The sequence below is a fragment of the Henckelia pumila genome, unplaced genomic scaffold (assembly GCF_033568475.1).
Source record: "Henckelia pumila isolate YLH828 unplaced genomic scaffold, ASM3356847v2 CTG_298:::fragment_3, whole genome shotgun sequence".
NCBI classification, from domain to species: Eukaryota; Viridiplantae; Streptophyta; class Magnoliopsida; order Lamiales; family Gesneriaceae; genus Henckelia; species Henckelia pumila.
In genome coordinates, this window is record NW_027331797.1 from 537,423 (window position 1) to 609,062 (window position 71,640).

Sequence of the window (71,640 nt, forward strand, 5' to 3'; positions counted from 1 at the left end):
TAAATTTTACCTTCAATCTCGAAGCGAGATTATTGGACACCACACAGATTTCTCTGCGCTTCTTGTATCTCCCAGGAAATGATGAACTCCTTCTATCAGGTCCACGAATAGAGGTTTAATCCCTCTGATAGATTGCACTAGAAAATCTATCAGAAGTTTTCTGCGAAGAGAATAAACGAATTTGATTCGCTATTCCAGACTGCAATTCAAAATCACAGACCGAAATTTCTCTGACAGATAGAGGGAGGGGGCGGCCGAATTTCTAGAGAGAGAAGGCTAGGGTTTCGATTTTTCTGTCTCTCAAATTATGACCTGTTGTATGTAATTTCTGTACTGTAATAACTTATTTATAATGCAGGCCACTAACACCTTAGGGCCCATTAGTCATAAGTTGAGGCCCGACAAGCAAAGCCCGCATGTTCAGAAATTAATATAAAATTCATCGTGACTCCGATTGATAAACCGATTTTACCAATGTGCACAGAAACCATTTCTGCACATTTTAAAGTCAAGATAAATTTTCCTGAATCCGAATTCAGTGGTTTCCAAAAATGTACATCCCTATGTCATTTTAGGAAATCCTACTCCCTTACTCTAATTTAAGAAGTCCAACTTCTTTATTCATTAAATTTAACTCTTTAAATTTAACTATCTCAACGGGGATTAAAAACTCCATTACACTGTGTGACCCTCAATGGTTCAGGGATACAGCTAGCCGTGGGCTCACAACTCCTTGTGACTCGGAACAACGATTTCCGACTTGCCCAACGAATCATGGTAAAGCGCCTAGCAACATCGCCCCATGATTCCCTAGGTATCACTGATAGTGCCTACAAGAACCAGTAGATTCTGGTTAGCGTACAGTACGGTCCCTTCATCCATATATCCCGATCGAATCAACAACCATTGGTATATCGAGAGTCGCTCAAGATTCGATAACTATACAATACATCTTGAAGATCCAATTAGTGACATCGCATGTGCTACTAAGAAACCATTTCTTAAATCACATCAAGTACTCTGGCCAGAGATTTGTCACACTAATATCTCCTCAGATCGCATAGGATATCCACACTCGCAAGTATGTGGTGAATCCTTGACAACAATGCATCGACTCCTATATGTGTTGTAACTGTACCCAATCCCGACACCTGATGACCCCCATAGAGTCGGTAAACGAGTCAAAGTACAGTACTAGCATATAGAGTCTCCATGATGTTTCAAGTAGTAAGGACTAATGGTGTACAACCAAAACCGCGGACTTTATTCACTCGATAAGTGATAACCACTTGGAAAGTCCGGATAGGGTAGTTCGATTATTCATCCTATGAATATCCATTTGCATGCTTCGAACATCTCCATGTTCCCTACCAATGAAACGTGGTACTCCGCATCGCAAATGCTAGTCTCAAACTCGAGCGATCCTTATCCTTATTGTCGGACGGATCAATCGACTAGGAACAGTTTAGAATATACAGTGACTATAAGATGTATTTCATGATAGACATCCCCATGTTCTACCACATCTTACATACACTATAGTATATTCAAGGTCTTTATCAAAACAACAATAGTATATCACAATATAACAATATGAAGAAAGATAAAGTCATTGCCATTAATAAAAGTGTAAATTGTATTAAACAAAAGATCGTTTGTACAAAGAGTCATCAAAGCCCATAGCCACAAGTTGGCTCACTGGGCACCCACTCTTTCATTTGAATCGTATTGTTACCATCAACTATAAATTTTGGTAAAACGATACGTATTCGTTCATACAATTAATATCAGAGTCAAGACCATAGTTTCGATTCACATTGATTGAAAGCACAATTGTTGATAAGGTGATTGTTTGGGTGCAATAATTGTCCTCTTGGGTTGAACAACTGAAATATGTATTTGTTTGAACTGTGATACGATCTAAAAGATTTGCGTTACACAATTACCACCAACTATAGTTTTTAGTAAAACACAAATCTCTCGATCCTACCGTTTGTAACAATATAAATATTTTACGTTTTTCAATAAATATATAACATATGTTATTGCTTTAAAGTTTTTAGCTTTAAGAAATAAAACTTAATGAATAAACATATAATATCACTAAAAAAACGTCTATCAGAAACCGACAAATATAACAAAAAAAAAAATTAAATAGGTCATATGATCACTTCCGTAGCTAATTAGATATTGAATCATAGTTACTGAAGTTTGAACTGGAACTCGTAAAAAATATAACACTTGATTTTAATAAAACTAAACATTAAAAATTTGATAACTCCGGTCACAATCAAATAAAATTGTTATTACGTGCAATGCACGTACATTTTGCTAGTATATATATATATATATATCCTAATTATATAGTTCACGTTTCTTTTTTGTTTGTCCCAAATATATAGTCATATACCATATTTAGTAATATTTTTTTAATACTCATTTACTAATATATTCCTATTAACTACACCTTTAAAATTATGCAATCATTTTTAATACATTAAATAAGAATAAAATATGAAGTTTGTATAAAAAAAATTTCTCAATGATTTTTTTTAATTTGTGTGAAAAAAAAAGTAAGACTATATAATCAGAACAGAGAGAGTATGTTATTGAGAGAGTGACTCTTCCTATCCATCCCCGACCTTGTCCCTATTGAAGTTTGTGTTTATTTCCAAAACTTTTATTATAGCTTTTCAATGCATTGACCCACCATTTTGTCCATCAAAGGCTTGATATTCACATTTCAAGAGCTCGTAATTAATAAGTTCTTAGTCACTTATTCCTTCCCCTCTGGTTCAAATGCTTTCATTTTTCGCTATAATTAATGGATGGTCAAATTATATTTTATATATGCACATAGAATAATATTTCAAACATCAATATTGAAAATATTGTTGAATATTATATATATATATATATATATATATATATATATATATATATAGTTACAAAATATATACATTCAAAAGAGTTCTGTTTTAGTAAACAACAAAGCAACCCCTCCCGAAAACAAAGGAGAAATTGATTCCGTTACAAGTTGGAAACTTGAAATTTGTGCGCATATGGGAAAAGTTTATTCGGGCAATGAAAGAGGAAGGGAATTATAATAGAAGGGAAAAAAACACACAATATATGAGGTTTTTCTAATTTTTGTATTTGTATATGTTGGAGTGTAATATCTGTCCGTGTCGCGAGAGCGATCGAACCGTGGTGTTTAGAGAGTTGTATAATTTAAAATATTTGAATTACACTGTTATCATAAATTGTAGCTTTTTGATACGAATATGTAAAACCTAAGATATTAATTTCCTAAAAAAAGATATTAATTTCCTAAATTTAAATCATTTTATTTAATTTCATCCAAGCCAAATGAAACTTTTGACTCCACGAGTAAGATTCCTTGATGTCAAAAGAGCTCAACTTTCAGTAGTATATTACAGCACACCTTCGATTCAATTTCATATAATATTGATACTTATAATTACTATTATTAATATCAGTACGTATTACGTACTAATAATCCACTATTATTATTTATTAATGTAAAAGTTATTCATATGATCGTAAACACCTACAAATTGTTGTATAATCCTTGAAAACCAATCCAAATTTTTCTATAATTTTTCAAAGGTACCTAAGCAAATATATAAAAAAATTATCAGTTTATATATAATATATATACACATTGAATTCGGGCAAAAAAACTCGCAATCAAGTTTGACAAATTAATTTATGAAAAACTTCTTGAGATTAAAGGCATAAAAAAATAAAGTCAAAAATGAATTGGATGGTTCAGATTTTATTTGAATCACTTCAAAAAACAAAATTATAACTTTATAATTATAATTTTTCCAGACTCAGGATTTTAGAATATTCTAGATCTAGATAAATTCAACTCTTATATACTTCCTCCTGTCATATATTTTCTTTTTAATCTGTCTTAAATATATGATCTAGTTTCTATATTTAATGTTATATTTCTTACTCTTTTACCAATTTAATTCTATTATATTAATATGAGAAATTTATTTTAAAAAAAATTATTTTTCCAAACACTTTCTTAATCTATGTAAAAAGTAAAAACACACACTTGTATATATCAATGCGACGGAAGGAATACTTACTTTACATAATTAATTAATTAGAGCAATGCTACATATACAATCATTTTTGTACAACAAATCTTACAACACAATATAAAAATTAAATATATCAAAATCTCACGATAAATTGAATACAAAATCTCACGATAAAATAACAAATATCACGATATAATTGTTGTAAATATCATTGCACAGTTGTACCTTTAATATTATCCAATTAATTAATAGAAATATCAGAACGTGTGGTATGGTTAACATATTGCTCATTGATTATTTTCTGCCATCTGGTCATATTTATTATGTTATAATCCAATAAAAAATAATTTGAAAATAATTTGAAATATATTTTGGATAATAGCATTAATTGCGGGCATTATTATTGTGATTACCACATAAAATATTTACATTGTAGCTCCTAGCTACTCCCTACTATTTCAATCCAAAACATTAAACACCCATATCCTTGTATATTTCAATTCTCAAGATTATATTTACATATTTTCGACCATATAAAGTGATATTTAAAAAACCATGACAGTGACAACCTATTTACATGTGAATGGATGATATATATATAATATAATTGTGTAAAAACAAATTATATAATCGACAAATTAAATGTTGAAGATTTCAAATACAAAGTCATCACTCAATACCTTTAGAATTAGTAATATTTTTCGGTTGAATAAATAGTTGATAATACTTATATATTTAAAATACTAAAAAATAAGTAATGAGTTAGCATCTAGCTATATTACGACACTTATAATAGATATGAAATAAAAACACAGAGAACAAAAATAATGTACTTTCCGAACATAAACACTGTTATATATTTTGGTGTTATGATAAATAATCGTGGAAAACGAAAATGATACTATTTTTCCCTTCATGGAAATCTTGTCATTTTCATTGATTTCAAACAATCAGCCCCACCTCCCAATTAACCCATTTTTCCCCACCATTCAACTCAACAAAACACACGGAAACTCTAGTTCGCTATCAGAATTTCAGGCCTAATCGATATATCCAAAACTTCCATGTTTTTTTTTTTAACCCATTTTCATGAAATACTTCCAATGTTTTAATGATGTTTTAAAATTTAAAGAAGTGGCAGAGACCCCCGAGAGGTCGGAAAAATCTATGCTATACCGAGAGTTTTGCTGCTCCTGAAGTTTGTGTAAAATGTTCGCACTGTAAAACAAAAAAATTACTAATGAATCTCATTTTTTTTTTATCTTGAAGTAAAATGTTTGCACAAATATCTTATATAAATAAAATTTACTTAATTCTCTCGATATAACATAGACTCACTTCGAGAAAGACATGGACGATGGACCTATCGCTGCTCTCATCTCCTAGACCTGTTTATGGACATAAAATATATAAAAATTTGTTTCCACCACTATTTTTTTTTATAAAAAAAACATAGGATCGAACTCTGTTATGCTACTATATCATTAATGACATTTCCACAACTATTCTATGTAACAATAAAATTTAGTTCCGAGTTTAGTACTTGTTACACATTTTCTGTCTGGGAGAATCCAAATTGTCTTAGCTTGCGTGAAATCTCTGCTCCAACCAGCTGTTTAGTGTTTAATTTCTTGGGTTGTTTTCCAAACCCGGCCTCTGGGAAATTATTAATTTTTTTAAAAAAAAATAAAAGAAGTTATTTAAAGAAAGTGATCAGTATATACACATACATGTGTGTGTTGAGATACATCATATATATATTGAAACTGGAAGTACATACATTTATAATTAACTTATGAGCCTAACAGCACTGTACAGGTTGAAGAGGGTTTTAACAGACAATACAGCGAAAGAAGAAGAAGGGAATTGAAATTTCTTTAGCCCTTTTAATGAAAAATGAAAGGACTGATACCTAAAATCCTAGTCAAACCACACAATTTCACAAATAAAAAAAAAAAAGCACACAACGTACATCAATAATTCCACAACAAAGATTCAAAACAGGTCGGAATACCACCATCAGCGTCAACGCCGCCGACCCACGGCGGAGGAGGGTCCAACCACTCCTCCATCGCCGTGTACACAAAGTCACCCCTCAGCCCCAGATTGTCGAAACACGACCCCAAGCTCGGCAACTCCACAATCTCGCTCAGTTCTTCCGACGTCGTCGAAAGATCAACGGCGGAAGCCAGAGATGAAAGCGAAGAAGATGACGATGAAGTAGTGCAAGAGGATGAATAAGTACTCGAAGGAGAGGTGGAGAGGACGTCGAATTTGTCCATGGCCGCCGCCTTCGCCGCCGCGGCCTGCACGTCGCGTGGGCTGAGGGACGCCGGACGCGGCAGAGCAGCCGCCAGCTCCGGGAAATTCAGAATGGCCGAGGCCCCTTTGATGCTCAACGCCGCCACGTCATGCGCACGCGCCGCCATTTCAGGGGTCGCGAAAGTACCCAACCATATTCGTGATTTCTTCCGTGGCTCCCGGATTTCGGACACCCATTTCCCCCAGTTCCGCATCCGGACTCCCCGGTAAACCGGATGCTTGCTGCTGGAACTACTATTACAGTCCCGGATTCTCTTCACTTTCTTGGCCGTCGTCTCCGGGGACTGATCCGCCTTCTTGGCGGCGGGGTTATCCGAGGAGAATGAGAACAAATTAGCGGTGTTTTGATCATCAGTAGTACACATGATTCTTGAAATCGGATCCATTTTCAAGCAATCTTGATTATTGTATGTATATACACAAATCTTTACACAACAGTTTGTGCATGAAAGCAGTAGTCACATTTCCAACAATGGAAATGTACATGGAAAGATGGAAAATATTTGAGGAGAAAGCTATAAGGGTTGTTACTTGTTAGCGAGGATTGAGAAATGTTGAGCTAATTAGAAATGCAAAAGTGTGTGCATATATATATACACACAGAGAGACAGTCTGCAGTGATATGCAAAGTCGTGATAATAATTAAATAGCAATTTGGTGAATAAATAATAAGAGAGACGTTTGTTTTTTTTGTATCATTTTCTTCATGACTACCACATCACTTAAAAACAAGAGATTATATGAGTAGACCCCATTGTTGTGGTAAATCAGGTCCCTTTCCAAAATCCAATTTAGATATATCACGCGAAATTTAGATAAGTTAGATCCTATCTATACATGCACTGACTTTACATACATTTAACGGTTGATATTTATTAATAAATATGGGATTTATTATTTTTTAGTGAACCCCGCGTGTATTGATAAATGGTCATCCTTATATCTATCATGAGGTAGTGCATGTAAAGATAGATTGAAAAGATCTCGCAACCCCCCATCATTTTATTTCAACCCTTATATATATTTATATATCAATCCCGGTAAGTTAGATCTTATTTATACATACATTGTCTTCACATACATCTAACAGTTGATATTTATTAATAAATGTGGGGTTTCTTATTTTTTAATGGACCCTGCGTGTATTATATTGATAAATGATCACCTTTAGATCTATCATGAGGTAGTTGAAATGATCCCGCAACCCCCCATCATTTTATTTCAACCCTTATATATATTTATATATCGACAATCTGTCGAACCGGTTCTTATGTAAAGTAAAAATAATATTTTTTAGGAAAAATAAGTTTTTTGGTCTATCAACTTGTTCATGTTTTGGTTTTGGTCTATTAACTTTTTTAATGTGGGTTTTGATACACTAACTTTGTATTTTCAGTGTTTTTTAGTCCAACTGCATACGTGTCAACTTTTGATTGGTCCACGAGCATGAAATGTGTCAAATCAATTAGAATCAATTTTGTTCTAATTTTAATTTGTAGGGAAGAATTTTATAAATGAATTTCCGATTATGTATTATTCAAAATTTATATTGAAATTGTGCAACTTTATATATGAATGAATTTACAATCTATATAAATTTTGTTCAGCCCAACGGTTCGAGAAATCTGAAATTAATTATAAGATTTCAAATATATATTTCAATACAAGCATAATCTCATGTAAATTGAGTTCGATACTATTATCATGTCTACATGTTTGGATTTTTTAAGATTGTATTCGTATGGAAGAATTTGAAATCTATAAATTTGAATATGTTTTCATTGTTTAGATAACTTTCACAAAAGCATATTCAAATATATATACTGTAATTATCACGGTGCATTTCAAATCCTTATAATTTATAATAATAGAGTCATTTGAAATCTATTATGATTAATTAATACAAGCAGTAGACTCCGTTTAACTTCTTAATTAACAAAGAAAATGTTGGGTTAAATGTGCACGAGTCCGAGTACTACTGAGATGGATTACTTTTTGAGAGGTTCTAATGCGTCAAGTTTTTTGTCGTTGCGATGTTTGATCCGGTTGGCTAGGGCTAGGTGGCTGTAAAATAGGGACATCATGATCTAAACGGATAATACTGTCTCTGTTGGAGATAAGACTACAGGCCGAGAAAAATGATAATACTGATCTCAAAAAAATATGAGATATCACCAACAATAAAACACGTCTCTCCCCGACTCATGAGCTTAACAACTCGAAGCGCTCGATCCTAATAGAAAATAAATTCAAAATCACTAGTTTCAAATTAGTCAATCCAAATACAACCTAAGATTAACGCAATACTAAAAATAAATTTTTATTTTTTAGATTAGAATTAGTATTTGAATAGAAAAAAATTATTTTGTTTTAGACCGGAATTAGTGTTTAAATCATGGATCGATTTGTCTGATTCAAACATAATCAACCTTTTTAATAATTAATTATTTATATATTTAAATCATGAAATTGAAATTTTGGCATTTTTTTTTTTGTTTATTTAAGACTTTGATCTTTATATTATTCAATTCCAGGAAATTCTGTATCTTTCCATTTTTTAGTGTTTTTTCATCGGTTACATTGGTGTAACGCTAAATATATTAGTGCAATATATATAGGCACCGAATATGTGTCATTTTAAAAAAAATTGAATAAAATTTTAAAACCAACAAATTAAATAGCGTATCAATACTGAAATTTAACAACATTGAAAACCCAAAATCAAATAAAAAACTAATACTACACTTTTCCGCAATAAAATTATTGGGAAAATTGCTTTTTTGGTCCTGTATGTTTGTCACTTTGCGATTTTGGTCCTTTATATTTTCAGATTGCAGTTTTAGTCCGCTATCTTTATTTTTTTGGCAATTTTAGTCCTTTTTCCGATGTGGCGCTGACGTGGCACAAATTCAATGCTGATGTGGAGCTGACGTGTACAGTGCCACGTCAGCATTTTCGAAGAAAAAGGACCGAAATTGCCAAAAATCGAAACATACAGGACTAAAACTGAAATGTGAAAACATAAAGGACCAAAATCGCAAAGTGACAAACATACAGGACTAAATTTGCAATTTTCCCAAAATTATTCAAGCAATTGTATCAACTACTTTAATATCATAAGTGGTACATATATTCCTCAACCAGTCCATAACTACTTGTTAAAATTATCTTTAGCTATCGATGCAGTCCCTCAACAGAGGTTCATTGAACCACAATCACTTGTCCTTTATTGATAAATAAATTTTTTAGAAGGAAAAAGACTTTAAATTGTATCATTAGATAGAACTGAAGTTAAGTTTATATCAGTTCTGGTAACTTTTAAACATCACTTCTGAGTTGATCAATACATTTTTTTTTAGTTAGTATTAACATGCATGGGAAACAACTGGCTATATATTTGGGTGGGATTAACAAGTCGTTAAGCTATATAATGGGCCTCATTTTACTCAAACGTCGACGCTTAATAAAGAAAAAAACAATAAATAAACAAATAAATAATTTGTCTCATAATACCAAAAATGTCATATCATTTGTTTGTTTGTTTGTGTAGGGGTTGAGAAATATGTCCCTGGGGTTACTTCAGATCTCATGAAAGAAATTTGAAGATCTCCTCGAGTTTTATTGGTAGGTTACATTAGGACTTATGTGCGGATTCATATAATATCACCGATTTCACTTGTTTATAAATTAAGAATCTTATGGAAGCAAAATAATCGTCCTTTCTATTAGAGTAATTGAAATGTTAGGCTAAAATCACAACATTATCACCAATATAATGTAAAACGACAATAGTTGGGGCTTATAAACTCTTTTATATTTATTTTTAAAATAAATAAATTTCCTCTCCTGGTGAATTTATATTGCCCTCATAATTGAATTTCTTGGTCATGAAGAGCTCTTATTACATTCATATAATAAAATATAATGGCATGAGGTAGCAAGGTAAGGGCTACAGTATAAGTTGTATTAATGATCGAGGCACAGAGAGCAAGCCAAAGAATCCAAATAATTTATTAAAATGTATTTGGAAACAAATGAATTGGGTGGGGCCTTTAATTTACGAGGTGAAAGTGTTTGATATGTGGCTTGTGGATTGTGTTAGATTGGCCCCAAGAAGAAGGCGAACCGCAGAACTGAAAGATTTCATCGAAGGGTCCGCTGATAAATCTCAACATTAATTAATTAAATATTTGGGTCCGACTAAATAATTATTTTTACATAACAACTTGTATTTATTAAGGGTGAATTGGTGTTCAGTCCCTAAATCCAAAAGCAAATTAAGAATCAGTCCCAAAAAATTTGTTTGCACTCCCTGGACCCACATTATTTTTTCCGGATAAAATTAAGTACAAAACATTGAAAATATGGTACAAATACAAGATATTTGAGCACTAATTGTTCAAGATCGAGTACAAAGAATATAATTTTGAGTATAAAGCTAAACATTTTTATTAATGTGAACTTGCAACATGTGTTTGAGTACTCAAAAATCATATATTTGTATCAGATCTAACACATTGGGTACTCAAAAATCACATATGCGTATCATATTTTCAATGTTTTGTACGATTTTCATCCAAATAAGATAAATGTGTTATTAATATCAATATTTTTTAGTACTCGAAAATTATATATTTATACTAGATCTAACACATTTGATACTCAAATATCATGTATTTGTATCATATTTTTCATGTTTTGTACCAAATTTCATCCGAAACAAAACATGTGGGCCCAGGAAGTTTAAACAAAGTTTTTTTCTGACAGGGACTGATTACCAATTTAAGTTTAGATTTGGGGACTGAATTATAAATTACCGATTTATTAAACATCGATCAATTTGTAAGTGAAATACAAATTTTATGCATGTCAATCATGTTTAAAACTCAATGGCTTTAAATTCAAATATTTATATCTATTTCTTTAGAAAATAAAGTGATATCCCCTTTTAAAAAAAAAAAGGTTTATACAGATGTTTTTTTTTAAAAAAAATTATGCATGCCTCGTTGGATGATTTGCATGTATTTAAGTTATATTCAAAATACACGCAATTTATTATATTAATGAGAAAATATTAATTTTGTATTGGCTTAAGGAAATTTATAAGAACGGATAATTTAAAACAGTTCCTACTTCACATTATTCAGGAAGTGTTTGCAATCACTAAAAAAAAATGATTGTTAGCTTTTGGCTTAAAAAAATTATTTTTGTGTGTTTCTTAAACCTAGATTATGTGTTAGCTTATGCTTAACTTAATTGAAATCCAAAAGCTAGTCATGTGATGATTATGATTCTCCAAAAGTGGTTCTAATAAGAAGGTCATTGTTAAAATCACTCTAATCACTTATTTATCAAACACTATCCAACTTTGATTTTTAGATTTTCACATTTGTTTCCAAGCACTACCAACTTTTGATTTTTCTTAACTTTTTTATAATCTATAAATTAATCACTTTTACAAAAGTACAATCTATTGCAAACACTCTCTAAATATATCACAATTATGTCAGGGTGCAATAGTTCTCTATGTTAATAGAGTGGTAATCGATATGTGCATGTATATGTTGCCTCTAAATAGTTTTAGAGTTTCAAAGATCTGAGTAACATTTCTACAATCGGTCATAACTTTTAGGGAGTGTTTGCAATAAATTGTGCTTTTGTAGAAGTGATTAATTTATAGATTATAAAAAAGTTAAAAAAAATCTAAAGTTTGTAGTGTTTGAAAACATATGTGAAAATCTAAAAATCAAAGTTGGATAATGCTTGATAAATAAGTGATTAAATTTATTTTAACAATGACCTACTTATTAGAATCACTTTTGGAGAATCATAATCACCACATGACTAGCTTTTGGATTTCAATTAAGTTAAGCATAAGCTAACACATAATTTAGGTTTAAGAAACACACAAAAATGATTTTTTTAAGCCAAAAGCTAACAATCACTTTTTTTTTTTTTTTTTTTTTGTGATTGCAAACACTCCCTTAATATAGGGATAAATGTTCAATCTTAAAAATTCATTTCCACGTTTTTTTTTCCTTACAGTAATTCTTTTGAATTTCTATTCTTCATCCCAGAAAAAAATCCACGTTAATTTGGTCCTATAAAAATCTTTTTTTTTTTATTTTGGTCAATCATTTCGTCAAATTTCAGTTTTAATTTGTTATATTCATGTGTTCTTTTTATATTCTAGTTTTTTTTATGTATTGCTTATGTCATAGTCATGTAGCTCTGATTCGCTGCTGACATGACGTCGATGTGTGCAATATCAGATCATAAAAACTCATGGTAGTCATTATAACGGATCAATTATATGGAATATATATCCTATTTGGGTTAATTATCCATTAAAAATATTATTTTTATGCTAAAATTATGTATCAATTTAATTTATTGTAATTATGAGTATGATTGATATGTCACATAGATAAAACTCCGTCAAACCGTCTCATAAGTAGAGCTGTCAAACGGGCCAACCCATGGCGGGGCGGGCCTGCCCACAAAAAACCACTTTTTGACGGGTTGATGGCGGGCCGACCTACCATCCTAGCGGGCTGAAAATCCTCAACCCAACCCAACCCAAGGTGGGTTGCGGGTTAGGCGGGCCGGCCCGCGGGTTGGCTCATGACAAATAAAAATAAATAAATAATATTATAATTAATTATAAATATCATTTCATAAATAAATATTAATAGAAACATATTAATAAAAATTTTAATTATTGATTTCATGTGTGTAAATTTTATATAAAGTAATTAATACAAAAAAAATTCACAACTTTTATTAAAAAATACATCTATCACAATAAAAATAAAAATAAATTATTAATTCTCCAGGCCCGCGGCGGGCTAACCCGCGCGGGTCACGAGCCTAAGCGGGTTGGCCCATCTAGGCCCACCTTTTGTTGAGTTGAAAAAATTTCAACCCAACCTACTTAAATTATGTGGCAGGCTGGGTCGACCTGACGGGCCTAACCCAAATTGACGACTCTATTCATAAGAGACCTAATCATATCACATTATCACTTTTTATGGAAATATGATAAAATTTCTTAAAATTGAAAAATATAGGACCGACTGAAAGTGAAATTCGACAATAAAAATTTAAAACACAAAGAGATAAATAAACATATAAAACTATATAAAAATGTAATTTTCTTTTAATCCGATACTCAACTTAATTGCAGCCTTGATTTCTTGATTAATGTCACTAATTAATCATTACAGATTAATCAATATTATTTCCCAAAATATTTATTTTAAAAATTATTTATTCTATCAGTAGCTAGCGACTCATAGCGTTGCATAAATGCTAGATGCGTCGAACCGATTGAAGAGAAATTAGAAGCTAATGTTTAAAAGGGGGGAAAAAGCTCTTAATAACACAATGCACTTGCAATTATATAATTATCTTACATATATTATATATATATATATATAGAAGCTAATGTTTAAAAGGGAAAAAAAAGCTCTTAATAACACAATGCACTTGCAATTATATAATTATCTTACATATATTATATATATATATATATTTAAAAAATAAAACACAATATAATTTTGTAATCTGCAAAGCGAATATGTAACTCAATATGTAACACGATGTGTATATATAACATTTTTTTTATTTTTAAACTTGACACTATGTGTGTGTTTACTTGGCTTGATAACAATAGGATAAGCTTATTAATCCAACTTCATCCATTGTTTACTTGTAAAAAAAAATCAAATATCTCAAAACTCAAGACCCGTCATTCAACCATAATTCATGGTATTAGACATCCTTAATTACACAAGGAATAACACATCCTAATCCATATTTTTGTAAAAAAATACATATAAATCCTAATCTACTCACCTTCAATTATTTTGTTTCCCTCCCAATTTCTTTCGGTCTCTCTCTTTTTTATTACTCAATTTATAAATTTTATTATTTTTGAAAAAATACATATTTTTATACCTAATAATTTTGATAAATGAAAATACCTCCGTGTGAATCAATAATAATTTAATTAGTAAAAAATAACTCAATCCAAATTATATGAATACAAAATCAAGCATAAGATTGTATATCATAAGTGGAGGGTAAAACTGTTTTTCATCATTCAATCAGTATTTCAACTCGAAGTAATCATGTTATTGTTTATCCATAATTATTTTAAATCCTTCAAAATCATTTTAATAATCCTAATATAATTTATTCACGTGTAATCTCATCTCATTAAGTAAACGCAACCTATATATATATTCAAATAAATAGAATAGTAGTTGAATCAAATTATGGATTAATTGGACATGACATCGGTAAATATGATTTAATTAGTTAGTTTTATTTTAGTTAAGAACCATTCATGTAATTTAAATAATATAATTTTGGAAGGAAAGAAGAATACGTTTAGATCGATGCCAACCTACTTCACATAAATTGACATTTATGTGACGAGATGTTGTGTCATATCAACAATAATAATAAAAATTTAAAAATGGTTTATATGATTATAATTCTCCCCCCCAAATAACAGAAAAATTTATATGTTGCGATAATTAAATTTAATGCTTTTATTTCAGAAAATGATATCTTTCTCGCCATGGATTATTGATTGCTTTAATAAATATTATTAATAATTAGTAAATCAAGTCGACGTCAAACCGATTGACTAAATGCCTCATTTAGTTTATTTAATTAACAATTTGTGTACCTTTTTCCCGAGCAATTAGGGTTTGTCAGTGGCGTATTATACGTATTACTCCTTTGTTGTTTAGTTGATTAATTAAGCTCTTAGACTATTCAATATTAATAATTAAACAATTTTTTTTTATTATTTTGTCTCCCCACTTGAAGTGTAACTCTACAACGTGCGTCTTAATTAGTTTGGGACCACCTTAGTTCGTATTTTTAAAACTATATATCTTAGGGGGTTTCAAAAAAAAAAAAAACTACCTTAGGGTTTTCACATTTTTGTAATTATATAAATATAATTAATGGTATTTTGGTAACCATTTTAATTTCAAAGATAATATATTCACGGGATATTTTCCATAATTAATGTATTTTAAAAGTAGCATGTTTTTTTAAACGTTTTATCTAATGTTATATGCAGTCCATTTTATAATTGAAAGTAATACACATGTTAGAGCATGACCAAAATAGTAGAATGCAAGATCTTCGCTCAAACAAGTATTTTAAAAATATTTTGATATTTTATCAATAAAAAAAATTTGATGTTGAACAGAATTTTTATAAAATATTATTTAAAATTATTTTGAAAGTACGTGTTTAAACAATATTTTTATAATACGTTTTTGTTGTTTTAAAAATACGATGTAAATCAAAACAAATTATTTTTTAAATTTAGAAACGTTTATTCTCAAATTAAATTTTCAAACATTTTATAATTTTTTTTATAAAAGTATATTTTTATAAAAATATTTTATAAGTATTTATCCAAACAAAAAATAAATAAATAATAACGACCTTTTGAAAATTCAAAAACTCATCGAATAGTACGTATATAATACAAATTTGCAATGCCGACGAATAAATGGCAAAACATATTATTAAAGCAGATTAAGAGCATGTTCCGAATTCCATTATCGGCCGGAATCACAATTCTCAGATATCGGATATATGTACGTTTTACTTTCTCTTGATTAGTGCAAAAATTATTGCTAAAAGTATATATATATATATCATTTTGTTATAGCAACTAACTAAATGAATATGATTTCGTTTTGATGTGTACTTAAATTTTTGTTTGTTTGTTTGTTTATAAATGAAAAAAAAACTTTAAGTATGTGTTTGAATAAAATTTTTGTAAAATATTTTTAAAAAATATATAGTAAAAATTATTCTCTAAGTATATAATTTTTTTACGGTGAAACTCGTAATTTTATTGATTAACTTCCTCCATTACAAGTCTAACTAACCAAAAAGAAAATTCGTCATTCATTCAAACAAAAGATTAAGGGGAAGAAAAAGCAAAATGAGCCAATTAATGTGGACGCGAGCCGTTAATGATGACCGACAACTCTACAGTATCGGAGGTGGGGTTAGGGATACGTAAGGTCGTTTATTGCGCGTTTGGTAGGCCGATAAACCAGATATCTCAGTAGTGCACGACGAACTTAATTCTTGAAATCCGAGAATGAATAAAATTACTATACGAAAGGGGTTTGCATGATGTATAAGTTGTAACAGATTCTCTTCTGACAGTGCAGACAGTCACAGCTGGTCAGGAAGATCTTGGATATATAGGTTCCTTTGCTGCAGATATTTGTGAGCGACTGAAGAGACCCGTGGTTTCTGAGTTATTGCATGTTCGTAGTTCAGCTCTAAGTATATTTTTTAAAGAACTCAACTGAGATGTGTTGTTAGATGTTTTTAGAATGAAACTATGAAAAAAAAAGATAAACAAAATTATTTTTGGATGTTAAAATATTTTTATAGAATAATTTTTCAGACTACATATTTATTTAATTTTCAAAAAACTTTTAAAATATTTTATAAAAATTTGTACAAAATTTATAAAAACATTTTTATAAATACACATGTCCAAACGCAACCAATATTTAAATAAAAAAACTAACTAAATGACTAAATTGGAATGTCAAATTATATTAGCAGTCCATGTACGTACATACCTAATAAATTTTACACGCTTTGATAAGCAAACTTAATATCAATAAATATTACATATAAAATTCAACTATTTTTATCAAACCAAATTGATTTATCTTCTCTGGCTCATTTTCACGTTCGGAATTCCAATATATAATTTACATATAATTCTAACATCCATATTTTGTTTGCGAAAATATACAAGTTAGATTTGCATGACATCAAAACCCAACAATTTGCCACCCTCCATCAATTAATTCAAAATATGTAGGCAAAAATAGCCTAACCTGCACGTCTGGATTCATTCACAAAAATGTATTTTAATAATTTATCGATCCATATAATCAGTTATATATGCCCAAAATTTAAAAAATAAGCGCCAATATAATTAACAACACATTTATTAATGATATGGCCTTGGGTTGGTAATAGTAGCATCAGTATCCAACTTTTAGCCACCTCTGATCATAAGTCACATCCTTTCTCTATTAGGGTCCAATACCTTATTCATTATTACATTCAACAAGCACCCTACACTTGTTCATGCATCTATATTACACGTTGCCCTCTGTCTTCGATTTTATCGTAGCATGTGCTGCGTGCTTATATAATCAGTTATTTTTAATTTTTTTTTAATTATTTTGATTTATAATTTTTATTATAAAATATAGTTACTGTTATAGTCATGTGATTTTCCGATATAATTTTATATGTATAACAAAACACCATTTACACCAAAATTAGTTACGTAAAGATTAGGTGCTTAATACTGTCCGAGTTTTCGCAAGATACATACGTATATACACTTGGTGGTTTGCATTTTTTTAAAAAAGGAAATATTGAGTCAAATATTACGATTAACTAATCTACGAAACATATATAATTTGAGTTAGCGCGCATTATTGTGAAAAATAAATAATCAAAAGGGCACATCAGCAAGTATGTAGCATTTAATTGAAATAAAAGCAGTATGTCTTTCAAATTTTTTTTTTAAAAAAAGCAGGTATAATAAAAATTCACAAGAGGAAATTATTAAAACAGTACATTTTAGTGGAGACTGAAATAGGAATTTAAATTAATGTTGCCATCGCGACATGCTAAATTCGTTTTCAAACGTCAAAATCGGAGGGTCCCTTTGTGTGAATGATGTTTGAAATCCGTATCATTGCAAAATCTTCCTAAATCAAGTCATTATCGCTGTTTTATCGACACTGATATTATTTTAAGAATACAAAACTCATTCTTTTTTTTTTTACACCTCATGATGCATGTTTTATATTAACCATCAAGTAAAAGGTTTTGTCTTCTCAGCTAATTTTATATACAAGTTACCAAAGGAAATCATTTTTTTTTTCTCCCTTGATCGATCAAATTAACATCTCCAGTTAATTTTCTCAATGATCGATTTAACGTATTGTTTGTGACGTCTAAAAAATTGCAAACCCTCCTTAATATTGTTTTTTGGTGCTGCATAATTAGCATCATCACCATTCTATACCAGTTGGTGGCCAAGGCCAACCCATTAATAGGTAGTGAAACAATCAATTTTTCAGACTCTTTGCATCTTGAGTTTCTTTTTTGAACAAAAACTCTTGTTGGTTCAAAGACAGCTAAAATTAATTTCAGGTTCATACAGAAAAAAAGTAGGACCACTTTGTTTTCCGCACCATGCTCTAGTATATACACACATATACATACACAGACACAGACATAACTATCATTCTCCATAGTATTAAATGAAACCCACTGATATTTTTCTGTACAATTCAACATGATATCAGGTGCATGGCATCCATGTTAGATACAACCACAGATTTAATGATTTTCTTTCCTGAACTGATCAATTATGATCAATTTATACGAAACATGAACATCACTCACTCTCTTCTACAAGTTTTTTTCCATTCAATTTTTTTTTTTTTGTATGTTATGATGCAGAAAGTTTCTTAAGCAGGGTCATGTTACAGTCCAAAAACAATGCACATTTTATCCATGGCATCGAGTAGTAAAGATCCGCGGTTAACCTTAATTTATCTTCCAACGCTTTGTTTTGTAATTGTACGTGTGTTACAGTAATGGGATATATATAGGATTTTCAAGATTCTAAAAGGCATGAATAATCAAGTATATAACAGAGTCAGAGATGTCACACGAACTCACAAGCACGTTGTTATCTCACTTGCTAGCAACCAGAGTTTGGATGATCAAGATTTCGGAATTAATGAATGTTTTTTATTATAGTAACTATATGATAAAGAATTTCGCCTAAGCATAGGTTCAAACGAATTTGAGGTACTAGTTTTCAATTGTATTGAATTTATTCAGAACATGTAATGATACAAGGTTGTAACACAAGCTATATATACTTCTTACCCTTTTCTCCTCTTGATGCTCAGTACAAAGTCGTCATCGTCATCATCACTTTCATCTATTAAACGTTTTTTCGGTTTCACTTCACCGGACTTGGGGACCTGTTGTGGCTTCTTGGAACTCTCTGGTTTACTTGACATGGGTGGTGGTGGTGGAGATTTTATTGGAGTACCTATTCGAAGTTGCTTCTGCTTCCTTCCCTTTTTCTCGAAGGCCTTCTTTGCTCGTTCGGGTGACAGCAAACCATGCTCCATCATCCTGTAAATATGAGAAAATTATCCATATATACTCTTTGGGCCAATTTGTTTAACAGATCTTTCTGAACAAGGTGAATAGTGATTAAAAAGGCAGAAGAAAATGACGTAAAGAAGTCGAAAAATTGTAGAGTAGTTTTGGGCATAAGAATAAGCAACTCGAAAACAAAAAATAGAAGTTCCCAGGAACATACAAGCCGTGGCCAGTGAAGCACAACTCTGCATCAGTAATAAATTGCATTTTTTAAACAATCCCCGACAGATTACAAACACCTATGGATGTGGCAAGTATTCTCACTGCAAATCGCGAATTTATGGAGCTAAAGTTCCAGCAAGAAGAAATCAGTTTCTTTATACCGTGAATTATCTAGTGTCAAACACATTTCTTACAAATTTTTTAGTATAGATATTATTTTATCATGTTCCTACCCTTAGATCGACAATACACACCATTAATATGAAGTATTTCCATGAAAGTGTTCATGCCAATGGCCAAAAACTTTTATGTGGCTTTGTTCTTGTTCATGTCACTATGCTGCGATAACCCAAAAGTCAACCCTATGAATCAGCATAGTACACATTGACTAATTACTTATTGTAAATGGGAATATGCACGATTTTTGTTACGCGTGCTGTGCTGTGCTGTTTTCATTTTTATACTGATTTTGGCTCCTCCATCCCCATTGAGCCAACAAGCTGGTCTGTATCCAAAACAATGCATTTTTATCCTTCGTACAAGAGAAAAGGATCTTCTTTGTCGACAGAAAAGCCACACCTTTACCTCTCGGAGACATATCAAGTACATATATATATTTAAAAAAGAAGCATGAGAAAACTCAGTAACTAGTACAATACCACAAGCATAAATTTTATAAATATGTTTGAGCAGAATTCTGCACAATGAGCTCCAATGACAATTATTTTGATTCTACACTCGCCTTATAGGTAATCATGGTTTATCAGAGTTTTATATCTAGTCTGATATGGCCATTCACACCTCCTGCTAAGTCCACATAGGATGATATTGCTTTGTTACTGCAAACAATTCATTCAACAGTTGGGCATCGAACCCTAACTTCAAGAACATAGTAATCTCCACTATCACCGTAACAACATATACATGTGATATTTCTACTCCAAAATTTTCTCAGCAGAAGAACCCAGTGCATAAATAGAAACTAACCAAAATTCGGCCATTTCACTTGAAGGTATTTGCTTCGATAGGGATTCATAGAAGATCCTCAATGGTTCTCTCTGTCAACAAGAAGCAGCAAAATGAAGGAAAATAAGGACTAGTCATTGCATAATTCGTGATACAAATGAGAATAATCACATAGCACAAAATCAAATGGCTGATAAAGAACCTCTTCAGGAACATCAAATTTCTGTCCAGGCAAGGAATAAACTTTCTTCACTCTGGTTTTGGTCACTGTCTTCGTAACAGTTTTCGATTGACGTGACGTTTTGCTCATCTTCACTTGATCCAGACACATTGAAATTCAATAAGAGAAAAAAAAAAAAAAAGAATTCGCAAAATAAACACTTTGACAATATTCAACACCCGATGCATCCACCAGAGGCATATTAGCAGACAGTAGTTTAAAAAACTATAATCCAGAGCAACCAATTCCATTTCTACAAAACTTGTCCAATCAAAACTTAATAAAAACTAGAACGCAAGTTGGCTAAATTTGGATAAACGACAACGATAATAAAAAGATTAGATCTTGGAAGCTTTAAAACCAATCAAGGTTCAGCAAAGAGTGCTGATTATCTACAAGCACAAATAAAAAGATCTTTATTCTTTTTTTTGAATCATAAGCTTTCATCAAATCAAAGTGCATCCGCAGCAACCAAATGATATAACAACAAAGATTTCAAATTTAATGGTTAAAAAAACAGCAATTACTGAAAATGGACCACCTCACAGCAAAAGGGAGGAACACAAAGTAAAATTCAATCCAAGAAATCACCAATCTTTCAAGATACAAATAATAATAAACCCAAATTGAGAGAAAAAAAAATAAATAAATCCTTACAAATGGACACCTCGACTTCTCTTGATTCACAGAGACAGCAAAAGAGGAACAAAATCGAAACAAGAAAAGAATGGAAATCGATACATACAACTTTGGAGACATTATTAGTGGATCTGTGCTTGGCATCAGCAGCTTGCTTGATTGAGATCTCAGAAACTTTCTTCTTTGCTTCAACAATCTTGGATTTTGATGAAGACGATGATGGCCCATCTCCTATCCCGGGCTTCACTTTGATCAAATTGCTTGATTTTGTATCAGTGGCCATGGATTTTGTTCGTTCTGGGTTTAATTCTCAATTCCCCGTCTGTTAAAGAAATCCGTATATATTTTCTAGTAGTATCCTGTTTTAGGATTGTCACTTTTTCAGGTAAAAGTTTAGGAATCCCGGAAAAAGGATAGGACAGGTGGAGAGGAGACAAGTAGGTGGAAGAGTTTTCTTTCACTGATTTTGAGGATATTTTTTACTGTTACGTTTCACCAGATTTTTTTAGGCCCATTATCAAACAAACAATGTCTAAAAAATCAGCTGATTTTATGATAATATCTACACCCATTAAATATCCTCTTTTAATTTTAAATATTTATTTTACTACTTCTAATTACATATGATACACGCTAATTATTCATTTTAATAAAGCAATAAAAGTAATCAATCTTAGCTCAAAAGCAGTTATTTGATTTTAAAAATTAATAACGTATGTAATAACAACTCAAGTATTATAACATAATAACAATGGTTTATTATTTATTCACTGCAATTCATGATTGTTCTAACCGTATAACTCACGAAAACTTGAGCCAAAAAAAAAAAAAGAAAAGCGAAAACATGCATTAAATAGTTTGAATCAAGATTAAAATCCAATACAATTTCAAAGGAAAATACCTCAAAAAATTGGGTTTTACATTATTAAAATCAACATATCACGTAGACTGTAGTACAACAATGAGTTAGATCTAGTTTTCTCGTATAAATAATAATAGTTATTAAAATGTATATTATTAAACATTGATCGAGCAACTACATTATAATTTATATGAAAGAAATCATATCTGCTAATTTAGGCCCAATAAATCAGCCCATGTCCATGTCTAAACGGAACTTAAGTATTTAGGTGGACAAAATTTGAGCATGTGGTGCCTGAGTTGGAGGGATAAATTGATAGGGCGGGGAATAAACCATATCTGCTAATGTAGGCCCAATAAATCAGCCCATGTGCATCCTCAAAAGCCCCTATCTCAATGTCGAAAAGTACGAAGAATGTTCGGGCCACTTATTTAAATTTTTAGTTAACGAGCTAAAAGGCAGCTGTAAAGCCCATAAGCTAAACCCTCCTCCTCTTCCGACGACGTTCTCTGGAGGTCGATCGCCGGTGTTTTCTCCGGCGTGCTTCTGGATGTTTGATACTTTGCGCTTGGTGCATAGACATTGCAAGGTTCGGTACTCTTGGTCTCTTTCTCTCTTCCTCAGTGCACAAGCATTTACAGACTTGCTCTCTCTTCGTCTCTATAAACCAAGAAACTATCATTCCGTTCAAATTGATTATTCCAACAGCTCAATTTTATCTAATGTTGGTTCAAAATTCGATTTTCTTCTACAATTTTCGCCTTTCAGGGGTTGTTGCGACTCGTTCAACATTCCGATTAATTCCAACGAGAGGCGTAAACTCGCCGTTGGAATTTCAAAAATTATCAAACGGCGGAAAGGGTATCTTTTGCAGGATTTTTCTTGCCATTTCTGCCCTTTTACCCTTGTAAAAATAATGAAATTGCTTGTATATAGGGAGGTGGGGGTTGCGTTTTTCAAAGTTGTATTTCAAGACACTTCGGAACTTACAGTTCAACAATGTTGTATTTCTGTGCATTTATTAGTGAATGAAGACCTTAGACTTCTGGCCCAAGATGTGCTGACATGGGTTATTAGAATAACAGGAGAAGTTCGGAGTTACGAGGTTGTGTGGAGACAGTACTATAAGAGCGAATCAGATTTTTTTATTCTTGATTCATTTATGCGCTCTTTTACGAATTTAGAGATGGGATACTGTGCCTTGGAGGTTTTGTACAGGATTTGGGAGGTTGGTTGTAGACCGAGTTTATCAGCAATGTGCGTGCTGATAAAGTTGCTGCTAAGAATTGGTGATTATGGTAGTGTGTGGAAGTTGTTCAGGTGTATGATTTATAGAGGACCTCGACCCTCAATTTATGTTTACAATGTGGCAATTCTTGGCTTCTGTACAAGAGGGTTTGTTAGGGTTGGCGAAAGTTTGCTGCATTTGATGAGGAAGTTTGGCTGTGAACCGGATGTGTACTCATATAATATTTTGATCAATGCTTACTGTGTTGGGGGCAAAAGTTTGGATGCGCTAAATTGGGTACATTTGATGGTTGAAAGTGGTTGCTACCCTAGTAATGCAACATGTGGAACAGTTATTAATGCCTTTTGCAAGGAGGGTAATATTGTGGAAGCAAGGAAAATATTTGATGGGATGCTGGACATGGGTGTGATCCCAAACACTGCATTGTACAATTCTTTGATGGATGGCTATGTTAAGACAAGAGAAATCGGTCAAGCAAATCAGCTTTATGCAGAAATGAGGAGCAACGAGGTGGCCCCTGATATTATCACTTATAACATTTTAGTTTCAGGGCATTACAAGTTCGGAAAGGAGGAGGATGGTGACAGATTTCTGAAGGACTTCTCAATGATGGGAGTGGTACCAAATTGCTCATTGATTGATTTGTCTATTGCAGGGCTATGTTGGGCTACAAAACTAGATCAAGCATTGGAGTTATTGGAGAATGCACTGGAGAAAGGGATTCCTCTGAGTGTAATGGCATTTAATTCTGTCATTGTTGCTTATGGAAAAGTAGGATTAGTAGACAAGGCTTTTGAAATCTATAAAATGATCGTGACATACGGTCTAACTCCTTCAGCTTCCACTTATACTTCATTGCTCTTAGGATTATCAAAAGTGAGAAGGCTCCAGGAAGCCCAAGTTCTTATGTATAAGATGATAGAGAAGGGTTATCCGATCAATAAAGTGGCTTTTACGTTGATTCTAGATGGATATTTTAAGAATAAGGACATACTGGGAGCTCGGAGGTTGTGGAAAGAAATGGAAATACTGGGAATGGCTCCTGATGCTGTTGCTTTTTCTGCCTTTATCGATGGACTTTCTAAGGCTGGTTTTGTTGAAGAAGCATATGATGTATTTCTGGAGATGATGGGAAAAGGACTTGTACCTAACAATTTTGTTTACAACTCCTTAATTTATGGCTTTTGCTGCAGTGGAAAACTCAATGAAGCATTGAAGTTGGAAAGGCAGATGAGATTTGAGGGCCTGTTACCTGATGTAATTACTTTCAACATTATCATTTTTGGGTTCTGCAAACAGAGAAGAATGATGTCAGCCATGCACACATACTCAGAAATGTACAAACACGGATTAGCCCCAGATATTGTGACGTATAACACGTTGATCAGCGGATACTGCAAGGAGTTTGACATGTTAAATGCAGAAAATGTAGCACACAGGTTGTATTCCACTGGATGGGACCCAGATATTACGACCTATAACATACAGATTCATGCTTTCTGCAGAAGCCGCAGAATGAATCAAGCTGTTCTGATGCTTGATGAGCTTATTTCCCATGGAATAGTTCCAGATACCGTTACGTACAACACTCTGATGAATGGAATCTGTTATGATGTACTGGATCGTGCAGTGATCCTGACAGGAAAATTGCTCAAGATGGCCTTTGTTCCAGATTTGGTGACAATTAACTTACTATTGTCTAATCTACGCAAGCAAGGTCTACCACAAAGGACTGTGATGTGGGGGCAAAAGTTGAGTGAAGTTTCCTTTGAGTTTGATGAAATCACGTGTATGATATTGGACAGAGCATTTCAGGATATGCAAGATGATGCTAATCATACAATGGAAATCACAGGGAAGAGTCTCTTTGTAGACTTCCTTATGTATATGACATATGACTTAATATGTAGAAGTATGGATTGCAGTGGAACAAGATTCAATCCTCATGATTTTATTGGCAGTTGATTTAAAATATGACACGATGCGCTCAACCGATAATAAATAATTTGATACAACGATCAGAATGGTTCGGCTATTTGGAGAATTCAAAAATAATATTTGCTGCCAAAATTTGCTCATGGATCAGAATTCAAAGCTTATACTTACTACCTTTCATGATTTTTCAAATTGAAAATGGTTCGGCTATTTGGAGAAATGAAACAATGCAAGGTACTCCTTGTTCAAGTATATTTTGCATTCATTCACATCTATCACGTAATGAAACTTTTCTTCAATAAGAGAGCTTAAGAGTTTGTGATTAGCCCTTTTTTTAAACTTCTGCAACTGTTTGCTCATTGTCATGGATCTAATTCATTACTTGTTTTGTAGTTGTGCCAGGTAATTTGTCTTTTTATTTTAAAGTGCTATTTGGCTAGATAGCTTATCTTATATAACACATTTTTTAAAATGGATTTTTATTGACTATCTAAAGATATAAAAAATTAGTGCTCATTATTGAATGTAAATAAACTTCCATGGTTTCTCACACACTTGAATTCATTCAGGTTTATTGGATAATAAGTTCTGTGTTTTCCTACCACAACTAGAAATCGGGGGGGAGGTTTAATAAGTATTTTAAAACAAAATGGTGAAAAGATTAATTTTGATTCAAATCTCATTTTTCACAAGTATGTCTTATGTTTGGACATTGGATAATTCTAACAGATATCATAGTTGATTGTGGTGCACTAACAAGTGTTTTGTCATTTCGAGTTAACAATCTTCTCCATGATATTATGGGAACGAGAAATGCTTTTAACAACTAACATATATCATAGTTGATTGTGGTGCACTAAGAAGCACGTGTGCTCCGGGACAGGAGTTGAAAATGACGGCTATAATTGGAGGAAATACGGGCAGAAAGATATTCAGGGGACTAGTCATCCAAGGTGAGACATCATGTAGACTTAATGTTATGGCATTTAAATTCTTTTGTTTCTTGGATAATGGCTAAATTTGTGATTCAGTCGGTCTTGAGGTTGAAACTCGTTTCTTAAAAAAAAAAATCATAGAATGTGAGTGGCCATCGCCGGATGCAAAGGATGCCCCCCAAGTACTAAATCAGTTCAATTTCGGCATGTCTCAACTCTTGTCTATAGGAATCGGGGGTGGGGTGGGGTGGGGTAAGGGATCGGATATGGATTGATTATGCTTGGATCGAATATCACATTGATTTACGTGTATCGTTTTGTAGAATACACAAAATCATTTTGAAACTCCTTATGTTTAACATGAAACATGGGGTATGTCTAGGAACTTCGTGACCTTATTTCAATGAAACCAGAACATGAATAATTTATAATTTGATTCAACGATTTATTTTCTTTGTTCAATCTTGAGGTGCTGCCAAAATTTTCTCCTGTATCAGAATTCAAAAGTAATATTCACCACCTTTCATGATTTTCAAATAGAAAATGGTTAGGGTATTTGGAGAAATGAAACAACGCAAGGTACTCTCTGTTCAAGTATATTTTGCATTTGTTCTCCTCTATTGCGTAATGAAACTTTTCTTCAATAAGAGAGCTTAAGGGTTTGTGATTAGCCGTTTCTTTAAACATCTGCAACTGTTTTGGCATGAATCTAATTCATTAATTGTTTTGTAGTCATGTCAGGTAATTTTTGTCTTTTTATTTTAAAGTGCTATTTGGCTAGATGGCTTAACTTATCAAATGCATTTATTAACATGGATTTTTTTATTGACTATCTAAAGCTATAAAGAATAGTGCTCATTATTGAATGTGGATAACTTTCCATGGTTTCTCAAAATTCATTCATGTGTATTGGATTATAAGTTTTGTGTTTTCCTATCATAACTAGAAATTGGGAGGGAGGTTTAATAAGTTTTATTAAAATTTTTTTTTTAAAAAAATTGAATATGTTTTTGCCAGGTAAAAATTAAAAAGATTAAATTTGATTCAAATCTTAATTTTGACATGTATGTTTTATGTTTGGATAATTCTAATTCATATCATGGTTGATTGTGGTGCACTAACAAGTATTATGTCATTTTCGAGCTAACAGTCTTCCATGATGTTATGGGAACAAATTTGTTGAAATTTTAGGGTAGTAGCAGCTCAATTTACCAGATAGGATGTGATATTTGTTTAACTGCTATTACTTAATTTATATGAATCTTGCGATGCATTTTCTATCCTTGATGATGACAATTGCGACAATGATCTTTTCACATTGCTTATTCTGGTGACAGTTGCTTTGTTTGGCAATGGGAGGAAAAATTACCTTGCCCAGTTGTATGTGATAATTAGCGTTTCTTTCTTGTTTCATTTGCTATTGCTAAGATCATGAAGGTTTTGACGGCATTACTTCACTATGTCTGATCATTCCTGTTATTGAATGAACATAAGCCTAGTAGAGAAAGGATAAAGGGGTTGGGATTATGACTTCCTTGATTTCATTACTTGTATTAATGCTACTACTTATATACGGGTCTCAATCAGATAGAACCAAGCCCGTCACATGATTGCTACTGTTACAACAAACTTGCTATGGGTAACTATGGACAACTGCTACAAGTTTTCTCGATGAATGTGAAAGTCTTCATTTTCTGGTGCAGCAAGTACATTTCGTGGAATTCCCTAAAAAATCAGAACTTCAATTATTTTATTTTGCTCGTGCATAAGTTTTGAATCAACTTCTTGAAGCTCTCGAGACATGTTGAGTTGGCCAGATATTGTTTTTTTGGGTGGGGTTGGGGGGGGGGGGGGGGGGGTTGATTTTTTATTTTTGGAAAAATGGCACATCATTTGTTTTTGCCTTTACAACTGTGATTTGCCTGCCTCTCTGAATTTCTCCCCTCACCAAAAATGATTTATGTTTATGAATGATGTGATCAGGGACAGAAAAACTATGACAATGTGAGGATAAATCAGTGCCTACACCAGCATGTTCTCGAAGTTGATAGCCGGTGATTCATACTTCCTCGCTAGTATGGTATGCCAAGTAACAATCATTCCAGAAGATAGATGTAATTACTCTCGTTTAGATCTGTATTTAAGGAAGTATTACCTCTTGTATGTGTTCCAAATCATGAATGGCTATTGCTGCAACCTATTCTAACGAGATTACTTTGTGAAATTAATCTCTTCCTTTTTCTTCTCTTGACCAAATGCGTGTGGTTGAATTTTGTTTTGAAAACGACCTATTACATAGGTTTCTGCGCTCGTGCTATGGCAAGTAACTAGTATTGATGACGATTATTTTTACTAGACATAAGTTATATTTTTCGACTTCTCTATCTTGTGACAAATATCCATTTGGACCTATCATGTTTCAGCTTGTCATTTTTAGAAGTTTCTTTCTTATTTTCTTTCTTTCTTTTTTTAAAGAAGTTTCAGGTTTCAAGGAATATCCATCAGTACCATGCATTAACTTATTATAGCTACTTATTTATTGCGATATCTCATCCCACGTTGGATCATGAGGAGTATTTGCATTGGGTAACAAAGGCTTAGTATCTATTTCTATAGAAACTTGGGTTAACTATTTGGGGGAGGACGGACAAACACTAAATATTTGTTATCTGTACAAACCATTTACTTCGCTCACTTTAATTGTTTAGGCTACAGAAGCTATTGAAGAAGTGAAGATGATGTTAAAGAGGCGAAGTTGAAGATCCAGGAGATGTATCAAGACCAATCAATCTTCTCCGTGAAATAAGTTTTTTGGACAATTATGGTGTCGTGGAGATGACAAATGGTGGAGGCAAAAGTGTGCTGGAAATGGTTTTCGCTATATCGTATATCTTTACGTGAATTGTATTCGAACCATAAAATTACACATGCGATATCTTTACCACATCAAGATTGGAGACCTTGTTCTATATTTTCAGGATAAAACCACTGGGGTGATTATCATAGTCAACATTGTTTAGTTAAAGAACAATTATGTTTAAGAATTTATAATGTTGAAAAAATAATTAAAAATTCCAACTCCTCCAGAATTTAGTTACTTGTTATTTTTAAAGAACTTTTGACCTACTTTGTGGTAAGAATAACCACAATGTTTTAAAAGCAAAGTTAATTAATGTCAGTTTATAAATTTTTATTTCGTCATTGAATCTCAAATCAAATACCATAAACCTTGCAGCACATTGGCAAAGACGACTCTTCATATTTGCAGGCACAGACTCACAAGAATATTGATAAGATGTCAAACTGCATGATATTTAGTAGTTAGGAAAGGTAGTAATTACTATGGTTGATGCAATTCTTTTTACTGTGCTACGAACATGTGTTGCGATTCCATCTACAACATGTCTGCTCATTTCCAGATTGATTCTTCATCCGAGAAATCTATGGATTCGGTTTCAACCCCCATCATTTCTTGATCTTCCAGTTCGACAAATGAGGGATTTTCACGTGTGTTAATACTCTCCAACTCTGATGCCACGTCTCTCATACTTGGTCTTTTCTTCCCATGTAAATTCAAGCATCTTAAAGCCAGATTAGCTACCGAAAGTTGCTCATCAGTTATGCCTTGATCCAAGATTTTAGGATCAAGAACCGTCTGCAGTTTGTTCTCTTCCATGGTCAGGATGAAACGCTTTACTGAGCTTCTCTCTTCTTCTGTTTCACTGGTAGATAATGGTTTTTGCCCTGTTAAAAGCTCAACAAGAATGACCCCAAAGCTGTAAACATCACTCTTCTCTGTGAATTTGCTTGTTTGAAAGTACTCAGGGTCTACATAGCCAAACGTCCCTTTCACCTTGGTAGTTAAGTGTGTCTGATCCATGGAAACTAATCTTGAGATCCCAAAATCTGATACTTTGGCCCGGTACTTCTCGTCCAATAGGATGTTACTAGACTTGATGTCCCTGTGGAAAATAGGAATTGAAGTAGCAGAATGCAGGTAGGCTAGAGGACTTGCTACTTCTGTAGCTATTCTTAATCGCATATCCCATGAAAATGGAAAACCGGCGGTGTCGTCATGGATAAGATCATATAATGTTCCATTTGAAATGAATTCGTAAGCCAGTAATGGTACTTCAGTCTCTAAACAACATCCTAGCAACTTAACCACATTTCTGTGATTGATTTGGGATAGTATGAAAACCTCGTTTATGAACTCTTCTAGCTGGTTTTCATCTACTTTCTTGGACATTTTTACTGCAACAATCCTTCCATCAAACAACATGCCTTTATAGACTGTACCTTGACCTCCACACCCAAGTATTCGTCTTTCATTGAATCGATCCGTGGCTTTCTCCAACTCTTTTGCAGTAAAAAATCTTATTTTTTGAAGTTCATGATCACCAGCTGATATCTGTTGCTGTAGCAAAAGGCCACCATTTCGTTTGAAAAACATTTGTCGCCTCCTTTTTAGCTTCCTCTTCTTCAACACTTTGTACAACCAAAAGCTAGTTGCCAACACTAAAATTATAAGTAGCCCAGAGCCGGCGGCTAAACCTGCATGGAATGTCCTCCATGTGATCAGGATGATATGAATTTTCAATAATATGGCACAGAATTTCCCTACAGTAAGTCAGTTGAGTAAATGAGACTTGAAGAAATTTTATAAATATATTTTTTGTTTCTAGTTCTTAACCTTCCCATGTTGGCTGAGGCATGACACATAATGCCTCATTTTTTACGGGAACTCATGAAATTTGCAGAATAAAATTCGAGTTCAAGTGTGGATCCTTACTCAAGTAGTCTTAATAAGGTTCACTAGCTGGCTAAATTCACCTTGTACCGTCAATGGTAAATATAAGATAGTCGTCTAAAGAGTTAAGAAGCCAGGTTCAACCCACAAAGGTGAAAAAGAAATTAAAACTTGGTCACGCAAACACAAGATGGATTGACAACACAAACCTGTGCGTGCCACATTTCTTTTTGGAAGATTTAGATAAACGCAGCCAATGCCGTCTTTTCTGCCGTCACCAACATAACTATAAGGACAAGAACAATTATAAGAACCTGGAAGATTTGTGCAGATGGCCTTATCAGAGCATGGATTGTACTCACATTCATTGATATCTGGAAAAAAGATTTGCACAAGTGAACAGGTATATAACTTAAATTATGTGAAGATTTTCCAGGCTGAATATGTGCTAACCTTGGCAGCCAGGGCTGAGATATGGATTCCCCTCATATCCTCGAGTGCAATTACACCGGTATCCTTTGATGTTTGTGCCGGAATCAACACAAACACTCGCTCCCTGGCATACTCCTGTAGTATTCTGAAGTTGATAGCAACTCTGATTCCCTACAACCCAATCTAACAGGAGTGGCACAGTTTCTATTATTTTGTTTGCTGGGGATGAATCTGACACGTCAGAGACTTGAAATGTGTATCTACTCCCATCTCCAATAAACGAATAGCTACACGGGTTAAAAGACGTGACATTACCGTGATTTCTCAGGCTGGACAGGCCAACATATATGTACTGGAGACCCCTAGGTATAGAAGCTTTGCAACAGCCAATTCCTGCACAAGAACCATTTCTCAGCTCTGCTGTTTTGGAGCAGATGGCAACGCACGAGCTGATGTAATTACCCTGATTTAAACTGGTATTCAGTGTTGCTAAAGAATAATCATCACATCCCACAACCGTGAGCTTATTTTCACTTGAAAGGCTGAAGGGTGTTGCCGTCAAATTGATTCTAAGCTCATTATCTCCGGTAACTGTATCGCTGGAGTAGCAGTTCCAGGCTAATTGGTTCCTGATTTGAACTTTGGAGTCAGATATAGATATAACTTCGATGTCATCGCTGATGTGAAGAAAGGCCTTTGGAGGGTCGAATGATGTGTTACAGTTGATGTCGAAGAATGGGCTAATGGAACAACCTGAATTTAAGCCGATACCAAAAGGGTAAGGAACTGTTAAATTCCCACACTTGCTTTGGCAGCCAGGCTTGGCAATGTAGGTATCTTTAGATATGGGAGTGTTTGAGTTCATGGCAGTGGAGTCATCTGCTATTATACATGGAAGGCTTAAAGGAGTCAAGAGGATCACAAAATGTAAAAGCTGGTCTATTTGCATGGTTTCCAGTTCCCTGAGAATTCAAGATAAGCTTGCAAAATTTGAAGTACCCTGGAAGTGGGAGATATTGATTTTATCTAAACTCATCTATGCATTTGTCTTGTTTTACATGGAGGGTATTGGAGGCCGGCCAAGTACAACAATACAGCTTGTGTTGAAAGATAGGCTGCTTGCTACAAGAGGTTAACATTTAAAAACTCAAATTAAAATCTCCTCGGATCTAAAAGAATCACAAATCGATACATTAAATTTGAAATCAGGGGGAAAAAAAAAGTTATTTTTGAGTAATATTGTGTTTTTTTTGGGTATCACTTGATGATCTATACTGGTGAATTTTTTAAAATGTTATGGTGTAGAGTGAATACGTTTTAAAAAAAATTTATGCACTCACCAAATTTTTAAATTGTTTGGGGGATAATACTGAATGTAACTAATTATAGGTAAAATTAATATATATTCATATGAAATCTTAATGCTCAGTTTTTGGCTATCATCTCCCTACCACAGAAGTAATTCTAGAGTAGCTGCACAAACATAGCGGTGGTATATATCTCGGGGTGTGTGCTGTTGAGTATGGATCGATTGGATGTTCAAATCTTGAAACGAATTCGTTCTTTACAAAAAAACAAATGAAAGTGCAATGGATTTTGTTTTCAAGTTTGGGGAGGAAACTGTTACAACTGGATATCAAATACGAGACGTTGGTGTGACACGAGCTACAAGCTATCGATGCAATGGATGTTTTTAAACACCATCAATTTATTCTATGCATTTCTCAACAGAAGTGTCTACTCTGGCTTTTCCAGAATCAGTCTCAACAAATGACGGATTTTGACATGAAGTTCTGATTCTTTCCAACTCCATCGCCACTTCTCTCATGTTTGGCCTTTTCTTCCGGTTTAAATTCAAACATCTTTGTGCTAACTTAGCTAAGGTGACCTTTTCTTCCTCCGAACCTTGTTCTGATATTTGAGGATCAAGTATTGTTTTCAGCAGATTCTCTTCCATGATTGATAGAAAACGAGTCACCAAACTTCTTTCTTCTTCGGTTGTACTAGAAGATATCGGTTTTTGCCCTGTCAGAAGCTCAACGAGGATCACCCCGAAGCTATAAACGTCACTTTTGTCTGTAAATTGGCTTGTTTGAAAGTACTCAGGGTCTAGGTACCCAAATGTCCCTTTGACTTTGGTGGTAAAGTGAGTCTGCTCTATGGCCACAGATCTTGAAATCCCAAAGTCTGATACTTTGGCTCGATACTTTTCATCTAAAAGAACATTATTAGATTTCATGTCTCTGTGAAAAACAGGAGTGGAAGTAGAGTAATGTAGGTAGTCCAAAGCCCTTGCTACTTCCGCAGCTATTCTCAATCGCATATCCCATGGAAATGGAAACACAGAAGAATCATCATGGATAAGGTCGTATAAGGTTCCATTCGGAATGAATTCATAAGCTAGCAATGGAACTTCAGTGTCCAAACAGCATCCTAGTAACTTGACAACATTTCTGTGTTTTACTTGGGATAAGATTATGACCTCGTTTATGAACTCTTGTTGCTGATTTTCATTCAATTTCTTGGACTTTTTAACAGCTATGACTCGTCCGTCAGGCAACATGCCTTTGTAGACTGTACCTTGGCCTCCTCGGCCAAGTATGCGACTTTCGTTGAATCGATCAGTGGCCTTCTCCAACTCTTTGGCAGTGAAAAGTTTCATTTTTTCAAGAACATGCCCATCAGCTGAGACTTGTTGATCCAACAGAAGCCCACCATTTATCTTGAAGTATTCATATCTCCGGCCATCTAATCTTCTCTTCTTCAATACCTCGTACAGCCAAAAGCTGGCTGCTACTAAGAAACATGATGCCAAGCCTATGCCTAGTCCTGCATAGAGAATTCCCATCATATTAACAAATAACAACACAGTACCCTTCCTTTTTTGGGGGGACAGTAGTTTAACACAGAGAAACAGCGTTTGAACCTGCAAAGCGGTTGGTTTCTGCTGGAACGCGCAAAAAAAGGCAACCACGACCGTCTCTTAAGCCGTCACCAACATAACCATAAGGACAGGAACAATAGAAAGAGCCTGGAACGTTGTTACATTTGGCTTTTTCAGTGCATGGATTGTACTCGCACTCATTGATATCTGTCAACAAAAAATTTTAAAAAAATCTTAAGAACTCATCACAAGATTTGGTGTTACCGATCAGTGATCAGTACAGTCAGAATCTTCGATTTAAGCCAACTCCATTTTGATTGTTTACACTAACCTTGGCATCCTGGACTCAAATAAGGATTACCCGCGTACCCGTTAGAGCAGTTGCAGCGGTATCCACCAAGAACCGTACCCGAATCGACACAGTCACTTTTTCCCTTGCAGATACTCTCAGCTGAGCTGCAACTTTGGTTCCCAATTTCCCAATCAATCAGAAACGGCACAGTTTCTACCGTTCGGTCAACAAATGATGAATCCACCAAGTCGGTTATACGAAAGTCATAGCTATTCTCCTCTGCAAGAAAGCTGTATCCGCATCTGTCGAAAGATATAACATAATTATGATTGTTCAAGGATTCAAGTAAAACGTCCATGTATTGGTGACCTTCAGGAATTGAGGCCTGGCAGCATCCTATTCCAGAACAAGAACCATTGCTCAAGTCCCGGATATTCGAGCAAATTGTCACGCAGGAACTGGAGAAATCACCCAAGTCGTCTAATCCGTAGGAAACATCATCACATCCCACAACCGTGAGCATGTTTTCCTTGGAAATACTAAAGGGAGTCCCTGTCAGGTCAATAGTGAAGTCAAAGTTCCCTTTCCAGTTTCCATATTTATCATAGCACTTGGAGGCCACCCTGTTTCTGATGCGTATATTGCTGTCGGATATGCCTAGGACCTCAAGCTTGTCCGAGCCTATGAAGGCCTTTGGAGGGTCAAAAGATGTGTCACATATGATGTCGAAGGTAGGGTCGACGGAGCAACCAGCGAGTAAGCCTACACCAAACGGGTATGGGACGGTCAAGTTCCCACACTGGCTTGCGCAACCGGGCTTGGCGACATTTGCGGATTCAGAAGTGGTGTTGTTCAAGTCTATGGCTCTGGAGTTCCCTGATAGACACAAATGAGTTATGACAAGAGTGGCAAAATGCAAAAGCCAGCTTACTTGCTGCATGCTTATTGCAGGTTCAAGCAAACAGGTTGATTCTCAGTGTCTTAAAACCTACACTTGATTGTTTGATGTTATCAATGGTGAGATATGGATTAATGCATTGAGTTCATCGAAAGGTCAGATGCATTGGGGCGCCGGCATTAAGAAAATATAAGCCACTTGGGGTTGCAATTCTTTCCAATCAAGTTAATCTCCTAGTTACATTATACATGTAATATTATTAATATGCAAACCAAACTGACCCATATATGTAGTAGTAGCCGTCAATTGCGTGCATGAAAGAAACAAAAAAATCATTTTCCCCTAATTACGTCCCCCTCAAAAAACTGGGAAAAAAAAAAAGAAAGAAAGAAAGAAAGGCCGGAGTTCAAGTACTAAGGTTTTATTTATAGAAGAACCATCAAAATGTTTAAAATTTATACATTTAAAAAATGTTTATTTTTTTATTAAGATTTAAATGATTTTTAACAATTGATTTAGAGGGTGTTTTATAGGGGATATTTGGGTATATAGACCTGGTCAATTTTTTTTTTCTTTTTTTAAAAAATGACCTCCCCAAGTGATATGAAATGCACTTGGGGAGGTCATTTTTTTTAAAAAAATGTTGACCGAGATTAAAAAAAACCCGTTTTACAAAGCTTATAAGCTCTTGTTTGGTAAATTTTTTATCAAACAACTTATAAGCTGTCAAAATAACTTGTTTTTTTTTAAAAAAATAAGGTCATCCCAACTTTTTTAGAAAAGATTTTTTTTTGAAATTTTACTTCTCCATATTATACTTCATATTTTATTAAACTGCCAACACACTCTCTGCCCATTTTTGTACATAATTTATCAAAAAAAAATTTTAAATTAAAATTAAATATAGTTTTATTTTTTAATATATGTTTAACATTTATGATAAATTTAAAACTATTTTTGTATATATATATTACTATTTACATTAATTTCATAATACTATACTTTTTTTTATTTTAACAATAAAAATATATTAGATATTCCAAACACATCAAACTTTTTAAATTGTTTAAAATAAGTTCATACAAATACTTTATCAATTTTTTTTATAAATGAAACCTAAGAACTTATATACTCCTAAAACAACTTAAGTTGTTAAATACCTTATTTTTAATAAACTTAGCGGAACAAGCTCTTGCTAGGAAAAAAACAGTAAATAAGAAAATTAATTGAGTCCCTGCCCCGGAAACCAATCTGGTACCCGTTAAATCCCCAAAATGGTATTTTCATAAACCCTAGCTAAACCCTACTCCCAAATCAACGTTTTTGTTTGATAACATCGAGAAATGGATATAGAGAGAGAAGGTGGACGTGGAGCCAACCAATTGAGACCAATGGATTGTTCTCGCAATGTTCTAAATCGAGCGCATGGTTCTGGTAGCTGTTCTCATGGTACCCACAAAACTCTGGTCTCCCCTACTTTCAAGTTATTTTTTCGTTTGATTTATTCACTTGCAATTCTGTAAGTGCTACGTTGTTTGATGCGTGTTTCGTTACCTGGGCCTGTTCCCTGATAATGTGTTTGGGGTGGGGGCTGTTAAAGTTACCTTATTTTTTTAACAACAGATATGAAATTTCATGAAAGGTCCATACCTTCCGGGCATCTGCACGTATAATTATATAGTTTTAATGATTTTAAGCAAGCACTTTCATGTACTTGATTTATTTGTTGGCGAGGGAAAATGATTGTTGAAATGTAACTAGTCGTGTGTTGGACCTTCCTTGGCCATTATGTGATGACTGCATTTTTTATATTGTGGTTCTTTTGATCACAAGTATTTTAAGTTTTTGGTTGTCCTAGGGGAAACCAGAGTTCTTGCTGCTGTTTATGGGCCAAAATCTGGGACGAAAAAGAATGAGAATCCTGAAAAAGCATGTCTTGAGGTCATTTGGAAGCCTAAAATTGGGCAGATCGGTGAGCTACTTCTAGTATTTTTCTCAAAGTTGGCCTTGATTTTCTGGTTTGGATAATCATGTGGTTGCAAAGTAAAATAGTTTAAGAAGCTGTCATTACTTCTTTTTTTTTTTTTGTGATAAGATGAAGCTGTCATTACTTAGCAACTGTTAAAACAAAGAACACATTTGAGAAGCTCAAATGAGTCTGGTTATATCCAATTTCACTTTTTGGTTTTGGGCCAAAAATGTTCAAATTAAGTATCAACCTTTATTTTCCAATCAAAAGCTATATGAAATATGAATGCTGGAATTTGTATAAACAAAGAGTTCATAAATGTGGTTGATACCTGATGTACTTTATTTTCTAACTCTCAATGTCCAAGTTTGATAAAAACATCTACAATTTTCAGGAAAAACAGATAAGGAGTTTGAGATGATACTGAAAAGAACATTGCAAAATATTTGCCTTTTGACTGCTCACCCAAATACGACAACATCAATCATAATTCAGGTGAGTGCTTATGGTCAGTGAAGTAAAAAAGTGGCTTGTCCTATCTCCTTCCTCGTGAAGTTCTGAAAATTGGCATCTTAAATCAAAATTTACCTTGCTTTATTGCTATTCCATTCCAACACAGTTGATTTTCCTATAACTTGATAAACTTGATAAACTGCGTCACATGATTAAGAAATAGGTAAATATTGGAAATATAATTGTTAGTTAACTGGTTACAGTTTTGTGATTAACTCTAGCAAACTTGTTTTGTGACGGGAAAATTATGACCGCGTTGAGCTAACAAATTTGCTTTCTAAGATTCTCATGCTCTGAAGCTATTACGAATCTAAACACTAACGGATTAGCTGGGGGTTTAACAGAATACAAGTACAAGGCGAATGAAGATCGTTAAACCGAATAGAAAATAACACGGTCGAGACCGTTTCAGTTCATATTTTGTTTTAGTGCCAAAAGCATATCTCACCTTCATGTGAATCTCTAGTCCCTATTTGTTATATATTTTTTCTTTGCTCGACACGCATTATCATCAAACTTATTGCATGAATCACCTATCTGACAGGTTGTCCATGATGATGGTTCGGTATCCTTTTTCGATCGTTTATTCCATATTCAATATCAAAAGTTCAAAACATAGAACTTGGATTATGAATAGCCCTTCTGCTGCATCGGATGAATTTTACTGTATTTTCTGGGTATGTTCGTGGAGCCTGCATTTCCCCTTATCCTTGCATTTTTCATCATGCATTAAAATAGAAAAAAACTTATGATTCAATCTTGAACTCTGATGTGAAATGATCCTGGTTTGAAGCTATCTTTTTCAGGTTTCAGATGGTCTTTCTTTCCTCCATAAAAAAATTGATCGTATGATTACATGGAGATATTGCCCTTCATTCTGTTACTTCTTCCGAGCTCAAATTGATAGGGTAGAAATGGGCTATTATCTAACTCAGGCATAGGACACAAATTATGCAATATTTCTTCAACAACAATATTATGTTTGATTCTTTCCTGCTTTCTCCAAACTTCCTTAACTAAGCTCTTGCAAGCTTCTTCCGTGTGCTATACATGCAGCATGCGCTGCCCTTGTAGATGCTGGAATCCCTTTGAAGTATCTTGCTGGTAAACCAATACATGCGATTTCTTCATCTTTGTGCTCTGATGTAACCCAGCCTTATTAAATAGCGTACTATTGGTTAACCCCATTAAGTTTTGCAGTTGCCATCTGTTGTTGCCTGGTTGAAAGTGGGCGTATTATTTTGGACCCTAACAAAACAGAGGAGCAGGTACTTCAGCGCTACCTTCTTTAATGAAATTTTCAGAACATGGAATTTAGCAAATTACTGCAATGGGGAATCACTCGACTTGTGTTGGTGCTAGTAACTCGTGAACTTTCTGTGATATATATCAAATGTAAAATGACCTTAGTCATTTCTGCTTTCAGTATTGTTTCAACGTGAAATGATTGCTTTTGGCTCTCTGTGTGTTTGTAACTTACTGTTGGTCTCCTCAAATTTTTTTTTTTTTTTTGCTTTTTTTATGGCAGAGAATGAAAGCATTAGTACATCTGGTTTTCCCCAGCCCAGTTCAATCAGTGCTGCCTGAAGGATCAAAGGATGATGGCATTATTACATCTCTTTCACATGGTGTGATGACAGGTGGTTATTTTACCATTCATTTGAGTAATACGAAATGATAATAAGCATCTATACATGCAGCTAATTTTCATTTTTCTCTTTTCATGTGTTTAATTTTTACAGTTGATGATTACTTTCAATGTGTAAAACACGGTCGAGCCGCTGTCGCACCACTGTCTAATATTCTTAAAAAGAAATTACAGTCACAATCACCTAGTGACCAATCTGTTACTAGTTGAGATCACAGCTAAATGTTACTTCATGGAGTCTGCTTCCGGAACTCTTTCAAGCCTGGGTGTGCTGTTAAAACGCTTTATGGTAATGTAACTTTCAGTGCATTATTACAAAAGCTTTGGTTTCACTCTTAATTTATCGTGTCAAGTTAAGTTATTACTTACTGTTAGATTGTGGGCATTTTGGGATATTGGCCCCAATGAAAATAGTTTGAATCTCTCTCTTCATCTAAGTTCTTATATTGATTCCATACATCCCATCTCCCAATATTCTATTTCATTTTTCTAATTTGTATAAATGAATCGCACGGGCTCGTAAAATATTTGTAAAATTAAATTAACGGACACAAGAGCCATTCATCTAATTTTGTCGGCAACACATTTTCGAATATTCCTTTTTTTTTTTGAAACCATCTAATGTTCTTTTTAGAAACCCAAAATTAACTAACAATTTTTTGTTAATCTAAACAAGGAAATTGACAGATGAAATCATGTTTAATTTTGTTAACTTTGTTTAATTATTTATTTAGATAGAATTCGAATTTAGATTTTATTTTTTATTTTATAATTCATTACAAATTTACCAAAAAAATATAATTTATAACATTGTTATATATATATATATATATATTTCAAATTTTGGCATACACAAGAATATATGATGCATATAAAACAGTTTGTAGCGACACCGATGCGATGCATTATGGGGCTAGACTAGTATAATTGGCAGAGTCGAACTAGTGTAGTAGAAATTCTAGCATTTTGAATTTTATTTTTAAATAAAAAATATATGTATCATTTAAAATTTATCTAATCATTGAATCACATCTCTATTCTTTCAAAAATTATTATTCTTCACTTTTGCTGAAACAAAGACAATATTACATTTTGGAAAATATATAATTGATTATCATCACATAATGGTACCAACTTTGGGTCATAAGCTTTCAAAGCCAAATTGCAATAAATTTAAGTAGGCTATCATTGTTTACTTCAAACTAGCCAATTCGAGTGAAGATGCCAGCCAGAGCAAAACAAAATAAATAAAAGATGCTCCTCTTTAATATTTTTGTTTGCTTCCAAAAACAACGGAAAAATAATGACAAAATCACATTTTTTGAGTGATTCCTTGTTGCTTGACCTTATCGAGTTCACCATAAATCCAGTTCGGAATTCCCAAGTTATTTTAAGGTACGTTCCTGCCTTTTGATATTATCAATTAATTTCCACATTAAATTGAGTTAATTGAAAATTAGGTTACATGTGATTATAAAAGTGGATGAAAATCTTTAACATTTTCACCGGCACGATGATGTGACATCAGACACATCACTATTATTAGATGCCAAATCAATAATTTTCGATATTATATTATCATTTTCGGTGTCATGTGATTCGGAAAAAAAGAGCTAAAATTATGAAAGTGTAATTGAATTTGGGGAGATACATATATCACCCAAAAAAAAAAAAAGTGCAAATTCCATCACTTATAAGAAGCTAAACTTTCCGATAATTAATATCATTTAATTAGGGATGGATACAAATGTTTTGAATAAAATAGAAAAGTCACTTGTATATCTTGAACCGTGGGATGGGATGTTTGTAAGTTGTTAATACTCCTCACTTAAAACACCACTGTCGTTAAAACTTAAAACATGACATTCAGTACTGCTACAAGAATATTAAATTTAATCATGAGTCTGCATGCAGTTGTCTTTTTCTCATTGGCTTTTCACATGGATTTCAATTTTTAATTTAATTACAAACTTGCATGTATATAAATGGCAGGGATTGTGTAAGACTGTAAGTTGTTCATGTTTGTTTGTAAGAAGGCCGAGATAATTTATAAAGAGAAACATATATATGGCGACTAATTTCACTCACAGATCTTTCAAATCTACCGTCTGCACACAAAGGTCAACTCCTTTATCCCACAGATTTGGTTCATTCAAGCTCTCAATCCCATCTTCTTTCAAGGTATATTATATAAATACATCAAGCTTTAATTAGCCATGTTTTGCTCGATAATTTCAAGCCAAACAAGATCATTAATTGGTAACCAGTATTGCAGCCATTGCTGAGGGATTTCAAGGACAATATTTCAGTCGTAACACGGGACGCCCCGAAAATCATTAAAGAGGCTCCTGTTAGATTATTAGACACTTTCGTTGATCTTGTGTTTGAGTTTGTTGATCAGCCACAGCTCCCTTCTCAGGTACGTACATACTTTTCAAGAACTGGCGTGCAGGAATTTATAATTAATTTGTTTCATATATATATTTGAATACTGATTATATATTTCTTATTAATTTATGCCAAATATATATAAGAGCAACTTTGCCCCCGTAGAAGAGACAGGAGAAGCTGTTAGTTTGCTAGCCATCCAAGGAAGTATACCAGATGATTTTCCAGAGGGTGTTTACATAAGAAATGGTACTCGTAGTCGTGTATATATATGTACATAGGCGTCGATCGATTAAATTTATTTCTTGAATATCTGTCTTTTAATCTGAAATATTAATAAATTTTCAGGATCCAACCCTTTATTTGGAGAATCACAATCTGCCGAATCCATGTTCGGAAAAACGAGTAGTGTGTGGATTGAAGGAGAAGGAATGCTTCATGCTTTGTATTTCAATAAAGAATATCGCACTACCGAACATGGCGACGGCGGCGACTGGAAGATAATGTACAATAACCGATACGTCGAGACCGCCACTTTTAAGCTCGAAAAAGAAAGGAATAAGCCATGCTTTCTACCAGCTGTGGAAGGGAATCCATCTGCTGTTATATCAAGTTTCATTCTTAATTTGGTAGGCTACGGACTACAAGTATTTGTATGTACGTGCATGAAATTAATTAATTAATTTATAGGAGAAATAAGTCAAAATTTTGCCATGTTACGTTGCAGCTAAGATATGGCATGCCAAACAAGATCATGAGCAATACCAACATAATTGAGCATGCTGGGAAATTCTACTCCATTGCTGAGAATTATGTGCCTCAAGAAATTGATATTAAAACACTCGAAACTTTAGGCGAATGGGACGTTAATGGAGCTTGGACTCGCCCATTCACAAGTCATCCAAAGGTACGTACCAACCCGCCCGGGCTCATGTCAAACGAGTCTCTAGACGATGAACAGGATAATTTTTATAAGGGCCATTCTTTTCTATATTCTATATTGCATGCGAATTTACAACGTGCCACGTTCTATATATACATTAAAGTATGTTGCAAATATTTATATGAGGTTTGTGTTTGAGGAACACAGAAGGCTCCAGGAACTGGTGAGCTTGTTACAATGGGAGCTGATGCACAAAAACCTTATTTCGAACTAGGTGTCATCTCAGGTACGCATTCGATACTATGTCGAAAACAAGATAACTATGTTATTTATAATTTCCATCGAGACATTTGATCCTATTGATATATAAAATATTCTCTTCTTGGTTCAAGCTGACGGGTCTAAACTAATACACAAGGTGGATCTCAAGTTCAATCGAAGTACGCTTATCCACGATATCGGGGTTACGAGAAGGTGATGGTCTAGTTACATGTAATATTTAGCTTCGATCCCAAACATTCTTTTGAATATGCTACTGATGTTGCAGGCTGCGTGTTAGAATTATTTACGTGCATGGTAAAAATGTAATGCATGCAATTAATTTCATATATGCAGGTACAACGTGATATTGGATTTTCCACTGATTGTAGACTTGAATCGGGTTCTACGAGGAGGCTCGTAAGTTTTATTGTACCCTAAACCTTTAATTATAATTTTACATATGGCCTATAGGGTTGAATTTATATATATATATATATATATAAATAATATATAACTATCAAGAAATATTTATGAAATTATATTATAGGTTGATAAAATATGAGAAAGAAGCATATTCAAGAATTGGAATTATGCCTCGTTATGGTGACGCCGATTCGGTCAAATGGTTCCCAGTTGAAACCAATTGCGCATTTCATCTCATCAACTGTTATGAGATCGATGATGAGGTAATAAGTATTAATTATAATGGAATATATTGATTATTTATCTGATCGTGAAAACTTATATATACTCATATAATTAAAGGTCAATTAGTTGCATTGCAGGTTGTGGTGATGGCTTGTAGAGCACGAGAATCAATCATTCCAGGGCCCGATTTAGGGACTAACAAATTGGAGTGGTTCTCAAAGGGATTCAAGCACGTCGACTTTGCGGACGACGATGAAGGGAAACTCTTCTCCCGGGCTTATGAATGGAGATTGAACATGAAAACCGGAGAGCTTATCCGAGAAGGATATCTCACCGGAACAGAATTTGCCGTCGATTTTCCGATGATAAACCCTCATTTTACGGGAGTTGAGAATAGATTCGCTTATGCGCAGGTTGTGGATTCTACGGCAAGCTCCGAAGCAGGATTGGCAAAATATAAAGGCCTGGCAAAACTTTATCTTGAGGAGAGAAATGTTGATGAAGTTTACAAGGTAATTTATAGTAACTCGTATATATTTTTGTAGGAGAAATGTATGTTGTTTTGAAATTATAAAGTTTGCACAAATGCATTAATTTTTATAGGAGTTCTTTCAACTATAAAGTGCATTTCAAATAGTTTTTGTCATTTCAAATGAAATTTATAATATAAGATATAAACATGACACAATATAAATTTATCCATTTATATTGATTTATCATTTTTGTCTCATACGAGAGTCATCATCTCATCTCATTATAATGAACCAAAATGATGTATGCATATATGTATTTATTTATATATGTGGATTAATATAATGGTCAGGGGGTGGAAAATAAATCCGTGGAAGAAGTGGTAAAAATGGAATACCATATGTTTCCGAAGAACACATATTGTTCAGGATCTGCCTTCGTTGCTAAATCTGAATCTGATGATGAGGATGACGGTTGGATCATAACTTTCGTGCATAATGAAGATACAAATCAATCTCAGGTTTTTTTTTTTTTTTGAAAAAATTGTTTTTTTGGTCCTGTATGTTTGTCACTTTGCGATTTCAGTCCTTTATATTTTTAGATTTTAGTTTTAGTCCGCTATCCCTTTTTTTGGCAATTTTATTCCTTTTTAGACGTGGCGCTGACGTGACATCAATTTAGTGCTGATGTAGAACTGACGTGTACAGTGCCACATAAGCATTTTCGAATAAAAATGACCGAAATTGCCAAAAATCGGAACATGCAGGACTAAAACTGAAATATAAAAACATAAAGGACCAAAATCGTAAAATGACAAACATACAAGACTAAATTTTTACGGTTTTTATTTTTTTATTAATCAGCTAAGGCATAGTTTGGTACACTTGATAAGTGAGTGATTAATAAATTATTCTCTCTCATCCCATGCTTTGTACATTTTTAAAATTAAAGCTCATAATAAGTCAATGAGTCCTTGATAAATGTTTTTACAAGTAGACCGTGTATCCTTTTTATTTGTTGTGATAAATTTAATACAAGCAAAAAAATACTACAAAATCCAAATTTATTATGGTAAGGCTAATTTCATCATTACAATCCAATATATAAATTTAATCACTCTTATTAAAATCATACCAAACATTTAATATAGTATCATATATATCATTTTACTTATCCTTAGTTTAAACATTTAATAGAGTATCATATCATTTTACTTATCCTTAGTTTATCCTTATATTGTATATCTTTTACTTATCATGTCTTATGTACCAAACTATGCCTAATATTTCTTCTGATTATGAGAAATCCAATCCAAGCATTTATAAGTTTATTATTTGGAAAAAAAATGTTTGATTTAATTAATTTTATCAATGATTTGTTTTTTTGGAATTAATCTTGCTGCAGGCGTATATTGTGGATGCAGGACAATTTTCAAAAGTGCCGATGGCCAAAATTCCATTACCAAGTAGAGTGCCCTACGGGTTTCATGGATATTTTGCATCGTCGGGATAAAATTGTAATAAAAATTTAAAATTAAATTTGGGAACATATATAATTTCAATATTATTTTGGATGTAAAATTGTTATCCAAGATTTAAACTTGAAAACGTGAATATAACTGAAATAATACAACAAAAGTAAACAATCAAGCGAACAAGAAATAGTAAGAAAAATGTAAAACAAATCGATGTCTGCAACTAAGTACAAGTTTCTTAAAACAGATTCGTCACCTCCATACACAAGGTTCTTGAGGATCAACACATACACACGTCTGTTTTTCAGGATAGAATGGTTGAACCAGTAGCAAACTAAACATAAATTCACTACTCCGACGAATTCAAATCGTACCTTTATTTTATCACCAAAACTTAATGAAGGTCAAATGAGAAACTAACAATATGAAATACAAGAAAATAATTGAGTGAGATCTTGAATATCTTTTCGTGTGTTTGGATTGAGAAAATGAATACACTATTTATGAGCTCAAAAATGAACACCAGGAGTCATACAAGATTTATTAACTCAATTAATCTTTCAATTATATTAGAGTTTTGTCTTTCTTAGACTTATTTTAAGATTTGATGATATATATTATCTTATCAAATATGTTATCTTGTCAAATATGTTATCTTATCAAATGTATATTGTAAATTGATGATATATATCTTAACAGTTTTGTTGATGAGATATCTTATCAAATCTTTATTCAATATTGAGTAGGATTTACAAAGATTGAAAATCAATTTAAGAAGATAATTATACACAGATGAAAGATGGCAAGGAGAGTGCAGAAACGTAAAGTTAATTATTACTGCAGAAATTCAGAAGCTAAAGTTGAAGATCGATCGGAGAATTTCTGAAGTATTCCTTGCCGTTACACAGTGTTGCCGAGTAGTGTTGGAAATACTGAAGAACACGCAAGTGAAGTGTTGTTCAGAAAGTGGTTCCTTAGTTTTTTATTTTTCGGCACATGTGATTAGAACTTCCTATTGGTTTTTATATTCTAGTTCTTACTAGTTTTTAGGAAGTTATTTATTTTCTCACCTAATTGAGAAAAATAGGTTTTCATATATGTTCACTAGTTGGTTTTTTGTAAACTGTCTTGTTTTTCTAGTGATCATTTTGACATGAGACACCGCACAAGTATTGATTACTTGTGCATAAATATCTCCATGTTATTTATTTCTATTGTTTAATTATTTCTCTGCGTAGTGTGTCTTGAAATATTGAATAAACAACACTTATTCTGAAATTTATTTATGGCATTCTTGCAATCCATACTGTCAAAACCCTTACAAGTGGTGTCAGAGACATTCACTTGACGATACTAAGTGTGATTCTGGTTTTTTGTGTTTTGACAGGATGGATTTATCACTTGTTGAATTGACGCAGGATGTCATTGAGTCTGATTTAGGAGATGAATCCATCGTCTTGCTTACCAGAAAGTTTGGGGATTATCTCAGAAGGATGAGGGATACCAAGAAACCTGAACAAAAATCCAAAGTCCCGATCCCTCCTACTCCTAACACGCCTTTGAGAATTTGTGTACCAAATCAAAGTAAGTCACCAGCTAAAGGTCAATCTCAACCAAAAACTGAGGGAAGTGTCCTTACCATAGCCAAGAGTGTTGACTCCGTACAGTGTCATGAGTGCAAAGGATATGTGCACCATGAAAATGAGTGTGTCAACAAATTTAGCAAGAATATAAATGCCTTTTTGAGTGATTGTGAGTCTGAAGAAGATCACATACCAAGTCACGTCAAGCCTTACTGTTTTAAGCTCAAATATAAATATATGTGCTGGAATACCAGGCAAGTGTTACCATCAGTGTTGCCAACACTGAACCAGAACACTGTTAAGAGGAAAAATACAGAGAAAAAGGTTTGTGTATCAAAAGCTATATCCTGCTGTAATGTTGTTTATACTTCATTGAAAACTAATGTTTCAGGTAATTGGTACTTCGACAGCGGTTGCTCATGCCATATGACAGGTTCAAAGAAATACCTTTCGGATTATGTTGAACAGGATAAAGGAAAAGTGACATATGGAGGAGGAGCAAATGAAAAGATTGTTGGTAGAGGCACTTTGAATGTAGAAGGACTGCCCAGACTTCACAATGTTTTACATGTTGAAGGATTAAATTCTAATCTTATCAGCATTAGTCAACTTTGTGATGATGATCTTTATGTTAAATTTGATAAGAATCTTTGTGAAGTATTTGATAAAAATAATTCATGTGTTTTTTCAGGTTCAAGATCTTTGGATAACTTATATCAACTTGAAGAAGATCTTGTCTGCAAACACACGAAAGAGAATGATTTTGATTTATGGCATCAAAAGTTGGGATATGCAAACTTCAGGACATTAAAGAATTTGTGTAAGTATGATGCTATACGAGGTATGCCAAATCTGAACTTTGGAGTACCATATGTTTGTGACGCACGTCAAAAAGGTAAGCAAACTCAGGTGTTGTACCCATTGTTGCCAACACTTGAAACAACACGCTGCCTTGAAATTTTGCATATAGGTGTAATGGGTCCTATGGAAGTGAAAATGTGAGACCTCGGTTCTCAACAATTAATCTCGGATTAAACAACAATTAAGCATACAAGATCTGCCTTCGTTGCTAAATCTGAATCTGATGATGAGGATGACGGTTGGATCATAACTTTCGTGCATAATGAAGATACAAATCAATCTCAGGTTTTTTTTTTTTTTTTTAAAAATTATTTTTTTGATCCTGTATGTTTGTCACTTTGCGATTACAGTCCTTTATATTTTTAGATTTTAGTTTTAGTCCGCTATCCCTTTTTTTGGCAATTTTATTTCTTTTTAGGCGTGGCGCTGACGTGACATCAATTTAGTGCTGATGTAGAACTGACGTGTACAGTGCCACATAAGCATTTTCGAATAAAAATGACCGAAATTGCCAAAAATCGGAACATGCAGGACTAAAACTGAAATATAAAAACATAAAAGACCAAAATCGTAAAATGACAAACATACAAGACTAAATTTACGGTTTTTCTTTTTTTATTAATCAGCTAAGGCATAGTTTGGTACACTTGATAAGTGAGTGATTAATAAATTATTCTTTCTCATCCCATGCTTTGTACATTTTTAAAATTAAAGCTCATGATAAGTCAATGAGTCCTTGATAAATGTTTTTACAAGTAGACCGTGTATCCTTTTTATTTGTTGTGATAAATTTAATACAAGCAAAAAAATACTACAAAATCCAAATTTATTATGGTAAGGCTAATTTCATCATTACAATCCAATATATAAATTTAATCACTCTTATTAAAATCATATCAAACATTTAATATAGTATCATATATATCATTTTACTTATCCTTAGTTTAAACATTTAATAGAGTATCATATCATTTTACTTATCCTTAGTTTATCCTTATATTGTATATCTTATGTACCAAACTATACCTAATATTTCTTCTGATTATGAGAAATCCAATCCAAGCATTTATAAGTTTATTATTTGGAAAAAAAAATGTTGATTTAATTAATTTTATCAATGATTTGTGTTTTTGGAATTAATCTTGCTGCAGGCGTATATTGTGGATGCAGGACAATTTTCAAAAGTGCCGGTGGCCAAAATTCCATTACCAAGTAGAGTGCCCTACGGGTTTCATGGATATTTTGCATCGTCGGGATAAAATTGTAATAAAAATTTAAATGAAAACGTGAATATAACTAAAATTTGGGAACATATATAATTTCAATATTATTTTGGATGTAAAATTGTTATCCAAGATTTAAACTTGAAAACGTGAATATAACTGAAATAATACAACAAAAGTAAACAATGAAGCGAACGAGAAATAGTAAGAAAAATGTAAAACAAATCGATGTCTGTAACTAAGTACAATTTTCTTAAAACAGATTCGTCACCTCCATGCACAAGGTTCTTGAGGATCAACACATACACACGTCTGTTTTTTAGGATAGAATGGTTGAACCAGTAGCAAACTAAACATAAATTCACTACTCCGACGAATTCAAATCGTACCTTTATTTTATCACCAAAACTTAATGGAGGCCAAATGAGAAACTAACAATATGAAATACAAGAAAATAATTGAGTGAGATCTTGAATATCTTTTTGTGTATTTGGATTGAGAAAATGAATACACTATTTATGAGCTCAAAAATGAACACCAGGAGTCATACAAGATTTATTAACTCAATTAATCTTTCAATGAAATAAAAATGTGTAGAGCCAATGAAAGAACGTGTATATCACGTACTTTAAATTATATTAGAGTTTTGTCTTTCTTAGACTTGTTTTAAGATTTGATGATATATATTATCTTATCAAATATGTTATCTTATCAAATGTATATTGTAAATTGATGATATATATCTTAACAGTTTTGTTGATGAGATATCTTATCAAATCTTTATTCAATATTGAGTAGGATTTACAAAGATTGAAAATCAATTTAAGAAGATAATTATACACAGATGAAAGATGGCGAGGAGAGTGCAGAAACGTAAAGTTAATTATTACTGCAGAAATTCAGAAGCTAAAATTGAAGATCGATCGGAGAATTTCTGAAGTACTCCTTGCCGTTACACAGTGTTGCCGAGTAGTGTTGAAAATACTGAAGAACACGCAAGTGAAGTGTTGTTCAGAAAGTGGTTCCTTAGTTTTTTGTTTTTCGGCACATGTGATTAGAACTTCCTATTGGTTTTTATATTCTAGTTCTTACTAGTTTTTAGGAAGTTATTTATTTTCTCACCTAGTTGAGAAAAGTAGGTTTTCATATATGTTCACTAGTTGGTTTTTTTGTAAACTGTCTTATTTTTCTAGTGATCATTTTGACATGAGGCACCGCACAAGTATTAATATTACTTGTGCATAAATATCTCTGTGTCATTTATTTCTATTGTTTAATTATTCCTATGCGTAGTGTGTCTTGAAATATTGAAGAAAAAACACTTATTCTGAAATTTATTTATGGCATTCTTGCAGTCCATACTGTCAAAACCCTTACAAGTGGTTTCAGAGACATTCACTTGACGATACTAAGTGTGATTCTGATTTTTTGTGTTTTGACAGGATGGATTTATCACTTGTTGAATTGACGCAGGATGTCATTGAGTCTGATTTAGGAGATGAATCCATCGTCTTGCTTACCAGAAAGTTTGGGGATTATCTCATAAGGATGAGGGATACCAAGAAATCTGAACAAAAATCCAAAGTCCCGGTCCCTCCTACTCCTAACACGCCTTTGAGAATTTGTGTACCAAATCAAAGTAAGTCACCAGCTAAAGGTCAATCTCAACCAAAAACTGAGGGAAGTGTCCTTACCATAGCCAAGAGTGTTGACTTCGTACAATGTCATGAGTGCAAAGGATATGTGCACCATGAAAATGAGTGTGTGAACAAATTTAGCAAGAATATAAATGCCTTTTTGAGTGATTGTGAGTCTGACGAAGATCACATACCAAGTCACGTCAAGCCTTACTGTTTTAAGCTCAGATATAAATATATTTGCTGGAATACCAGGCAAGTGTTACCATCAGTATTGCCAACACTGAACCAGAACACTGTTAAGAGGAAAAATACAGAGAAAAAGGTTTGTGTATCAAAAGCTATATCCAGCTGTAATGTTGTTTATACTTCATTGAAAACTAATGTTTCAGGTAATTGGTACTTTGACAGCGGTTGGTCATGCCATATGACAGGTTCAAAGAAATACCTTTCGGATTATGTTGAACAGGATAAAGGAAAAGTGACATATGGAGGAGGAGCAAATGAAAAGATTGTTGGTAGAGGCACTTTGAATGTAGAAGGACTGCCCAGACTTCACAATGTTTTACATGTTGAAGGATTAAATTCTAATCTTATCAGCATTAGTCAACTTTGTGATGATGATCTTTATGTTAAATTTGATAAGAATCTTTGTGAAGTATTTGATAAAAATAATTCATGTGTTTTTTCAGGTTCAAGATCTGTGGATAACTTATATCAACTTGAAGAAGATCTTGTCTGCAAACACACGAAAAAGAATGATTTTGATTTATGGCATCAAAAGTTGGGATATGCAAACTTCAGGACATTAAAGAATTTGTGAAGTATGATGTTGTACGAGGTATGCCAAATCTAAACTTTGGAGTACCATATGTTTGTGACGCATGTAAAAAAGGTAAGCAAACTCAGGTGTTGTATTCATTGTTGCCAACACTTGAAACAACACGCTGCCTTGAAATTTTGCATATAGGTGTAATGGGTCCTATGGAAGTGAAAAACTATGGAGGTAAATGGTATTCTTTTGTATGTGTTGATGACTTCTCACATTACACATGGGTAAGTTTTCTTAGAGAGAAGTCAGATGCTTTTAATGCTTTTAAAAATTTACACACAAGGATTACTAATCTACATAAATTAAAGGTTGGAAGAATCAAGACCGACCATGGGAAGGAATTCGAGAACTCCTTGTTTTCAACTTTGTGTGGTAAGAAAGATCTTAGAAGAAAAATAGTTGAAGATGAGATAGATGATCTGCTGGAATTCTCCAAACCTCAAGAAAATCCAAGTGTTTCCCCGAGTGTTGTCACACCCAGCCCAACACTTAGCACAACACTGCCTCTGACCTTGACAGAACTGGATGGTGATCAACATTCTGATGTTATAGATGACACTGATGGTGTATTGCACAATGATGGAAAGGATATTCCAAGTAGAATCCAGAAGAATCATCCATCATCACAAATCATTGGATATTTGCATGGAAACATACAAACCCTGAAAAAAGAGAAGGTTGACTATCGAAAGATTAGTGGGTTAGTATGCATGAATTCCGTGTACTCACAGGTAAGTTACTCCTGCTTTATCTCTAATATTGAGCAAAAGAAAACACCTATGGATTCAAATGAAGAGTTGTGCAAGGACAGTGCTGCAGACTGTGTTGACAACACTGGGTACTGCAAACTTATTTGTTGTATTTTGTGTTTGAATGTTAGTCGTCTTGATGTTTTGTTCAGTGTGTGTTTATGTGCAAGTTTTTATTGTGATAATTCGAGAGGAATTGATATTTCAAAGAAACCATCTCGACACTCTCGCACAAAATACATTGACATTGGACATTACTTTATTCAAGTTTTTAGTAAAGAAAGGTTTGATCCGTGTGGAGTTTGTTGGAACAAATAACCAACTGGCAGCTATATTCACAATAACATTAGATTTTGAGAGAATCTCCAGCCTTAGAAAATCTCTCAGCATGTTTTCATTTTAATCACTCATGGTTGCTGTTCCCAAGTGTTGCCAACACTAAAGGACAACACCAGTTTTGCATGTGCATTTTTAGAACTTTAGACATACTGCATTTTCATTTTGTCCTATGTTTTGCACTGTTTGATAACATTGACTAACACGCTGTAGTTTTTTTGCAAAAGTTCTTTTTAGATCACACTTGCCATGATAATGTGCTCTAACTAAACCACGAAGTAGTTAAGGGGTGTTCGTGTATTCCATGATCTTGTCCATGTGAAAAGTGGTTTCGCAAATTTAGAGTATTGTCTGATAAAATCTCACTGATTAATCTTTCATGAGAATCAAACTCAAAATCAGAAGAAAATTGGAAAAAACTACCTAAAGGAGTCCGAGGAAGACCGTTTTTTTAGTGTGCAGGCTATCACTTCTGAACCAAAACAAAAAAATTGTGATACATGGCTCTGTAAGTGTGAAAAATTCATCAAAATATTTTGAAGACTACAGTGTTGTTGGGAGATGTTTCCAACACTAGTGCTTAACACGTACTGTGCACACACTCTACATGCATTTTATTGTTGAATCACATTGCATTTTGTTTTATGCATAACTTAGGTCATGCATATGCATTAAATTGTGAATATTTCCTGTTCAGGGGTTGTAAGTTCTAAACAGACAAAATAAGGTGAAATACCCTATTTGCTAAAAATTGATATTTTGTGATTGACAATGATTTAATGAAGTTGAGCCGAAGTGGAGTCATTTATGGAAATATTTGGCTGGTTTTAATCTCGGATTATTGCCATAATTGGGTTGATTTTTATCTCTTTAATTCAAAAGTTTACCCAATGATTTTTTTTTCTTTGGAAATTGTTTCTGCAGAGGTCTTTTAGAAGGTAAAGGGTTGATTGTGAAATTCTTTGTATTGTTCAATGAATGATTTTTTTTCTTTTCACCCCATATTTTGTACAAATTTGATTAACATCTCATCTCTGTTTTGTGTTGTTCAGTTTGATCTCTAACTCTCTGCTCAATATTTTTTTTATTGGACACATTGATGATGTTGCTCTTGTGTTACAACATTGAAAGGAAAAAAGGAATATAGACCTAACTCGGTCTGCATTTGGTGTTGAGTCGTGTGTTGCCAACACAATATGTCAACACTAGTGAAGCTTCGCGCTACACTGCTCCCGTCATTAATTTTTACAGTCCACTCTTTGTACTATGAAGCCTTACTGGTTGATGGTTCTGGGCCGGGTCCGGGCCCAACCCGACCCTTGGCCAGATCTACTCATACCTGAATATATGTTGGGTCAAATTTTTTATTATAATATTAAATTTTAAAATTAATAAAAATACTTTAAATAAAAAATATTTCTATAAAACAAAATTATTATTTAAAAAAAAATATTATATATCAAAATTTTATTAAGATTGTATATTGTTTCTAAATTTATCAAAATAAATAATATATAAACTAATATAAATACTTTATATGTGTACGTAACATGAACGAGATTCAAATAAAATTTTTATGTTATAAAAAATTACGTTATCATAAACGGATGTATTATATATAATGTATAAATATATATAAACCAAATAATAATAATAATTTTAATTATAATTTTTTATAATATTTTTAAATTTAATAAAACTTGATAATTAAAATATTTGCATACTATATTATTATTAATAATATTATTATTGGGACGGGTTCAGGGATGGGCATAGCATCCCCATACATGCCCCAATCTGTTTCGGGGATTTTTAAAAATCATCGAACTCATACCCAAAAATATTCCCCCAAACCCGCCCCGTTGTGGGTTTTCCCCGTGAATACCTGAACCCGCGGAGAAAATTGACATCCCTAGCATTTGAAAACCCTCACATGAAGGGCAATCTATACATTTATTTCGACGTGGAGTTCCCAGATTATCAAAGCCGAGATATAGTCAAGTCCTTGGTAAAAGTTGTTCCTCCAAGGCCCAAATCAAAGATCATTGATATAGAGTTGGACGAGTGTGAGGAGACGACATTGCGTGATGTCAAAATTGAAGATAAGATGGAAAGTAGGAGGAATAATCCGTTTGAATGAGGACGAGCAGAAGCAATGTCACTCTTGGGATTTGGTAGGAGAGAAATGTTTAGAGCCGTGGAAAATTCTTTACTGATGGCAAGTTATTGAGACAATGAAACCATTCCGTCATAGAACTTGTTCCAAAGAGTGCTCAAGCCATGTCGATTAACGATTACAGACTCATATCTTGTTGCACGGTGTTCTAAAAAGTTATATCCAAAATTTTGGTCATGAGGTTGAAGGAGGTGATTGGAGATTTGGTTGATGATGCGCAAGAGACGTTTTTGAAGGAGAGATCTATTGTCGATAATATTCATCTTTCACAAGAGCTCTTGAGAAGATATGCTAGGAAAAATATTTCGGCACGATGTACTTTGAAGGTGGACTTACAAAAGGCTTATGACATGGTGGATTGGAATTGTCTTAGGGGGACTCTTGTTGCATTGAACTTACTTAGGATTTTTTTTAGTGGATTATGGAGTGTGTATCGATGACATAATACTCGGTGTGCGTTAATGGAGAATTTCATTTTTTTTTAAGTGAGAAAGGGTTTGAGAGAAAAAAAAATCTCACGTGCATCACATGTGTCTTTAGCTATTAAACAAAAAAATAAAAAAAATCGAAGGTAATTATGCTTGCATCTTAATCACATAACTCCCCATATAATAGGGGCATAAACAAAATAATTATAATCATAATCAAAATCTTGAAATAGAAATAAAAAAAATCAAATCCAATGGCACGTACACACGGACGTTCCCTTTGTTGTTTTGGTTCCTCTCAATTCATTGAAAGCTAAGTTTAATTAATCTTGACATGAAAATTTATTGGTATCTTATTGGTTTTGTAGAAATTTAAATAAAATTTGTTGAATTAGCACTGAATTTGAAAAATTATAAATAAGTTTTAATTTACAATTTGTCCCCCAATGTTGATAAATATAACTTAGTATATAGAAATGAAAATGTAAAAGCAAAAAAAAAAAATTAAATAATGATGTCTACCACATATCATTTTCTGTTAGAATAAGAAAAAAGCACCAGAGCTTCTCTCTTTCGCTCTCTGTTAGAACCTAATGACGAGGAGGATTTAGGTTCTATTGGCAACTTTAGCAATTTAAAGCGATTATGTAAGTACGCAAGCGGAAGACTTAAGCAATCAAATAATAAGTGCGGTAAATAAATGCATAATGTAAATAAAGCAGTAAAAGGGATAAGAGATGTTTATGGAAGTTCGACGATAAATCGTCTGCGTTTCCCCTTCTTGGTTAAGTCGATTAACCAAGGATCCACTAGCACTTCGAACGTCTTGGCCTTGATGGCTCCAAGAATAGCCTTACAACTTGACACGATCACCGCGCCGATACAACTCAACACTCTTGGCCTTAAGGGCTCCAAGGATAGCCTCAACACTCGTAAAATACACTTGGCTTCACACACAAGTGTTTACAAAACCGAGCAACCAACTCACAAACAAACAACCCTCGATTTTACAACCCCGTATACAACTTGATATGTGAATATATTTTGAACACTCAAAAGGGGCTACAAATTGCTCAACAAATGGCTTGAATAATGCTTGAGAGGATTGAGAGATTGAAGATGTTGGGATATGTTGAATGGCCTCGAAATGCCTCCTTTTATAGCTGAAAATTCGGCATCGATCGGAACTTTCGATCCCTGCATCGGAGCTTCCGAAATTTGAATTCTGAGACACGCAGGTGTATTGGATCGGAACGTCTGATCCACTTCGGAGCTTCCGATCGGCGCAATAAATGTGTTGTTGGGCAAAAGTCTTCCAGACAAGATTATCAGGCGGCCGTTCAAGATCGGAACGTCCGATCACATTCGGTGATTCCGATCGGCTTCACTTCGTTGCCTCCGATCTGCTTCCAAACAATATAATATTCTTAGAAAATGATCGGACCTTCCGATCATAGATCGGAGCTTCCGAACTTGTTCTACGTAGCTTCCGTTCTTCATTTCGAACAATATAAAACTCCCTGGAAATAGATCGGAGCTTCCGAACCCTGATCGGAGCTTCCGATCTACCCTTAGCTTCCGAAGACGCTTCTGATCATGATCGGAGGTTCCGATCTCCATTCGGAGCTTCCGATCCCGTAGCAGTATACATCTTCGAATTTTGTTTCTGATCTTGAGTATGAATTTAGTCTTAATTCATTTTGAAAATTTTAACTCTGTAATAAGCTCAATGTAAATATTAGTAACATTTTAACCTAGTTTTGTTAATCATCAAAACATAGAGAAGTAAGACTTGTTAATGCATTAAAAACATTAATATCATAATTCGAGATTTATATGCGTTTAAGGCGTAACAATCTTCCCCTTTTTGATGATCACAAAACTTGGTTAAAAACAGGAGATAAAATATACGATAATCATAAACAATTTTTATAAGCAACAGAGTTTAACGGATAAACAAATTTTATCAGATAAACAAATTTTATCCCAATTAATATTTTAACCATTAATTCTCCCCCTTTGTGATAAGCAAAAAGTAATGAAACATAGAATTAAAAATACGCAACAATTTCATTACAATAATAATTTTTAATACAAAGCAAGAGAAAAAATACAAATAAAAATAAAATAAAAATCTAAGAGTCATCATCATTGTAAGGCCCGGGATTATTTACTTTTAATCCGAGAATATTTAATTTGGGAATATTTAGAGTTTAGAATTAAATTCTAATAATTCTTAAATTGGAAGGATTGAAATTGAATTAAATCGCTTTTTCGGGGACTGAATTGCAAATAGTCAAAAGTTCAGGGACTAAACTGCAAATATGCTATATATATCTCATTCTCCACTTGAATTATTCTGAACACACGTGATATATCATATTTTGGAGAAGGAAAAACAGAGAACTCGGCTGAACCCTTTTCCAAGCCATTTTTGTCCGTTCAAGCTTCGATAACTCGCGCTCCGGTTGTCAGAAATTCCAGATAAATATATATCTGCGATCACAGCTCTGAGACCTTCGATTTGGTACATGTTTTATTCACATATCTCAGATTTTATTTTTATGTGAAAGATGGAAAATTATGATTTTATCATATATGCGTATATCAGCTGTACCGATCGTGTATTCGCAGACGGTTCGACAAAAGATTGTCGTTCGGATTTTATATGAATTTGGGAAGAATAATTCGAACACTATCATGTTTGATTGATACTGATTTTTATGGTAATGAGATGATATGTTAGAGATTATAAGTTATCTGGATTGTTGGATTGATTTGGATATTGTTTGGATTGCCGGTTTTAGCCGTTATGCCGCCGATTTGCAAATTGTCAAGATTTTGCTCTTATTGATTGAACAAAGCATGATTAGAGTTGGAATTTGATATGGTTAGATTGTATCTACTATTTTTCAGATTTGATCAAAGTGTTCCGAACTCGAGATTGTCGATTCGAATCGAGAACGATTTAGAAGGTTTGAAGTTCTTTAGTTGAAATTTTGTTATGCTTTGGAACAGATTTTGATAGATGGTTTTACTATGATGTTTTCAGACTTGAAGTACTGTCAGACACGACATCGAAAGGTATAAATGACAGCAAATCCAGATGGGATAGAACGCTTGAAATAGCTTTCATTTCAAGTATTCCCATGTCAATCACATACTTGTTTCTTTATATTTCTTATGTGATTATTTGTTTGTACTGCTTTGTTTGCTTATATGCTTAGTTTTTCAAGATGTGTTTTATAGCTTTTAATGCATACAGCTTATGTTGCATTCATCTTGAACTCCAGCCTTAATAGCACAGAGGGCAGCCATCGCCTAGAGTGCAGATGACGTTTGGAGAGCTGTAGTGAGTGGCATGGACTGTAAATTTATTTCTAGAGTCAGCTTGACTCATGGCACAGAATATGGATTTATGTTCAGAGCTAGAAGACTCACTATAGTTGTACCAAAGTCAGAGGACTAAAATACTTGATGCCGCCTCGAATGGGAGTGTCGGTGGTTTGATAGTTATTTTATTCCTCGGGATCCCAAAGAACTAAGTTTTATTGATATCAGCTTGATAGCCTTCCTTTGCCATTTGCATTGCATTCACGTTTATTATCTCGCGTTTAAAGTTGTTTATACTGGGATTTTATTCTCACCGGAGTTATCCGGCTATTGCTTTGTTTTGTATGTGTGCATGGCAATAGGTGGGGCAGGAGCTAGGCAGAAAAGACAAGGATAGCTCGAGATTGAGGCATAGCAAGTGAGGACACGGGCTTAAGTAGCACGACTTGTACTTTATGTTGTTGAACCATGCTAGAAGTGATACAAGAACTTTGTATATTATGGCTTGAATACATGCTAGTTTATGTTTATTATGTTTAGAAGCTTGTAAGACGTTATAAGATAGCATGTATTTGATTTTGTAGCATGTATAAAAGATTATGACTTGTTTATCCATTCTTTGGCAGCAGAGTTTTGATAGCATATTCCCCGATCGAGCGAGACTCTGCCTTTTAAAACAAAAAAATTTTTTTTAGCTCTTGTTTCTTTAATTCTTGTAAGTACTTGTTTAATTGTTAATTACAATAAATTGCTCTAAGATAAGATTAGCAACCCGGGTCCCCACAATAATGCTGCGGAGGAGGATAGCGAGCGGCGAAGTCATCAAATCCAGTCTCCAGAGAGGCAACTCTAGCAGTTAACTCGGTAAAATGAGTGTGCATACTCGTCTCAATGCGATGAAGAGTCTCGAAGAGTCGGTCGCTAGGAAATTGGTTTATTGGTGTAGGAGGAACCTCAGGAGCTTGGAAAGGAAGATCACCAATGGTAGATGCAAAGGCCTCAAAACTGGAAGAGGATGAAATATCAGTGTTGGGCGGACCAGTCGGAAAACCTTTGGTTTGGATAGAGTGAGGAAGAGAGGAAAAGTCTCGATGAAAATCAGTAATAGGAGAAAATCTAGAAAAAGCTCGACTAGGATCATCAACCCATCGAGAATACACAGAATTCCAAAATAAATCCATCCTGATAATAGACTGATGGTTGATGATATGACTCGACTGGATTTCAAGAGAAGGGATCCCCTCAAAATCAATATCAAAACGACTCAAAATCCGGTTAATAAACCGGGCAAAAGGAAAGGAAACCTTTTTAGCCGTCGTTGCCGTGTGATGCATAGTCTGCATAACAAGGCGCGGAAGGTTAAAAAGTCGAGAGGAGATGATATGAAAAAGGATATACAAATCCAGAAATTTGCAAGTGGAGAGGTCTCCACTGCGGGAAACTATGGATGTGGTAATGAGTTTTTGAATGATTTAGAAATCAGGACAAAGACTCTTGAGATGGATTCGATCGTCAGCACCAGTGGCTTGTTGACCGAGAATAGTAGTAAGAAAGAGATTACGATCAAAGTTTGGATCATTTTGTGGCCAAGTTTGGGAAAAGTATTCACCGGATCCATTCTTGGGAAGATCAAACCAGGAGGACAGATCAGCAGAAGAAAAGATGATATGCCTTCCTTGAACGATCGTGGCAATGGTGATATCACCATGCCCTAATTCGAGTTCAAGGTTTGCATATAACTCGTGAATCAATGGAGGAAAGATTCGGTCGGGGACAGATGACTGAAAAAAGGATTCCCAATGTTGAGCATTGATTAAGTTCAACAGTAGGAGATGGGATTGGGTCAAGTAGGTAGTATCTAAGATACGACCCGGATGAATAGGACGATGCAAATAATCATCAGGAATAGGGCTGGAAACAGCTGGTTGGGTAAGATCACGGATAATAATAGGGCGACTAGAACTCGCTTGATCGCGACGGCGTTTGACAGGCATTTTTATAGGTTGGAATCGGATAAAATAGAAAAAAGAGAAGAAATTTAGGTGCAATAAATCAGACTGAGCGATCTGATATTTATAGGGGTTGGAACGATCGGAAGCTCCGATCCTGATCGATCGTTCCGATCATGCGGTCCACTGAGGTAGGCCACGTGTCGATCGGAAGCTCCGAACAGGCTTCGGACGTTCCGATCCTGAGGCGTTAATTAATGATAAGGCGGTGAAAAGTAATTTGAAAAGACGGATCACATGGGGATCGGTGGTTCCGATCCTCATCTAGGTGGGAAAATTTACCGCGCAAGTTGAAAAGTGGTGGGATATAGATCGGAAGTTCCGATCTGCCTTAGGAATAAAGCATGATTTCGACTCTTTAAAATTTATTTTATTTAGCATTTAAGCAGATAATTCACATAAAAATGTGAGCTTCTTAATTTTGAATAAATACAATTGATTTGTATTATCCAAAATTAATTTGCTCGAATTTAATATTAAGCTCCCCCTTAATATGACATTAAATTTAATTTATGCCACAAGTGATTACAACTCAATCATGCCAAGTTCACCACGCAAACGAATAAAAGTATTTTCATCTAGTGGTTTTGTTAAAATATCGGCAATTTGATTTGACGTGTCAACATATTGAAGTTCAACTTCATTTCGTTCGATGTGGTCACGAATAAAATGATGATGAATGTCAATATGTTTGGTGCGCGAATGTTGAATCGGATTCTTTGTAAGACATATGGCGCTAGTGTTGTCACAGAAAATAGGGATTTTTGAAAAGGATACACCATAGTCGAGCAATTGATGCTTCATCCAAAGAATTTGAGCACAACAACTACCGGCAGCCATATATTCGACTTCGGTCGTTGATAATGCAACACAGTTTTGCTTTTTGAAAAACCAAGAAACTAAACAGTTTTCTAAAAAGAAACAAGTTCCACTAGTGCTTTTTCGGTCCACCTTATATCCACCAAAGTCGGCATCGCAATAAGCTTTTAAATCAAAGAAAGAATTTTTTGAATACCACAAGCCGAGATTTGGAGTATTTGAAAGATATTTGAAAATGTGTTTTAAGGCGAACAAATGTGATTCCTTTGGACATGATTGAAATCGTGCACACAAGAAAACACTAAACATAATGTCCGGCCTACTGGCAGTAGCATATAATAAGGAGCCAATCATACTACGAAAGGAAGATTGATCTACAAATTTACCATTTTCATCCTTGTCGAGTCTGATTGCTGTGCTCATCGGCGTGGATGATGATTTGGTGTTCTCCATCCCAAACTTCTTTAGAATCTCCTTAATGTATTTGCTTTGGTTCACAAAGAACCCATCTTTACACTGTTTGATTTGCAATCCGAGGAAATAGTTAAGTTCCCCCATCATGCTCATCTAAAAGTGTTTCTGCATAAGCTTGGAGAAATCTTGACAGAGAGTTTCGTCAGTAGAACCAAAAATTATATCATCAACATAAATTTGCACAATCAAAAGATCATTTTTAACATTCTTGGTAAATAAGGTAATGTCGATCTTTCCTCTTGAAAAACCATTTGAAAGCAAGAAAGTAGACAGTTTATCATACCAAGCTCGAGGAGCTTTGTTCAAACCATACAATGCTTTGTTTAGTCTAAACACATGATCAGGCAAAGAAAGATCAACAAAGCCATCAGGTTGCTCAATATAAACCTCTTCTTTCAATTCACCATTAAGAAAGACACTTTTGAAATCCATTTGAAATAACTTAAAATTTCTAGAGCAAGCAAAAGCAAGTAGCATGCGAATAGATTCTAGTCTAGCAACAGGCGTATAAGTTTCATCATAATCTATGCCTTCTTCTTGACTATATCCTTTAGCAACAAGCCTAGCTTTATTTTTAGTGATAGTGTCATGCTCGTCAAGTTTATTCCTAAACACCCATTTAGTACCAATGATAGATCTATCATGCGGTCTAGGAACAAGAAACCAAACACCATTGCGTTTAAACTCATTCAACTCATCTTGCATCGCAATTATCCATGCATCATCTAATAAAGCATCATCTATGCATTTAGGTTCAACATGCGAAACAAAGGAAAGATGATTACAAATATTATTAAGAGAGGATCGAGTAGTTACTCCCTTCGAAGGACTTCCAATGATAAGATCCATAGGATGATCTTTGTGAAGCGTCCAATCCTTCGGAAGTGATGTTTCCTCAACAGAAACATTTAGATCATTTAGACTTGAGGAGGCCAACTCTTCTTCGAGTAATTCTACATCATCAATGTTAGTGCGAATAATAGTAGACATAGATTCATCAAAAATTACATGCATAGATTCTTCAACAAGTAAAGTACGTTTATTAAAAACTCTAAAAGCCTTACTTGTGGTAGAATATCCGAGAAAGATACCTTTGTCGGATTTGGCATCAAATTTGCAAAGGTTGTCCTTACCATTATTGTGTATGTAGCATTTTGATGCAAACGCTCGAAAGTAAGAAATGTTAGGCTTTCTCCCTCTCCATAATTCATATGGAGTTTTCTTGAGAATTGGCCTTATTGATACACGATTAATGATGTAACAAGCAGTGTTCATTGCTTCAGCCCAAAAATATTTTGGTAGAGAATGCTCACATATCATGGTCCTCGCAATCTCCACAAGTGTCCTATTTTTCCTTTCAACGACCCTGTTTTGTTAATGAGTCCTAGGACAAGAAAAATTGTGACCGATGTCTTTCTCTTCACAAAAGTTTGAAAAACTCTCATTTTGAAATTCAGTTCCGTGATCACTACGGATCTGCTTTATTGAAAGATTTTTCTCATTCTCAACTCGTTTGACAAAAGTTTTAAAATAATCAAAGGCATCATTTTTGTGGGCTAAAAACAATGTCCACGTGTAACGTAAAAAATCATCCACAATGACAAATGCATAAAGCTTTCCTCCTAGGCTAGAGTTCCTTGATGGACCACATAGATCTAGGTGAAGAAGTTCAAGGGGCATAGAACTAGATACAAAATTTTTGCTTTTAAAAGATTCTCTTGTATGTTTGCCAAGTTGACATGCATCACAAACAGAATCTAATTTTAAATTGAGTTTTGGCATACCAATAACTAAATCAAGTTTAAAAAGTTTTTCTATGGTACTAGGACCAACATGACCTAGTCGTCTATGCCAAAGAATGTTGTCATCAACATTCAAAGATACAAGGCTTTTAATATTTGATAAAGATAAATTGTTTAAAGAAACCTTGTAAACATTTTCACTTCTATATCCTTTGAAATTTATGGATTTGTCAGTCGTGAGTGATATAGTGCAGTGTTGGGGAGTGAATTTGACTTCATAACCTCTATCGCACAATTGACTTATGCTTAGTAGATTATGCTTAAGCCCTTTCACTAGGAGTACATCATCAATCAAGCAAGATTCAGATATACCTATTGAGCCGATTCCTTCAATGATTCCTTTGTTGTTGTCTCCAAAGTTTACAGTTCCCTTCTCCTTTGGTTTGACTGATTGAAATAGCTCCTTGTTCCCCGTCATATGTCTAGAACATCCACTGTCTAGATACCATATGCTAGGGAGAACAATTTTCCTATTTCCCTACAAGAAGAGATTTTGGTACCCTTTAGTTTTTTTGGATCCACAGTGTTAGAAAAGAAAAATACAAAACAGATTTCCAAGAGTTCAGTCTCTCATAGCGACATCATCGCCACTTTTCAAGAGTGCTCCCAGTTGTAGGTAGGGCTATGCCTCTTTAAAAACCTATTTCCTTGGACAGAGCAGCGTTCATCATGAAGACCAGTCGCAAGTCAAGACAGTTTAAACCGGTCTATGATGAACTCCCTTGGATCATGATCTCATAATGCCGACTAATGAGTTGTTAAGTACTTTTAGGCCTCCATTTCATATAGCTCTTTTTATCATATTGATATTTTAAAGATCTACACTTATGTCTAGCATGTCCTATTTTACAACAGTAAGAACATGCAGGGGGTGATCTCATTTTTGCTTTAGCAATTAGACTAGTGAAATCTATAAATTTCTTACCATAGCCTATTCCACCCTTATCAAAACTACATTTTTGCATTCTTAGTAAATTATTCAAGTTATTACTACTTACATTGAATTTATCAAAAGATTTCTCTAAGTGAGCTATGTCATCCTTTAATCTTAGGTTTTCATGCTCCTTAGTTTCTAATTCATGTTTGAGCTTTCTATTTTATTTTCTAAGAGATTTAGTCATATCAAACATGTTTTTATATGCATGTAGTAGTTTGTCATAGGAAGGTACCTCATCATCATCGTCGGAGACGATGTCATCACTTTTAGCCATGAGGCAGATGTTGGCTTCCTCCTCGTCATCGTCGCTATCGCTCCAATTGGTTAGAAGTGCTTTCTTCTTTCCCTTGTCAACTTTCTTCTTAAGAGGACACTCATTTGCATAGTGGCCTTGTTGTTGACAGTTGTAGCAAGTAACTTCCTTATCCGGCTTCTTTTGGAATTTGTTTCCTCGCATGAATCGTTTGAACTTTCTTGCGAAGAGCGCCATATCATCATCATCATCATCTTCTTTGGATTGGCTAGATAGAGCAATCCCCTTTGCCTTGGTATATTCTTTCTTTAATTCCTTCCTTGTTGATAATTCCAGCTCATGGGTTTTTAGAGTCCCATGTAGTTGATCAAGATCGTAGGATGCGGTGTCGCCTTTGTTTGACTCGATGATGGCCGTCCTCTTGGCATCCCACTCCTTGGGTAAGGCGCGTAGAGCTCTCCTCCACACTTGTTTGGTTGGATATTGTTTCCCGAGTTGGGCTAGCTCATTGATAATTTGAGTAAGCCTTCGGAACATAGTATCTACATCTTCGTTTGATTCCATCTCGAATGTTTCATATTTGAGTTGGAGTAGATCGATCTTCGTCTCTTTGACTTGATTAGTCCCTTCATGGCATATCTCCAACTTGTCCCATATCTCTTTAGCGGATGAGCACATTGAGATCCGGTTGTACTCATTCATATCTAAGGAACAATGAAGAATATTCATGGCTTTAGCATTTTGAGAAATTAATCGCATGTCCTCCTTGGAAAAGTCGTCCATTCCCTTGGGAATTTTGACACCCTCAACCTCTTTAGTAGGTATGTAGGGACTTTTCACAGTAACTTTCCAAAGATCATAATCTACGGATTGAATATATAGGGACATTTGGTTTTTTCAATATCCGTAGTTTATGCCATTGAAAAGAGGAGGACGATTTGTTGATTGCCCTTGAGCATAGTCGCTTACTAGATTTGCCATAGAGCCTTTTTGAAAATATTTTGTAAAAAGGTGACTCTGATACCACTTGTTAGAACCTAATGGGGGGGGGGGGGGGGGATTTAGGTTCTATTGGCAACTTTAGCAATTTAAATCGATTATGCAAGTACGCAAGCGGAAGACTTAAGCAATCAAATAATAAGTTCGGTAAATAAATGCGTAATGTAAATAAAGCAGTAAAAGGGATAAGAGATGTTTATGGAAGTTCGACGATAAATCGTCTACGTCTCCCCTTTTTGGTTAAGTCGATTAACCAAGGATCCACTAGCACTTCGAACGTCTTGGCTTTTATGGCTCCAAGGATAGCCTTACAACTTGACACGATCACCGCGCCGATACAACTCAACACTCTTGGCCTTAAGGGCTCCAAGGATAACCTCAACACTCGTAAAATACACTTGGCTTCACACACAAGTGTTTACAAAACCGAGCAACCAACTCACAAACAAACAACCCTCGATTTTACAACCCCGTATACAACTCGATATGTGAATATATTTTGAACACTCAAAAGGGGCTACAAATTGCTCAACAAATGGCTTGAATAATGCTTGAGAGGATTGAGAGACTTGAAGATGTTGGGATATGTTGAATGGCCTTGAAATGCCTCCTTTTATAGCTGAAAATTCGGCATCGATCGGAACTTCCGATCCCTGCATCGGAGCTTCCGAAATTTGAATTTTGAGACATGCGGGTGTACTGGATCGAAACGTCCGATCCACTTTGGAGCTTCCGATCGGCGCAATAAATGTGTTGTCGGGCAAAAGTCTTCCGGACAAGATTATCAGGCGGCCGTTCAAGATCGGAACGTCCGATCACGTTCGGTGATTCCGATCGGCTTCACTTCGTTGCCTCCGATCTGCTTTCGAACAATATAATATTCTTAGAAAATGATCGGACCTTCCGATCATAGATCGGAGCTTCCGAACTTGTTCTACGTAGCTTCCGTTCTTCATTCCGAACAATATAAAACTCCCTGGAAATAGATCGGAGCTTCCGAACCCTGATCGGAGCTTCCGATCTACCCTTAGCTTCCGAAGACGCTTCTGATCATGATCGGAGGTTCCGATCTCCAATCGGAGCTTCCGATCCCGTAGCAGTATACTTCTTCGAATTTTGTTTCTGATCTTGAGTATGAATTTAGTCTTAATTCATCTTGAAAATTTTAACTCTGTAATAAGCTCAATGTAAATATTAGTAATATTTTAACCTAGTTTTGTTAATCATCAAAACATAGAGAAATAAGACTTGTTAATGCATTAAAAACATTAATCTCATAATTCGAGATTTATATGCGTTTAAGGCGTAACACTCTCTAGTGTCAAAAATTTTCATTTTTATGTTGTATAATTCTTGCTCAAGTAATCAGTTGTTTCAAGTGATATTCACTACTATGAGGTAATGGGGGTGGAAAAGAGTGCAACTCAAGAATATTTGAGAAGAGCATTCATGAATGGGTACTGATACATCATTCTGACGAAGGTGAAGAGGCTGAGGAAGTATTTTTCGATGTTTATTCTACTCATTTTCAATGGATAATGTGTTTTGGTAAAATATTATTGATGTTGAGCTCAGTGACTTTGATATTATAGTTGTTTTTGTTTGTTGGTGTTGCTTTTTATTAGGAGAATCTATCCTTTAAGGATAGAATTTTATGGATCGATCCTCGTGATTTATAATATTTGTGAGCTCTTATTTTGCTCTGTCTAGTGTATGAATGATCCGTTAACTGATTTTATTGTTCTTATTTTTAATAGTTCATGTGTTTTGGTAGATTATATTGATGTTGAACTTAGTGATTTAAATGTTAGCATTGATTTTGTATCGTATGTTGGTGTTGCTTGATATTAAAAGAATATATCCTTTAAGAATATGATTTTTATGGATAGATCGATCGATACTAATGAATTAAAATAGTTATAAAACTTTTATCTTATGTTCTGTCTGTTGTATGAATGATTGGAGATAATTAAAACCTCGTAATGTATTTTAATAGAATATAATTGATGTTGAACTCGGTGATTTTGATGTTATAATTGTTTTATACTGCTGATGTTGCTTGATATTAATTTGACATTTTCATTTGAAATTATCATATAAGAATTTTGCCATTTATGTTATATTGCAACAACAGCTTTCCGTATTGGGGATAAACCGGAATAGAAGTTGTAGCATGATTGTCACAAGATCTCAAATTGTGACAAAATTTAACAAAATGTTATTTTTTTCATATCTCATGGTCTATGTCCTAAATTTCGCACCTCTTTTTCCTGAAAATCGCTCTTAAAAAAAGGTAAAACATATGAAATGAGAACTTCATATTCAAATTTAAGTGATATACAACTTTATTTTTTACTTTTGTCTTATTTTTTTTATACAACACCCAATACAAAGTTTTGATTTTAGAGGATTTCCACATATACTAGAATGGATGTACGTGAGGACCAGGGATCCGTGGCCCCTCCTCCCCTCTCGAAAATTTTAAAAATGTTTAGTAGTATATATGAATTTTTTAAAAACTGCACACACACACACACACACACACACACACACACACACACACACACACATATATATATATATATATAATAAAATATCTAAAATAACAGTTAGTCTTTAAGCTTTGTTGTCATGAACATTTCAATTTGGGCATGGACACGGTTCGAATCTCTTTACTCTCATTTTGTTTTTTTTATTTATTTGTCTTAGGCTCATGGATTAATGTTTTTTTATTAATTTTTCATGCTTCATCGATTAATTGACACATCTTCAATCTTTTTTAATTGAGACAATTTTAATTGCTATTATTAAGCTTATTAAATTGAATTAATTTTTTTTCATGTATAGACGTTAAGCGTGAGTATTTTCTATACAATTAAAACTTTAACTTTAAATTTTTATTTTAACTCACTTTTTCCCAATTGAAAAAGGTCTAAAAAATTAGTTTTAAAAAAAAATACTTCAGAAATTTAAATTAAAATTTAAAAATAAAATATAAAATGGCATAAAAATTAGGAGTTTTATTAAGGTAAGATTTGATTTCGTTAATAGTGACAGATCTCTGTAGCCCTCGAATATAAAATTTTTCTATTTTTTTTATTTTTAACTCACACTCAAAAAGAAATTTTTAGAAAAATAATGCATAAAACACAAGTCAAAACAGCGAAACTAATAGTCATCAATGGAAATTGGTAGCTCCGACACTGTCGCATGTTTTTGTCATTTAATATGTGGCCCCCAAAAATTTTACATCGTGGAACCGCCTGTGCCGATATATGAAGGGGTACTGGGCTTAGGGGAAGTAAGTAAGAACAACTTAGAAACTGGGAAAAGTTGAGCTCTCTTTATTTTTGGGCCGATTTCATATATAAACTCTCAATAAATAAATTTCGAGAAAAAGATATTAAATCATATATCTGTATCTGAAACACCCAAACAGACCATCTAAATAATCTAGATCCAAATTTTTTTATCCATCAAACTCAACTCATCTATCAAAAAATTTCTTGGCTATGGTCTATTAGTCATACAAAAATGTAATGTAAAAGTAAAAACTTATTTCCAAATAAACCTGATGTCTACCACCTATTATTTTCTGTTAAAAAAAGGACACATGCACCGAAGCTTCTCTTTTTCTCTTACTATTGTAAGAAATATTCATTTTTACGTTGTATAGTTCTTGCTCGGGGAATCAGTTGTTACAAGTGATATTAAATACTATGAGATAATGGGGTTTCCAAAGAGTGCAACTCAAGAAGATTTGAGAATATCATTCATGAATGGAGTACTGATACATCATCTTGACAAAAGTGGAGATGCTGAAGAAGTATTCTCTGATATTTATTCTACTCATTTTCAATTGTTCATGTGTTGTGATACAATATTATTGATGTTGCTTTGATATTATAGTTGTTTTTGTATTGTTGGTGTTGCTTGATATTAGGAGAATCTATCCTTCAAGGATAGAATTTTTATGGATCGATCCTGGTGATTTATAATAATTGTGAGCTCTTATCTTTTGCTCTGTCTGGTGTATGAATGATCCATTAAATGGTTTTATTGTTCTTATTTTTAATAGTTCATGTGTTTGATAGAATATTATTGAAACGACCCTAACTACTAGACTAAAAATAATTTAAATGAAAATTTGCGGATTTTTAAAAGATTTTTGCCATGACTTGTTTGCAAAGAAAACAAGCCATCTTAACCCAGTCAACAATTCAAATAAGGAAAGAAAAACTGACTTAAAAACTCAAGTGCGCTAATCATAAACATGCAATCCTAGTAACCACCTCCCGGTTACAGCATAAAGTAAACTAAAGCATTTAAAAGTTCGCAATAATCATAAACATGCATAGACGTAGACATACTACGAATTCATCAACTGTAGCACAGGGAATGCACATCCTGGCTATAAATACTAAAAGTACTCAAATAACTCTTCATTATTACATAACAGAGTAATGTGCGGAAAAACGTAAACAAAAAGAAGCAACGGTCACTGGGCCTTGCACCGCCGATGGCCTCATCCCAGTAGATCATGCCCCTCCATCTCAACAACAGTCTCCTCACCTGCAAACATTCAAGCATAGTGAGTCTAAAGACTCAACAAGTATAAACAGTGTAATAACAAGGGTTTAAAATACGTGATGCAATAGCTCAACTTTAACTGTAATATGCATGAAACTAGAAGGTATAGAAAACATGCACTGATGAACTCACGCTATAAAAGACTTTCAACTTTCTTAACATCAACCTCATACTTTACTTAACCTCATGCATGACTGACTGACATCAACGTAAGACGAGTCAACTGAAATAATGAAACTTTAACTTTTAAACTTTTCTTTTCCTTTTTCTTTTTCTTTTTTTTTTCCTCATAGAAATCAGTTCCTTGATTTGTGACCCTCTGTTTCGATCATGATCATGGCTGCAGTGCACTATGCCGGCAAGACGACGAGATTTCTCCCGACGAACTTAACCCCTCTGTGGCAAGGAGACCGAGATAACTCCCGATCCCACATTGCCCCTCTG

General features: G+C 33.8%; 7 protein-coding genes across 16 annotated transcripts; 3 read left to right on the top strand and 4 right to left on the bottom strand.

The window, feature by feature from the left end:
* Nucleotides 1–5,865: 5,865 nt before the first annotated feature.
* LOC140870999 (ethylene-responsive transcription factor TINY-like) lies at nt 5,866–6,944 on the bottom strand. The gene has a single exon (XM_073273441.1). The coding sequence runs from the start codon at nt 6,785–6,787 to the stop codon at nt 6,053–6,055; it is 735 nt and encodes a 244-aa protein (XP_073129542.1). The 5' UTR covers nt 6,788–6,944; the 3' UTR covers nt 5,866–6,052.
* Nucleotides 6,945–19,228: 12,284 nt separating this feature from the next.
* LOC140871008 (uncharacterized) lies at nt 19,229–22,131 on the bottom strand. The gene is made up of 4 exons (XM_073273455.1): nt 21,770–22,131; nt 21,007–21,114; nt 20,826–20,896; nt 19,229–19,646 (listed from the first exon to the last, which is right to left on the bottom strand). The coding sequence occupies exons 1-4, from the start codon at nt 21,944–21,946 to the stop codon at nt 19,388–19,390; spliced, it is 615 nt and encodes a 204-aa protein (XP_073129556.1). The 5' UTR covers nt 21,947–22,131; the 3' UTR covers nt 19,229–19,387.
* Nucleotides 22,132–22,955: 824 nt separating this feature from the next.
* LOC140870919 (uncharacterized) lies at nt 22,956–29,663 on the top strand. Of its 6 annotated transcripts, XR_012147574.1 has the most exons (3): nt 22,956–25,943; nt 28,628–28,724; nt 29,353–29,663. XR_012147574.1 is itself a non-coding variant. In XM_073273326.1 (2 exons), the coding sequence occupies exon 2, from the start codon at nt 23,442–23,444 to the stop codon at nt 25,737–25,739; it is 2,298 nt and encodes a 765-aa protein (XP_073129427.1). In that variant the 5' UTR covers nt 22,978–23,114; nt 23,294–23,441; the 3' UTR covers nt 25,740–26,662. The 6 variants fall into 6 exon arrangements, 2 of the variants coding, with proteins under 2 accessions (XP_073129425.1, XP_073129427.1); XR_012147572.1 differs by lacking the exons at nt 28,628–28,724; nt 29,353–29,663 and adding an exon at nt 26,448–26,662; XR_012147571.1 differs by lacking the exons at nt 28,628–28,724; nt 29,353–29,663 and adding an exon at nt 26,552–26,662.
* Nucleotides 29,664–29,972: 309 nt separating this feature from the next.
* LOC140870921 (wall-associated receptor kinase 2-like) lies at nt 29,973–32,774 on the bottom strand. 2 transcript variants are annotated; one of them, XM_073273329.1, is made up of 4 exons: nt 32,289–32,774; nt 31,848–32,219; nt 31,604–31,768; nt 29,973–31,198 (listed from the first exon to the last, which is right to left on the bottom strand). In XM_073273329.1, exons 1-4 carry the CDS (start codon nt 32,689–32,691, stop codon nt 30,054–30,056), a joined length of 2,085 nt encoding a protein of 694 aa, XP_073129430.1. In that variant the 5' UTR covers nt 32,692–32,774; the 3' UTR covers nt 29,973–30,053. The 2 variants fall into 2 exon arrangements, with proteins under 2 accessions (XP_073129430.1, XP_073129429.1); XM_073273328.1 differs by having other exon boundaries at nt 31,848–32,774.
* Nucleotides 32,775–33,534: 760 nt separating this feature from the next.
* LOC140870968 (wall-associated receptor kinase-like 8) lies at nt 33,535–35,942 on the bottom strand. Its single transcript, XM_073273394.1, has 3 exons — nt 35,042–35,942; nt 34,753–34,917; nt 33,535–34,655 (listed from the first exon to the last, which is right to left on the bottom strand). Exons 1-3 carry the CDS (start codon nt 35,940–35,942, stop codon nt 33,535–33,537), a joined length of 2,187 nt encoding a protein of 728 aa, XP_073129495.1.
* A 1,164-nt stretch (nt 35,943–37,106) lies between these two features.
* On the top strand, nt 37,107–40,467 carry LOC140870957 (exosome complex exonuclease RRP46 homolog). Of its 2 annotated transcripts, none has more exons than XM_073273382.1 (8): nt 37,107–37,349; nt 37,759–37,872; nt 38,264–38,364; nt 38,927–38,947; nt 39,414–39,486; nt 39,583–39,650; nt 39,911–40,022; nt 40,125–40,467. In XM_073273382.1, exons 1-8 carry the CDS (start codon nt 37,244–37,246, stop codon nt 40,238–40,240), a joined length of 711 nt encoding a protein of 236 aa, XP_073129483.1. In that variant the 5' UTR covers nt 37,107–37,243; the 3' UTR covers nt 40,241–40,467. The 2 variants fall into 2 exon arrangements, with proteins under 2 accessions (XP_073129483.1, XP_073129485.1); XM_073273384.1 differs by having other exon boundaries at nt 37,771–37,872.
* Nucleotides 40,468–41,380: 913 nt separating this feature from the next.
* On the top strand, nt 41,381–46,220 carry LOC140871017 (carotenoid 9,10(9',10')-cleavage dioxygenase 1-like). Of its 3 annotated transcripts, none has more exons than XM_073273465.1 (13): nt 41,381–41,425; nt 42,023–42,211; nt 42,306–42,449; nt 42,565–42,667; nt 42,767–43,047; nt 43,146–43,325; nt 43,509–43,587; nt 43,694–43,775; nt 43,917–43,979; nt 44,110–44,248; nt 44,348–44,722; nt 45,034–45,201; nt 46,086–46,220. In XM_073273465.1, exons 2-13 carry the CDS (start codon nt 42,098–42,100, stop codon nt 46,191–46,193), a joined length of 1,836 nt encoding a protein of 611 aa, XP_073129566.1. In that variant the 5' UTR covers nt 41,381–41,425; nt 42,023–42,097; the 3' UTR covers nt 46,194–46,220. The 3 variants fall into 3 exon arrangements, with proteins under 3 accessions (XP_073129566.1, XP_073129568.1, XP_073129567.1); XM_073273467.1 differs by having other exon boundaries at nt 43,512–43,587; XM_073273466.1 differs by lacking the exon at nt 41,381–41,425 and having other exon boundaries at nt 41,977–42,211.
* The last annotated feature ends 25,420 nt before the right edge of the window (nt 46,221–71,640 follow it).

Coding starts and splice junctions, on each gene's coding strand:
- LOC140870919 (XM_073273324.1), top strand. CDS start 23,076: ATGTTTGATACTTTGCGCTTGGTGCATAGACATTGCAAGGTTCGGTAC.
- LOC140871008 (XM_073273455.1), bottom strand. CDS start 21,946: ATGGCCACTGATACAAAATCAAGCAATTTGATCAAAGTGAAGCCCGGG. Junction 20,897..21,006: donor AATTTGATGTTCCTGAAGAG/GTTCTTTATCAG, acceptor TCTTGTTGACAG/AGAGAACCATTGAGGATCTT. Junction 19,647..20,825: donor AGTGAAATGGCCGAATTTTG/GTTAGTTTCTAT, acceptor TCATATTTACAG/GATGATGGAGCATGGTTTGC.
- LOC140871017 (XM_073273465.1), top strand. CDS start 42,098: ATGGCGACTAATTTCACTCACAGATCTTTCAAATCTACCGTCTGCACA. Junction 43,326..43,508: donor CATTCACAAGTCATCCAAAG/GTACGTACCAAC, acceptor TGAGGAACACAG/AAGGCTCCAGGAACTGGTGA. Junction 43,776..43,916: donor GATATCGGGGTTACGAGAAG/GTGATGGTCTAG, acceptor TCATATATGCAG/GTACAACGTGATATTGGATT.
- LOC140870957 (XM_073273382.1), top strand. CDS start 37,244: ATGGATATAGAGAGAGAAGGTGGACGTGGAGCCAACCAATTGAGACCA. Junction 38,365..38,926: donor CAACATCAATCATAATTCAG/GTGAGTGCTTAT, acceptor CCTATCTGACAG/GTTGTCCATGATGATGGTTC. Junction 39,651..39,910: donor CTAACAAAACAGAGGAGCAG/GTACTTCAGCGC, acceptor TTTTTATGGCAG/AGAATGAAAGCATTAGTACA.
- LOC140870968 (XM_073273394.1), bottom strand. CDS start 35,942: ATGCAGCAAGTAAGCTGGCTTTTGCATTTTGCCACTCTTGTCATAACT. Junction 34,918..35,041: donor TTTGAGTCCAGGATGCCAAG/GTTAGTGTAAAC, acceptor TTTTGTTGACAG/ATATCAATGAGTGCGAGTAC. Junction 34,656..34,752: donor AGAAACCAACCGCTTTGCAG/GTTCAAACGCTG, acceptor TTCTCTATGCAG/GACTAGGCATAGGCTTGGCA.
- LOC140870921 (XM_073273328.1), bottom strand. CDS start 32,691: ATGAACTCAAACACTCCCATATCTAAAGATACCTACATTGCCAAGCCT. Junction 31,769..31,847: donor TCTCAGCCCTGGCTGCCAAG/GTTAGCACATAT, acceptor TCTTTTTTCCAG/ATATCAATGAATGTGAGTAC. Junction 31,199..31,603: donor AAGAAATGTGGCACGCACAG/GTTTGTGTTGTC, acceptor CATTCCATGCAG/GTTTAGCCGCCGGCTCTGGG.
- LOC140870999 (XM_073273441.1), bottom strand. CDS start 6,787: ATGGATCCGATTTCAAGAATCATGTGTACTACTGATGATCAAAACACC.